Raw genomic sequence first — 69,822 nt, 5'->3', positions numbered from 1 at the left:
GCATTCTTCCAACATTACCATGCTTTGAATTGATCATATGTTTTAAGTTTCTTTATTGTAATTTACAACATTGGTTTGAAGCTTGTTGTAATGTTTATTGATGTACATGATTGGTTTGAAATTATAATTTTAAGGTTGTAATGTTACAATTGTTAAATCTGTCTCCTTTTTCTCAATGATTAATTTGTTACTTATCATTATCAATAGCTTGGGTTGGTGCTGGTGTTGTTTTATTTATAAACCTTTGCAAGTTTGTTATTCTAGATCTGCTGCTAGGCAATGCACAGTTTCCCTTCCTTTATCAATTAGTTTAAAAAGTAGGATATTTATCTGTTGGAAGTCCATTCTGTTATGCTTTGGTTGGAATGTAGAGTTAACATGCTTTATGTGATCAGATCTGAGCAAGACAAGGAGCCAGAGCCAGAAGGGGTATCAGAAGTTGTGGGTTCTGGTCCATCTGAAGAAGTTGCTGCTGAAGGTATGTGATTTAACTTCTCCCATAGTATTTTAACCATTCATTCTCAATTGACTAATATGCCATTACTGGTATGTGTACGACTGTCAGCTCCTCAAGAAATAGATGAGTATGACCTTGTAGACCCGGTTGATATTTTGGGTCCTTTGGAGAAGGCTGGATTTTGGGATGGAGTGGTCAGTGCTCCTGCTTCTTTATTTCATGTTTTTAGTGTTCTGGATTTATCTAACTTCTTATTATCATCTTCTAAATATTCAAGTTTTGTTGGTTGCTATTTTTTAACATCTTGTGTCCACCTCTTAGAAAGCCACCAAATGGTCAGAAAGAAAGGAGGCTGTTGCAGAGCTGACGAAGCTTGCATCCACAAAGAGGATAGCACCTGGTGATTTCTCTGAAGTTTGTCGGACTTTGAAGAAGGTAATTTTTTTTCCTTACAGTTGGAACAACCATTTTAAATTACCTATAATCATCTCCCTTTTAATTGTTACTATATTTTTTGCTAGAATTTCTGTGTTCCTTTCCATTTTTTTTTGTCTTTGCTTTCTTTATCTCCTTTTCTGATAAATGAGGTTATTTTTGTTAAAAAAAAAACAAATTTAATTGGGTGACAAATAGTTGACTTTGATTCTGGTGAAGGGCATTTGTTTGGTCAATTTGTGGAAGAGATGAGAACCTACATAACCCAAATATAATTAGGAAAATTATTTTTGAAATTTGGTGCCAAGTCAAATACTTGTCATTAGCCTTACATGCAAGGTTATTATGAGGTTCCATAATTTGGCTGTTGAAAACCTTATACTCGTGCTTTTCTCTCTTTTTTAAGATTGAGTGTTGTCATACTGATAAAAGTTCATGATTGTTGTCCAACCACGATGATCTGATTCTAAGATATTTTATATAGAGATTGTGGTATGCATTTCCTGCATAGCCATCGAATACTATTGAATTTCGATATGGCAACTTGAACCTGGTATAGAGCTTTGAACCTGTGGGATTTCAAATGCTTTTGTTTATTATTTGTGTTGCTGATTTATTGTGTCCAGGGTGACTTATTATGATGCTTTCTTATCCTTCTTGTTGTATCTGTGATCTATTTTACCACCGGAAGTATAATTCTTTCCCTTTTCCCCCCAATTAAAAGAGCTTCACTATGTATAATGCATTTGTGTATAGCCATCGAATACCATTGAATTTCAATATGGCAACTTGAACCTGGTATAGAGCTTTCAACTTGTAGGAATTCAAATGCTTTTCTGTATTATTTATGCTGCTGGTTTATTGTGTCCATGGTGACTTTTATTATGATGCTTTCTTATCCTTCTTGAAGTTTCTGTGATCTATGCTTCACTATGATTTTGCCTGCAGCTTATTACAGATGTGAACATCGCTGTTGCAGTTGAAGCCATACAAGCTATTGGCAACCTTGCACGTGGTCTAAGAACCCATTTTTCTGGGAGCTCTCGGTTCTTATTACCTGTATTGCTTGTAAGAGCCATATACACTTTGATGATGACACACATGCTCACACAATAATGCTTTTCAAACCTTGGCTACCTGAGTGTGTTGAACTGGTCCACACGTTTGTCTTGTGTGATAAATGAGTTTTTAATTTTTAATACTACCTGTCTAACTCTGACAACAGTGCTGTTTCTATGGTTTCTTTTAATAGGAAAAATTGAAAGAGAAAAAACCTACACTCACCGAGGCACTTGCTCAAACTCTGCAAGCGATGCATACAGCTGGATGCTTAAATCTTGCTGATATCATTGAAGGCAAGTTCGCCATTCATTCCAAATACTTTCATATTCTGATAAACTCTGTTAAGTTGTTTGAGCCTTAGAGATTGTACTTTTAGTTTTTTGTATTTGGTTTAACCAATCCCTGCTCTTTGTCATTTAATCCTTTATATTTCTGTTTGTTTTATATTTCTGCTTGTTTTGGATTGGCACCACAAGTTTGTCATCATTGTTTTTAATACATTTCATAACTGATGTGAGCATAGCTACAACATAATTAGGCTTCTCGAGGAGAAAATCATGCATTTTCGATCTAATTTTCTTTTGCGGATTCTTTTCATAATTAGCGTTTCTTTTCCCATATAGTTTTTTCTTGTCATCTATAATGCCCTGATTTTCATTTTTTAGGCATATAGGGTAAATTGTTTGCCACTATTGGCTCATGGTTTATGGGGTTACGTGGTTTTGGTTCTGAATGATTTCTTTTACTGCAGATGTCAAAACAGCAGTGAAAAATAAAGTTCCTCTAGTGCGCTCATTAACTTTAAACTGGGTGACATTTTGTATTGAAACAAGTAACAAGGCTGTTATTCTGAAGGTGCACAAGGATTATGTCCCTATCTGTATGGAGGTTAGTGCATCCATTGCTCTTACAGTAATGCGTATAATCAAATTCTTTGCATGCTTGTTGCTAGTGTCCATTTCATTTTCAACACATTGCATTTCATATTCAATAGCTGGTGTTTATTTCAGATAACGGAGCTTTTCTCTTTGGTCTCTTATAAGATTTTGAAGGAGAATTAGAAAATCAATCTTTACATTGTGAATTGGAACTGGCCTATGGTTCGGACTATTCATGGATCATCATCTATTAATTTTTTTTTGTTATGATGCATGGAGCTATAAGATATGCAGCTGTTGGAATGCACAGATTTTGCTTATCTGCTTCCACTTTTCCTGTTTTTTTTTTTTTTTTTAGTTTCGAATTAAGTGATTGTATTTTGCAGTGCCTCAATGATGGGACTCCTGATGTGAGGGATTCTGCCTTTTCAGTGTTAGCAGCAGTAGCTAAGGTAGTATTTCCATTCAAGAAAAATATTGAAAATTTATTGCTTCACTTTTAGCTACTGCTATTGTAACTCTCAAATTCTTGCTTAGTCGGTTGGCATGAGGCCTTTGGAGCGATCACTGGAGAAACTTGATGATGTGAGAAGAAAGAAGCTGTCTGAAATGATAGCAGGTTCAGGAGATGGTGTGCCTGCTGTGGCATCCTCAGGTGTGCACACCTTTTTCCATGATGCTATCACAACAATTAATTTAGGGTTATTAAATCTTTAGCTATATTTATTTTTGTATTTAATTTAGTTGATCATGCTTGTTGTGCCATGGCCAGGTCCAGTCCAAGCTGTTCGTGGAAGCATGTCATCGGTAGAGGTGGGCTGTGACTTTTATTTTTTGAAACTTTATGATTCTTGATTTTGTTATTAGATTGTCTTTATCATTTGCAACAGAGTCATTAATTACATTATAACTAGAATTGTCTTGTTTGTACCATTAGAAACTTTGTTGATTAGACTTCTAGAAAAAGCTGTTTTAAGAGGTAGATATGCGTGATGTGCACCATGGAAGAGTGACATTTATTTTGAAATCTCCAGCTGTGGTTAGTCATATAATTTCCTTTAGGGGAAGGGCCTTATGTTTTGACTATGGTCCTTGTTTCTAGGTCACTAAATTCAGTCAGCATGATCCAGCTGCTCTTAATTGAAAGATAAAAGGAAAACATGTATTGAGTTTTTTAATAATATTGTTATTTATGGCTGATTTGTAATGTTCCTTGGTAAATTGTTTTCGTTTCAATGGTTTCTTTATTATAAAAAAAGCTGACTTATCCACCTTTCTTCTATATTTCTAGTAGTTTATTTCTTAATTTCTCTTGTATGTTAGTCTCAATTCCCTGAGTGTGTTTTCTATGCACCTCACTTCGATATTTCTCTAAGGGTTGGCCTTTTCAGTTTCATTCAAATCATGATCTTAAGAAAGTTTTTTGTGTAAATTCTTTTGCAGACATCAGAAGGCTCATTTGTTAAAAAGTCGGCGGCAAGCATGCTTTCTGGGAAGAGGCCTGCACCAGCAGCTGTGAATTTCTTTTACTTTTTTCTTTTCTTTTTCTTATCATTCACATTAAATTTTGCTCAAAGGGACATTATCGCTATGATGGTTCCTGATTGTGCTATTGTTCTTTTTGTCAGGCTGCTAACAAAAAGGCAGCGCCGACTAAATCAGGGGTTAGCAAGAAAGGAGATGGTGCTGGGCGGGCAGAATCTTCAAGAGCAATTGAACCACCTGAGGATGTTGAGGTAGGCGAATGCCTTTGTTTTTAAAAGCTTTCTTTGTTGATTGTCAGTTGATCTCATAGTTTTTGATACATGATTTGCTCTCTGTTTGATATTTGCAGCCAGCAGAGATGAGTCTTGAAGAAATTGAAACCAGATTAGGTTCTCTCATTCAAGCAGATACTGTTTCCCAACTGAAGAGCGCAGTGTGGAAAGAGCGGTTGGAAGGTATGTTATAAGAACCTTTTGCTTGTTTCATGCATAGATTAAAATCTGAAGGCTTACGAAGCTGTTGTTTCTGCTACTCCGATGCCATTGCTTACTCTCAATTTCAAAAACTGAAGGTTGATTGTTTTTGTCTATCATAGGTTTTAAATGCTCATTTTTTTTCTTTTACTATAGAAGTAAAAATTTGAAACAGGAGTACAAAAATCTATTAATTTGATTTAAGAAATCTTTAGTTGCAAGCTGCTTGTGACATTTGATTATGCTTTAGGGTGCTTCACTGTGAACAGGTTTTCTTCTAACATAAAGATGGTGAATATGGTGACAGTTTTTATGCTACTGTATTGTTTCAGTAGAATTTACCTCATGCTATGTTGGTTCTGGGTAAATTGCTTGGATATAGATTTTTTTTTTCCTGACATGTATTCAACATTTTCTTTGGCTGTTTCTTGTAAAATTGTTTTGATTGTAACTTTATGAGTGGATATATATTTGTGTTTGTATAAATTTTCTTTAATTGAGTGGTTGATTAGAATGCTGTTCTTTACAAAGAGATGTGTTCTTGGTCCACTTAACTGTGCTAATTTATATGTTGGTGCACGGGAGTCTATTATTTATTTTTTATACCATGTTACATAAGCTGCATTTAATTGGTTAATTTTTCTTGTTTTTTTCATTTAAATTGCTGCAGCAATATCCTCATTTAAACTACAAGTGGAGGGGTTACAGAATCTTGATCAATCTGTGGAGATTTTGATTCGTTTACTCTGTGCTATTCCTGGATGGAACGAAAAAAATGTTCAGGTATTTAAATGTTTTTGATGTTTTACATTTTTGTATGAACAGATCGATTTCAAGCTCAATTCTGTAATGGTTATAATACTAAGAAATACAATCAAAAGTGCAGGTTCAGCAACAGGTCATTGAAGTCATTACTTACCTAGCTTCAACTGCATCAAAATTTCCGAAGAAATGTGTAGTGCTCTGCCTTTTAGGTGGGTATTAAGTGCTATTTGTCTATTCTTTTGTTTGAAGCTAGAGCTATATTTTGTGAAAGATTGCTTGTATTTTTTCTATAAATGCGAACCCTCCCAATTCTGTGCTAAGTTGATTTTTCCTTTTTAACCTTGTTAGTGAATGGATTAGATAAATTACAAAGTTTTTTTTCATACCTATTCGCAGGTATAAGTGAACGGGTAGCTGATATTAAAACCAGAGCTCATGCCATGAAGTGCCTTACCACTTTCTCTGAAGCAGTGGGTCCAGGATTTGTTTTTGACCGAGTAAGTATACTTACAGTTAGGTGCTTGCTTTAACAATTTGCTTTACTTTTGGTCTAGTATAATGCAAAGACTGAACCAGATTTAGAGAGCACTATCACCATTTTCTTATTTGTTGCTGAATAATCTGTGGAATTTCGTCTTTTTCAGCTTTACAAAATTATGAAAGAACACAAGAATCCAAAGGTTCTTAGTGAGGGAATAATCTGGATGGTTTCGGCAATTGATGACTTTGGTGTGTCACATTTGAAGCTTAAGGTTCTTCTGTCTCCTCCTTCCAATAACTCTTCCTCATACTGAAGATTATCTTTCTATTCCTTTTCTCATCCTTTAGTTGCAGTTTTTAAGGAGAAATGCGACATATCTTGCAGGATTTAATTGATTTCTGTAAAGATACTGGGCTACAGTCGAGTGTAGCCGCAAGCAGAAATGCAACTATCAAACTTTTGGGTGCTTTACATAAGTTTGTTGGTCCAGGTGTGTGATTATCTTATTATTATTAATTTTCCACATGCCATGAATCCTTGATATGTATTTGGTGTGTGATTATCTTATTATTATTAATTTTCCACATGCCATGAATCCTTGATATGTATTTTCTTTTCTCTCTCTCTCTGTTTGCAGATATTAAAGGGTTTCTTGCTGATGTCAAACCTGCACTGCTGAGTGCACTTGATGCTGAGTATGATAAAAATCCATTTGAGGTAATGGGAAGCTGAAGATCAAATTCCTTTCTCAACATTTTTGTTTTATATGGTTTACTTGATCCTTTTACACGTCTCCAGGGTGCTTCCGCCGCTCCAAAGAAAACAGTCAGGACATCAGAATCCACCTCTTCTGTTTCTGGTGGTGGGCTGGATAGCCTGCCACGTGAAGACATTAGTGGAAAGATAACACCTACTCTGATCAAGAGTTTGGAAAGTCCTGATTGGAAGGTATGCTGTCAACATTGATGAAGCAAACTCACTTAATGTTATGATAACCTTTGTGAAACCCTCAGTTATTGTTATCATCTTGACTCTTAAATCCATGTTGCAGGTTCGACTGGAGTCGATTGAAGCTGTCAATAAAATTTTAGAGGAGGCTAATAAACGCATTCAACCAACTGGAACTGGTATGCATTCAAGTTAAAATGGACTTGAATAGTTAGAAAGCTGTATTAAGACATGCATAGTGTCATAATAACCTTTCTGTTACAACTAGCAATGTGTTGATCATTAATATCTTATTTGGCTGCCAGGTGAATTATTTGGTGCCCTTAGAGGGCGTCTCTATGACAGCAATAAAAATTTAATCATGACAGCTTTGACTACCATTGGTGGTGTTGCTTCTGCTATGGGACCGGCTGTTGAAAAGTCAAGCAAGGTTGGTCTGCTCTAGATGAGCGTGTTTCTTTACATATACATTTGCTGTCCTGAAAAAAGCTCAAGTTTACTGTTGGCTGGGTTTTGCAGGGTGTTCTGTCGGATATTTTGAAATGTCTTGGGGATAATAAGAAACATATGAGGGAATGCACTCTGAATACTTTAGATTCTTGGGTTGCTGCTGTTCATCTTGATAAAATGGTAATTTTTCATGCATTTACTGATAACATGTCTTATTTTAATTTTGGGGTATTTTGGTTTCTTGTTGTTTGGTATATGACGTTTCTTTGTTTCTAGGTTCCTTACATCACAGCAGCTCTGATAGAAACTAAGCTTGGTGCTGAAGGCCGCAAGGATCTTTTTGATTGGCTGTCAAAGCAACTTTCTGGATCAAGTGAGTTTTCTGATGCCATACATTTGCTGAAACCAGCCAGCTCTGCTATGACGGTAGGTTCTAGTTTAGTTTTCTTGAAAAAAGACATTTCATGACTCACCTTCTGCATTCTTGACATTTCCTCTGGGATTTTTGTTAGGATAAATCATCAGATGTTCGAAAAGCAGCTGAAGCATGCATCTCCGAGATTTTGAGAGTGTGTGGACAAGAAATGGTGAGCGCTTTATTATTATTCTGGTGTTTTTTTCCTCATTCACCTGTATTGATCGATCACCAAACTTCCTAATATGTGTACCCTCTTTCTTAGATTGAGAAGAATCTGAAAGATATTCAAGGGCCAGCGTTGGCTCTTGTTCTTGAACGAGTGAGACCTGCAGGTGGTTTTCAAGGTCTGTCCTTTGGTAACTTACATGACTTCTTTTGTGTCTCTGCATGCACGCACGCACATGCCTCATGTTTTGAGATTGCATATTGAAATTTGTCATGGCTTATCAGAATCGTTTGAATCTACAAAAACAATTTCAATGGGGCCATCATCCAAAACAAGTGTAAAGGTTGGAAAAGCTGCTTCCAATGGCATCTCAAAACATGCAAATAGATCTATATCTGCGGTATGTTTCTCCTATTTCATTTATATTTTTTGAAATTCAATGTGGAGATTGATTATTTATGGTCTTGGCTTTATAAGAGAGTCATACCAATGAAAGGGTCAAAGCCAGAGCCAACTATGTCTTTTCAGGACAGAGCTGTTCAGTCACAAGCATTATTGAATGTCAAGGACTCAAACAAGGTAGTTGATATGACACATTGATTTTTTCATTAGATGTAAATAGCATTGATTAAACATTTTCCATATGCACTTGCCTATTCACAGGAGGATAGGGAGAGAATGGTAGTACGGAGGTTTAAGTTTGAAGAGCCACGGATGGAACAGGTTCAAGATCTTGAGGTCTGGTTTTATACAGTGCTGCTTGTAAACTATATTGGATTTCTTTTCCAGCGTTTTGAGATTTCTCTTGCCATATTCCCAAATTGTAGAGTGACATGATGAAATACTTCAGAGAGGATTTGAACAGGCGACTTCTAAGTCCGGATTTTAAGAAACAAGTCGACGGGCTAGAGATGTTACATAAGGTTTTTGGCTATTTTCTTGACTATTGGAGATTACTCTTGAGCATGGCACAGTGTTATCAAATTGAAACTTATATGTTTTTTTTTTCCAGGCCCTTCCATCCATTGGAAAGGAAATAATTGAAGTTTTGGACATTCTTTTGAGGTGGTTTGTTTTGCAGTTTTGTAAATCTAACACAACTTGCCTATTGAAGGTAGAGTTTTTTTTTTTTTTTTTTTTTTTTTTTTTCCCTTTTCCCTTTTGTCATTGTAGTGTCACACTTCATGTTTTGAGTATGATGCGTCATGAGATGCGATCACATGAAGTTTGACCTGAAATGGACAGGTGCTGGAATTTCTCCCTGATCTTTTTGACCGGCTCCGGGATGAGGCCTACACATTGAGTGAATCTGAAGCAGCTATATTTCTTCCATGCTTGATTGAAAAGGTTCTACTAAGACCTCAGTAGCATGAATTTTCGTGCATCTGGGAAAATATTCATTATTTTTTTCTTGGATGCCATGATTCTGTTCTCTGATGGGAAAATACTTTTAATAGTTTTAACATAATATATTTGAAATGCAGTTGGGGCATAACATTGAGAAAGTGCGAGAAAAAATGCGTGAGCTTACCAAACAAATTGTGCAAGCATATTCAGCAGCAAAATCTTTCCCTTACATTCTGGAGGGTTTGCGCTCTAAAAACAACCGTACTCGAATTGAGTGTGCAGATCTAGTTGGGTTCTTGATTGATCATCATGGGGCTGAGGTATAATTAGATATTTTATGCTGTCATTGGTATTCACTTTTTTTTTGCTCACACTTATCCCTGTATTTTGTTGCTCTATAGATAAGTGGACAGTTAAAATCCTTGCAAATTGTTGCAAGCTTGACAGCAGAGCGTGATGGCGAAACTAGAAAAGCTGCGTTAAATACACTGGCTACAGGTTACAAGATTCTTGGTACGTGCTGATACCATGAAATAACCAGTCACATTATTGTTACAGTAGGATTGCTAATATTGAAAGATTAGTGTTAGGAATCTCCATTGGCTTGGCACAGATGCATATTATGTTCTCAAGTAACGGTAATATCATTCTTACTTTCTCACTTCATGTATTAATTGTTGCTCTCTTACTTCAACAGGTGAGGACATTTGGAGATTTCTTGGGAAGCTGACAGATGCTCAGAAAAGCATGATAGATGATAGATTTAAGTGGAAGGTGAGTGTATATTGGTGCTTTGATCCTTTTTCCACTTTCAGTGCACTCATCATGATTTTTTTGGTAGGTACGAGAGATGGAAAAAAGGAAGGAAGGTCGCCCTGGTGATGCTAGAGCTGCTTTAAGGCGCTCTGTTAGGGAAAATGGGTGTGTATCTTATGATACTTGCATTGCATTTCTATTGGAGTTCTATTTTGTTAGTATTATGATTTATGAATGTGACCTATTTAAGATTATTACTGTGAAAAAATTGTTTATTTGACCTTTCTTTTATTGAACTTCTTTCTTCTACTGGTATTGATATAACATCTATCCAGTTTTCCATGCCAAGTGAATGTAAATCGGAAGTTGAAAATTATGACTCTTGGCTCAGAAGCTGCTGACTTGCTTATATTTTGACTTTGGTTATATCTTCTGACCTTAAATTCCTTATTTGTACTCAGGTCTGATATAGCAGAACAGAGCGGGGAACTTTCACAATCAGTCTCTGGTCCTATTATAGCTAGGTATCATCATTTTTTTTTTCATTAATGGCATTTTGAATTTATAAGTTCTCTCCTTAAGTATCAATTGTCATTTTTCAGGAAAAACTATGGGACGCAGGAGCTTCATATGGAGGGACATATGATGCCCCGTGCACTCGTGAGTGTCAATGGCCCTGCAGACTGGAATGAAGCTCTGGACATCATTTCTTTTGGTTCCCCGGAGCAGGTTTTCTGCTGATTTCATTTCGATCCTTTCTAGTCACTAGAGTGCATTGTTTCAAGTTTCAAGCATTGTCCTGGAGTATATGTGATTTTTGTGGGGAATGTGCGGCCAAGGTTGTCTTGCTAGAAAACCAAATTTGGCAGGAAAGAACAATTAGCCTAGATATATGAATCTCAGGATTCAGTACTTAAAACAACAAGATCCACACAGATTATGTTCAATTGTGAATTTATAATTCACTGTTTTATCCTTTGTTTCTTGAGTTCTTTTGTTTGCATGAGTTGCATGATTTTATCTTATAGCCAGCTCTTTGTTTTTTTTTTTGTTTTTTTAATGGCTTGAATATGCGTAGTTGCATATGCTTCTTAGATAACTGGTTCTGCCTGAACACTTACTCTTTCAGGTCTGACAAAGTCTTACTCCCTCACTTCCATATATTGGTCATATTTGGTTTTGCAAAGTTGTTGCTATTTAAATTACTTTTTTCTAGGTTAAGAGTACTGTCATGTTGAATGATGTGTCCAACTGTCTTATGCATGTCCATCTCCAACTCATGCGTGTTCTCTTCACTTGCCATGGGAATTAAAATGTTATGTTTTAATTGTATTCATAACATAGTTTCTTTATTATTTTTTCCAATGTGCAATTGTTTTGCATGATTGTTCTATTGTTAGATGAGGTCCTGAACTATATAATAAGGATTTTCTACTTGCAGTCAGTTGAAGGTATGAAAGTTGTTTGCCATGAGTTGGCACAGGCCACAAACGATGCAGAAGGCAGTGCTATGGATGAACTTGTGAAAGATGCAGATAAACTTGTTTCATGCTTGGCAAACAAGGTGACTATTGTTTCATGAAAGTTGTCTGATATCTTTTTCATCACAATTAGATGTGAACTAGCTTGTTTTAATACCAGCTTGGTCCGCCAAAGCTCACTTGTTTCCTTGTTTTTTATATTGATCAGGTATCGAGGACTTTTGACTTCAGTTTGACTGGAGCCTCATCACGGGCTTGTAAATATGTACTTAATACACTCATGCAGGTAATTTTTGTCAGGAACATCCCTCTACATAACCTGTACTCTTTATATCTGAGCGTATGGTGGTCTGGATGGTGGAAGAAAGGGAGAGCCATGCTGCCTCAGAATGATCCCTTTCCTCCCTCTCCACAACCCCATCCATCATCAAGATCTATTTCTTGATAAAATTTTAACTACGTGTACTTTTCTGCAGACTTTTCAAAATAAAATTCTTGCTTATGCTGTCAAAGAGAGTACTCTTGACAGTTTGATAACGGAGCTTCTACTTTGGCTTTTGGATGAAAGGGTCCCACATATGGATGATGGCAGCCAGCTCCTAAAGGCATTGAATGTGCTGATGCTTAAGATTCTGGTGAACATTTACCCGATGATGTGCCTACTTTTTGGCTTGAAGAAGTCAATTTTTGTTAACTTACCATCATATGTACAGGATAATGCAGATCGAACTTCATCCTTTGTTGTGCTGATTAATCTGTTGCGACCACTGGATCCCACAAGGTGGCCTTCACCTGCATCAGCTGAGACCTTTGCTATCAGGAATCAGAAGTTTTCTGACCTTGTTGTAAAATGCCTTATCAAACTCACAAAGGTAATATATTTGATATTTCAGTGCTTGATGCCATCTTCCTGCTGACTTCATTTAGAACCCGAATACTATTTATTAAATAGATTTTTCAAAATTATGAGTGCATTTGAAAAGGTCTAGTAATGCACTGTCTGTTTGGTCAAAATGATATATAGGCAGTCTTGAACATTAAGTTATTAGATTGGATGAGTGCGACTTTGCCACCGTAACTATAATAGTGCTGACCTAGCTTGTCATCATTTGGAAACTGCTCACATTTCAAAGACATTCTGGGGTTCTTGTAGCTTTTCATTGCTTCTGTTAGATCCAGCCACAATCGTTTCTGACATGGAATTTATTTCGAAAACATTTGCTCACATGGCAATAGAAGTTAGACATGGGGTGAATCCAACTCTCGCACATCCTGCATGTGATTTCTGAAAAACTTATCTGAAAAGTTGTTTCTGGTTTGGCCTTGTGGAAGCTCGATTATAAATTACATGGGAGCTAAAATCAGCTGATTTAAGTTTGGTTTTTCTGATGGATGCTGAGAAAATGAAATATGTTTTGGGCAATAACATAAACTAGTATCATCTACTGTAGTAGTTGTAGACAGTTTACCTTTCAATTGGTATTAATTCTGGCAGCGAATGGTTGAATAGTAATACCATATTCTTGCTTCTTTTGTTTTTCTATTGGGGGATGTTACTACAATTTTTGAGGTGCTTAATTGGTGAAATTTGAGCCAGAAGTGTAATTGCCATAATGGAACAAACTTTGTAAGAGATAGAAAGGGAAAGAATGAATGGAATATTTTCCAGCTACAAATATTAGTTCAGTCGTTTTTAAATCAGCAATTTCCTTTCCCACGCTTGTTTTTTCTTTCCTTTTCCCAAATCCAGTCATGCTCATGGTATGTGCGAGTAGTTTGGGAGGTAGTGGGTGAGACCCAGTTGGCCAAGTGTGAACACCATTAACATGTTAAAAAGAGATTTGTGAAATAAATTTGATACCAAAATGGCAACCACTGAGTCTAACATGTTATCACTTCAGTCATGCTGTCCAAAACTGGAGAAATTTGCAAGAAAAGAGTTCAATTAAGTAATTGGAACGAAGGGGTGAATTGATTTGTTTGGTGCCATTAAGAACCGTCATATGTCCCCTTATGGAGTTGATCGATGTTTTTAGCCCATTATTTTTATTTATGGTAGACTGAAACAGTGTAGCACCCTATTTTGGAATGTTATTTACCATCTATCGAGTTGGCAAGGGTGATATCTACCCTATCCTCTTCCAGTTGCAATTTCCTGAACACTATTTTTAGCATCTGTGACTTCACTTGTACCAGCATGATTGTGTTTTCGACTGTTTAGCTTGTTAACCATTGTTTATTATTGTTGGATATGTCATAGATTGATTTTTGTTACTCAGGTTCTTCAAACTACTATATATGATGTTGATCTTGACCGCATCCTTCAGAGCATCCATATTTACCTACAAGAATTGGGGATGGAAGAAATCAGGAGAAGGTATGTTTTATTGAAACCCCCCCCCCCCCCCTCCCTTTCCCTGATAATGCTTGGTTCTTGTTAGATTGTGTCATTTGATTTCTCCAGAGCATCTATATTTACCTTTCCTTTTGGTCTCTTAATTGATCTGACTTCCCTCTTTCTATGTGTTTTCTGAACTTATAAACAGAGCTGGAGCAGATGACAAGCCTTTGCGTATGGTGAAAACTGTTCTCCATGAACTTGTTAAGCTTCGTGGAGCTGCAATAAAGGGTCACCTATCGATGGTTCCTATCGACATGAAACCCCAGCCAATTATTCTTGCCTACATTGATCTTAATCTTGAGGTACAAAGTTAAGAAATGTGCAATCCTGCATTTATTCGACTTTGTTGTATATTTACTTATCCTGCTTCTTCTTCTTTTTTTGTAGACTTTAGCTGCAGCAAGAATGTTGACCTCAACAGCTCCTGTGGGCCAAAATCATTGGGGTGATTCTGCAGCCAACAATTCATCACCTGCCGCGCATTCTGCTGAGGCTCAGTTGAAGGTATCAACTTCCCAGTTTCATCTCAAACAATTTGGCTGTCTGCACTTAATAAATCAAACTAGTTTTGTTTGCTTTCATCCATTCTCTTTACCTCTCTATGTTTCTCAATAATACCTATTTGATTTTACCATGACTGCAGCAAGAACTTGCTGCCATTTTCAAGAAAATTGGTGACAAACAAACCTGCACCATTGGTCTATATGAGCTCTATCGCATCACCCAGTTATATCCTAAGGTCAGTAATTAATGTTTTTGTGTCTATTGGTAGAGTGATTGTACTGTTTTTTTCTGTTTCCTAGAGATAATTAGGGGCTTGCTATGGTTAGTACTCTGGCATTGGGTCCGTGAGCTGCTTATTCATTTCAGTTTTTCCTCTTCTTTTTTCCAAATCATAGGTTGATATATTTGCTCAACTCCAAAATGCTAGTGAGGCATTTCGCACTTACATCAGAGATGGTCTAGCTCAGGTATGCAATTCCTCAATCATGTCATTGTGTGTGGAAGTGTCATAGATCAAGTTGCCAACAAACATTGCTTTTATTGCAGATGGAGAAGAATACTGCTGCTGGAAGGACACCTTCTAGTTTGCCAATTTCAACTCCCCCGCCATCCGCCTTAAATGTTTCTTCCCCTGATTTGCAACCCCTTTCCCCTGTGCATACAAACTCCTTAAATGATGCTAAACCATTGCATGTTAAACCCGAAACAACAAACTTTCATCTTCCTCCCTCGTATGCTGAAGACAACAGAGCAGTTAGTGCCTTTTTATCTAGAGGTCTCGTCTCAGAGAATTCTTTGGGTGACCAAAGAAATGAGAAGCTTATTGGTGGAGGTAAATTCACTAACTCTCTCTCTCTCTCTCTCTCACACACACACACACACACACACACACAAGCTTTATATTTTTGGTTGTTTTTATTGATGGAACCCATTGTGTTGACGTTGCAGTAACCAGTGGAACATTAGATGCAATTAGAGAGAGAATGAAGAGTATGCAGTTAGCTGCTGCTACTGGGAATCCCGATTCAGGAAGCAGGCCATTGATGTCTATGAATGAGAACCTAAATAATGGACTGTCAAGTCAGATTCTTCGTGCGCCAGACTCGACGGGTATGGAGAATCCTTTACATAGCGGAGTTCTTCCCATGGATGAGAAGGCATTGTCTGGTCTTCAAGCCAGGATGGAGAGACTTAAAAGTGGATCTCTTGAACCCCTGTAGATAAGTTAAACAAGTTTACGTGTGATTCTCTTCGGCATCATCTGGTTTATAAGATTTGAAGGAGAGTCCTATCACAATTAAATGGGAGCTATTTCTGGTAGAGTATTATCATATAGAGCTCAGAGTACATTGGCAACCGGCAGGGAGTTTGATTTCCTTGTAGTGGAATTTTGAAGAACTAATCTCGAGTCCGATGCGGAGTGGCTTGTTGCTTTCTAGGTTGCTTTATGCTACAGTCATGTATATTGTAGGCTACCTTTTCTTTTTCGGCATCTTGTTTGATTTCTTTAATTTAATACAATCATATACCCTTTTGGGAGATGTGCTGTATGCAATTTATGGAGTGCACCACGAAAATGTTGAAGCTGCATGTCAATATTCAATTCCAATTTTTGCATCACTTGCTAGTGATTTCGGTTTCTGTGAAATTCTGACACTGATGTGCTCGCTTAACACTGCATGTCAATAGTCTGTTGGTACGAATGAGCTCACGGACAAAAATAATTTGTTAAACTCTTTTTGGTAATTTGTGGTCTATCGTTGAGTTCAGTTCGTAAGTAATAAATTTACAGATAGATTTACAAATAGATAAAGTATGCAAAAAAAAATTGCCCACTTCATTTAGTTAGTATATTGATCGATAAATTTAACATATCACCGACAGAAAAACTGTATGTAATTTTATTGATGTTTTTCTGTTTTTATTAGTATTTTCTAATGTAAATATAACATATCATTGGCAGAATATCATCGGTAAGTACGTTGGTGAGATAACATTAGTAGTGATATTTATAGTAATTTTTTTTCAACTTTCTAGAATATATTGAATGGTGTGTTTCGTCATAACTCTGTTAATAATATTTTAAAATATATATTTTTAAAAAATATATTGAACAGAAATAGAAAAATAATTAAAATATATAAAATAAAATAAATTAATATAAAAATTAAATATTTATTATAAATTTAAATATTTATACGTTCAAATATAATAAATTTAAAATAGAAATAACACTAGAGAAAAAGGCTAGTCATTATCGAAATCATGAATCCAATAAAAAAGAGCATATAAAACACTCATACGTAATCTCATTTTCATAAGCATTCGACGTATTTCAACCATCTTTGAAATGTGATTGAAATCTACTATGATCAAGGTCTGAGGTAAAAACTTGGATGCTTAACGTAAAATATTGAAGGGGTGAAATCATATTCGAATTGACGTTCCCTTGAATTCTCGTAGAGGTGGTGTTGATTGTCTTTAATTGATGACTAGTAGTAACTATACTTTCTTTCCAACAAGAATAGTTGGTAGGCAGTGGCATAGATATATGGCGACATGGAAAAGAGTTGGAGCATCTTTGAAGAAATTTTGACAGCTCGAAGTTTCGTGGATTTACTAATACGTTGTTCTCTTATCAACACGCATACACCCCATATTTGGAGAAAGAATGATCTCTCAATGTTCCCTTCATCATAATTGTAGTTTTTTATTTCTTTTTTTTGAGAAAAAAAGAAGGATGGATCTTCATCAACCCAAGAATATAGCATGACCTAACACATCAGTTCTAAGCAGCTGCTAAAATACTCTCTCTCTCTCTCTCTCTCTCTCTCTACTATTATTTATTTATTTGCAAATAAGTGGGAATTCAGAAGTTAAAAAAGTAAAAAAAAAAAAAAAAAACATCAGTATTATATTTTCAGATGGCAATACAAATAAACAAATGAAAGAGAGGATAAAGCAAGGCAAAAACAAAAGCTTAAATAATAAAAAAAAAAAAAAGGGACAAAACCAAAGCCACAAGTTCCCATTTACATCAAAGAATGGACTCTAACTATAGGAGGGAGTCTTTTGGCACAATGTCCTTCTCTCATCAATTCAAAAGAAAGAATTTTTTTATTTCTTTTTTGTAGTAGTTTGTGGTATATAGTTAAATCACTTGAATAATTGTTTATATCCTATTTCTCATATTTTGAATTGAACCTTATTTGACATGTGTATTTTTCAATCAATAATTGCTTAAAAGTTGATATATTTATTAGTGCTATTCAACCTAGTAGGTCAACCTGCTAATATAAACCGAGAATAATTTTATATTAAATTAGATAATTATTGACCTGATCAAAATCCAATTGATCTTATGAATTAAGTTGTGACTCGATTGAAACCTAATTTAACTTCTTTTTTTTAATTTTTTTCAATATAATGTTTTTACTTTAACTTTTTTTTAACTTTTTTTTTTAAGTGATACCATTTGGATCAATTCATCTAACCCATAATCCAATAATAAATTTAAAAACTTTAACATGCATTGTAACTTGAAAAGACATCAAGTGGATTGTTCACCTTCTTATCATTTTAGAAATTTCTTATAAATACATTAATTTAAAAGGCAGGGCATCTGTCTAAAATATAAAATATTATGTTAGTAATCATCTTATACTTTTATATATATATATATATATATATATATATATATATATATATATATATATATATATCATCTTATACTTATATCATAGGAGAGATAGACACAAAAATAAAAGAAAAAAAAATTAAATCTCATTCCTAAAAAAGATGATAAAAACTCTTTTATTATAAGACTTTTTTTTAATATTTTTTCTCTCCTGTTTTTTTTTTTTTTGGGCGTTTATCTCTTTCCATACAGCAAGTAACTTGTACTTATAATTTAAGCATCATAAGATTTCTCCTGCAAAACGTGATATATGAAATTTAATCTTGATACCTGAAAATGTTTTTTACATAATAGTAACTGTTTATTTTTTTATTTTCAAAATGCTTTTAAAAAAATTTAAATTATTTTTAAATTTTTTATTTGCTTTAAATTAATATATTTTTTTATTATTCTCTCTCTCTGGCATTTATCTCTTTCCATACAACAAGTAAATTGTACTTATAATTTAAGCTTCATAAGATTTCTCCTACAAAACGTGATATATGAAATTTAATCTGAAAATGTTTTTTTATATAATAGTAACTATTTATTTTTATGTTTTAAAAGTATTTTTAAAAAAAATTAAACTTTTTTTAAATTTTTATTTACTTTAAATTAATATTTTTTTAGTATTTTCATATTATTTTAATGTATTAATATCAAATTTATTTTTAAAAAAATATTATTTTAATATATTTTCAAATAAAAAAATACTCTAAAAAAAACAACAATCTCAATCCTCGATAACCAATAAATAAACCGTTAAAACCAAAGCATAAGAAAGTACAAAGATTAGGTTAAGAGAATTCTTTCTCTCTCTCTCTCGCGTGGATATTGTTGGTAGAACAGCGGTACCCTACAGTGTTTCATCAACGTGCGCAAGTCACGGGGCGAAAATATTGACCGGAATTTATGTGCTCTTCTTCCTTTTTCAAACAATCTGAATCCGGGCCAGCACGGAAAAGGACACAATTGAATTGTCAAATTTCAAGGGTGAAAAAAAAATACATGAGCCCCACGTTTCATATTCAACTATTTACCAAGTCTTCGAAATGTGAAATCAACTGTGTTCACATATAGTAGCATCTATTTCTATATTAAGAAATTAAATTAATTGTACCACAAATGATTATGTGCAATATTAGTGGATATTATAGAAAAAACTAAAAGAGATAGTGGTTTTGTAAATATATATATATATATATATATATATATATATATATATATATATATTTTGTTCACATACTCATGATTTCAATAATAGTTTGTCGGTATTTATATTTATAGTCTGTCGATATGTATTTTACTGATGAGCTCACGGACATAAATAATTCGTTAAACTCTCGTTGGTAATTTGTGGTCTATCATTGAGTCCGTCAGTAATAAATTTATGATTACATGCAATATTAGTAGATATTATAGAAAAAAACTAAAAGAAATAGTGGTTTTCGTAAAAACAATATTGTTCACATACTCACAAATCATTGTGGATTTCAATGGTATTTTTTTTTCATTTTGGTTACCAAACATTTTTTCTCATCGATTGAGTTCTTTTGTTGCAAAATTGATGGACAATTACTTCTGATTGATTTATAAACCAAGAGCAGAATTAAAAGAATGAGGATCATAGTGGAAAAGATGGAGAAAATAGGCGGAGGTTTCAAAATAAGTGCTAGAAAGTTCAGCTTAGTCCTTCTACTTTCTAAATGATTGTTTTTCAGTCCCTTTAGTTTTCTAAAATTCAAATTTGATACAAAACTTTATTCTTCTTATTTTTAGTTCCTCGTTTGAGAGAGAAGAGAGAGTGTCGCTGGATTCTGGTGGTAAAGAGAGAGCTCTCAATTGACAATACTGATTATGATTATCAAAATAGTTAATTTTCGTGTCAACAAATTCTATTTGATGAAGTGAGTTTTACTGGGTGTTCTTTACAATTTCTTTTGCCTGAGCAAGAAGATTTTTTAATTTAGGTTAATTTTAGATTTTTGAATTGATTTTAGAGCTATTTAAGAACATAAATAAAAGTATCAGGTCTCTAAAATATTTTAAATAAATAAAAAATTAAAAATAAATTTTTAAGCATAGAAAGCCCTTGTCTTGATTTTCGAGATCCTCTGGTTTTTTTTTTTTTGTATAAAAAGTTTAAATAGCAGATGAAATGTCATCCATCTTTTAATATAAAACAAATTATGATGCATGGAGAGCTGGCAAGAACTCTTTTTTATGGGTAAGTGTGATCCATTTTTTTAATGCAGGGAAAAAATGTTGGAGATATTATTATGATTTAATATATTATATTATATTTGAGATATTATTTAATTATATAATTACTTTAATCTGCTCAACCTTCAATTAGAACATTTTTAGCAGTTCTTAACACTAATTCTCAAATTATTTTAATAAATACACACATCACCTTTTTCACTTAATATTTATAATTATTCTGATGATGTAAAAGATACTGCTATAATGAAATTTTTTTTTATTTTAAATGACAAATATTTTTTTTATCCAAGCTGCCCTGGGGCTAGTATTAATTTTCCATTTTGTAAGTGGGTATGAGCTCAATATTTGGTTAAACAAACAATGAAAGTGTTTTTTCAACATTTCTTTCCGGGTTTCTTATTCTCGAATAAAAAAAATATCAAATAAATTTATTTATTTTTATTTTTGAATTGTTCTAGTTTAATTTTGTTTTTGAAACACATTAAATTTAATAAATATTTGAATGAATATTATTTAACATTATTTTTATATTTTTAATGTTTAATACAATTTTATTTGGTTATTTATTTGGTTAATTAGTTTTTTTACTATTAATAAATAATGTTTTTTAAATATTTTTAAATAAATACCGACGGTCTTACAGACAGAACCAGGCCATCGGTATTTTACCGAGAGTTGCAAAAAAATTATCACGCATGCCACAATCACCGACAAATATATTTCATTGGTGTTTACCGTTACTATTACCGACGAAATATATCCGTAGGTATTTTACAGAGAGTTCTGAAATATTTACCGCCCATGCCACAATCACTGATAACCATTCCGTCGGTGATTACCATTGAAAATACAGACAGAATTATTCTGTCAATAAAGTTCTCGCGGGAAATTTTTTTTTTAGGGCGCTTCGCCGTCTTTAAGATTGTTGGTGTTTGATTTTTTTTTATTTCCGACAGAATTAGCGACGGAACGGGGAATTACCAACGATTAATATTCCGACGGATGGATTCTGCCGGTGAGGCCATCAGTAAAATTTTTACTGATGATTTGTGTGCCTTATATAATAGAATAAATCCGTCAATAAAACTGTTTAATGGTGCAGCGATGTATACATGAGCATGTGTGTGGATTTCATGCATGAGCTTCCATAATGTTTCCGTAACATCACCTAACCCATGAACAAATATGATGTAGACATGAGATATTCTCATAACAATGACAGGAAATTAGTCGTGATGATAAAAAAGTAGGAGTTTAATATTTTCCAGTGCGTTTTAAGTTTAATGAAAATTAGTCGTGTTCATAAAAAAGTAGGAGTTAAATATTTTCCAGTGCGTTTTAAGTATAATGAAATTAGTGCTCTTTGACACTATTTTATATTTTTTAAATATTTTTAATAGATTGATATACAAAATAAAATATCATTTTAATATTTTTTTAATTAAAAAACATTGATTAATTAATCATCACAATGTAAAAAAAATATTTTTTTAATTTTTACCTCTTACAATCTATTTACAACTCATTCCCTACATCAATACCATGTTAATCGATCCCTCCATCCGTGGAATATATATATATGTGTGTGTGTGTGTGTGTGTGTATATATATATATATATATATATATATAGAGAGAGAGAGAGAGAGAGAGAGAGAGAGCTCTAATGTAACAAATGAGCAACTAGCTAGTTTAACTACAAATATAAGTATGTATGCCAACCAATTAGTACACAGACGGCCAGGAAAAAAATATTAATGTTCTTCCGTAGTTGAGGAAAAAAGGTAACACTGTAAAGCACAATGGAGGAATTAAAACATTAGCAAATTACAATGATGCTCTCTCCGAGCCTTGAGAAAGTAGTTCTTGATCAGAGGATGGCCCTTAAGCTTTTCTGCTGCATAGAATGGTAGCTAAGTGGGAATCGAATCATCAAATTAAAGTTCATGGGAGAAATATATTCCTTGCAAGAAGAGAGAGGCCACACCATCAATATTCCTCTCTTAATTGCGATGATCATGCTGAAACCTGATAAAGAAAAACACTGCTAGTACATGCATGCTCTTCCAATTAGATCCAAATCAAGAAAAAAACAAAAACCCTTATATATCGAAGAGCTTGTTCAATGTGGGTTATATATATATATATATATTTAGTAAAATAATTTAGTGTTGTCTAAGCAATTAAAACCATATTTAAAAGGCAAAACAACTACAAGAAATAAACTTATCAAGCACGAAATTATTCATTATGATTTTATCCCAATTATCTCCATATCTACTGGCTCAAAAGAGTAACCAAACATTATTTAATTTTTTTTTAAGAAATAAACTTACCATTTAATTTGCAAGCAGTATACATGTGAGTTCTCTTAGACCTGATGCACATGCAAAGAATAAGCAGTGATCTAGGGCATATAATATTTGTTTTGACAAACAAAATTCTGGTGATCAATGGATACAAAAGTGCTTCTTGCTTTCATTTTTTCGAACAAAATAAAAGGCTTTCTGTATAATTGATCATGCCTGGTTTTCAAGATGAGAAAATACTCTATGAACAAGGGAAAATAAATATCAGAAGGACATGTAGAAGCATCGAAGTAATACATAAAAGTTTAGCAGAAGAATGATCAACGCACGCACGCACGCATACACACAGATAGAGAAAGAGAGAGTATGCTTGGCTCCTCGCACGCCACCGGCAACAGCCAATCTAAAACAAAAGATTGGTCTTTGCTTGTGGCATACAGGGAGCCAGGCATAACCCATGTCACCTTCTTCTTTGATGTATCTCCCATCCCTTTCGAATCCGTTTCTTGCTTCCATTGATGAGTGACACAAATCCTCTATTGATCTTCTTGCAAAGAGAACGAATTAATCTGGGGAAACACAAGGCACACAATCACACACACACACACACACACACACACACACACACACATATGTAGAGAGAGAGAGATGGACAAATTCAAACTAAAGAGGTGAACGTAGAAGGCTTCTATATATAGAATATAGAAAGATATATAGTAAGGAAAAAGGGGGTGGGATTTTGTTACCATATGAGAAAACTGCCTCCCATGTATAATGCCATAAATCCACTATCAACAAATGCATTTTTAAAAAAAATTAATATCTCAAAAGTGAATCCTAATTAAAGCAGATTTTTTTAACGTACACTATGGCCTCCACCGCCACACCAACCACCATTGGAAACTTTTTTTTTTTTGGTCTTTCTTTTTGCAGTTCTCCCTCTATCACTTTTTGCTTAACAAACAAATTCCACCCATATGGGTTTGGGTAAAGCATGCATCATTATAGGGTTTTATATTTGACCCATGATGCCCAATGCTCTAAGAGTTTACTATTCTTGTATTAATTTTGAGGTGACGTTAAACATATATATATGATCAATGTATTTATATCATATGTTATTATTTCAAATTCAAACTTAAATAAGGTTAGTATAAGATTTGTTTTTGAGCAATCTGCATGAATTCAAAGTGGATTTAGGGTATTTACTCCATGATCATCGTAAAATTTCTTGATATCAAAATAAAGAAAAAATGTGTAGTCTAGGCTCTACCACATATATGAGCAGGAGATTCCAGATAGGGATTAGTCACCCTCAAAAAAGAGAACCTCTGCTAGGGCCCCCTACTCTCTACGATAGATGTGTTCATGTTTAGTTTCTTTTACAAGCTATACATGGTCAGCCTTGATCAAAAGCTTTGATTCTACAGGTCTTGCCTTTCCCTTTCACTCTCAAATAAAGGTGATTAATGCTTTTCCCTTCTGGAGCCAGGCTTGTCGGGATCCCTTTAGGAGACTTTGGGATTCTTTTTGCCAAGCAAAGTCACCAAATGAGACATTGAATCTGAAAACCCTTCGATGCACTATTTTGATCTCTATACAGTTCCGTCCCCTGTTTTGCCTTTGTTCTATCAGTGGCCCAGTGCCCACCACTTCTTTCCTCACGTTCAAATTATTAAAATCATTCTTTTAGGGGAAAAAAGATTGATGGCCATGCATTGTTAATGATGTATGCTCTTGGTAATTGATATGGTATATATACATCAACCATGTACCACTTTTTTACCTGGAAATAATAATAATTAAATAAAAATCATATTCAAATTTGTAAAAGACAAGAAAAAAATGAGGATGGCGGCATAATGTTTAGCATGAAATAAACTAATTTCATGTGAGCTTGGACTGTGTTTGAAGTACGTACCTTGCATTGGGATATATATAATCTTTTTGAGAAACAAATGATTTTTGTGCATTTTCCCCTATAAAAATTAAGTATGTCACTGATTATACATATGATTATCTTTTGTTTTTTACTTTCGAATGGATTATCTAAAATACTTCAATATTTATATCAAAATCAAAACTTCAAGTATTTTCACGAATCATGTTAACGAGGAAATAGGAAATTAGCTAAGGGTATAATAAATGGCTTGTTATTGTATTAATTGCATGTGTAAATCAGATATTAAACCTCAATCAATTCATGATCCGGTCTAAGATTCTAGTTATGAATTAAGCTGATTAACTCGAGTTGATCTAATTTAAATATTTTTTAAAAATCAAAACATTATTATTTTAAAAAATTACTTTTAAAATGTAAAACTAGGTTTAACAAAGTTTTGATCGGATCGTAGGACGTTAATTCATATGATCAACCGTGCAAAATCCAAGTTGATTTTTTTCTAATTCAAGTCTGGGATAGGGGTTGGGTCACCCAGTTTAAATGCCAGTTTGGTATTGAAACTGAGCTTGTTTTTATTTTTTAATATCAAAATTTAATTTTTTTTGTTTCAAATTAATTTTTTTTAGTGTTTTTAAATTATTTTAATGTGCTGCTGATAATAAATTTTTAAATATTATTTTAATATATTTTTAAATGAAAAAAATTAAAAAATAACTTTTACTCGGCTATCCATCACTCTAGTAATTATAGTGTAAATAGTATCAGCTTTTTCTAACAAGATCAGACTATCGGTTATTAGGCATCTATAACCTTTTCTCAGATTCCTACAATATCACTGCTCAAGGGGAAATGTCAATTTAAGAACAAGACAATCACGTGGTAGACATATCACTGTTTCCACATTACATGTCCCCACTCCTTAATTAATCCCGAATTAGTCCTTCATTATTATTATTATTATTATTATTATACTAAAAAAATGGTCTTTCACGTAGGCATGACATCATTAAATTTTTTCCAATTTTTTACTGTAGCAGGACCATAGCAGTGACAAATTTGTTTTTCTTATATGTTTTTATCTTTATAATAATTGATATTTTTATTATTTTATACTTCATCTATTTATTATAATTTTTCTTTTATTGTTTTGCAATATTTTTTTCCTTTTTTTATTCACATTGTTCTTGAAAAAAATATTATTTTTTTATTTTTTATAATTTAAATATTTATCACTCTATATTTGACCTATTTATACAATTCTTTTTGTTTTTATCTTTATTCTTTTATAATTTTATAATTTTTTTTCTTTACATTTTTTTTTGAAAAATTATTATAAAAAGACTATGAAAATAGTGTTCAATATAGTGGTTGTAATATTGTTCTATTTTTCTACTATGTTAAAATTGAGCTTGAGATCTTACTTATTTTTATTAATACATATAATTTTTTTATTATATATAAGCATTGAATTTTTTATTTGTAGTTATATTTTCTTACTTGTTGTCAAAAAAAAGTGTTAATAACTTTTGCACATCATTTGCGTTAGAAAAACATTTATTCCATGTGCAATTGGGCAAGTCAAATAAACATGTGCATTTATTGTTATAAATGATTCTTAATTTATTTAATTAAATATATGTATATACTTTTTATTTATTTATAATTAGCATTTTTGTTATAAAAACAGATTTGAAAAGCTTACATTTTTTTTACTAAAAAAATTATTCGACTTGCGAAGAAGCACAATCAAATTAAATAACTAGTATATTTACTAAAAGAAAATGTTCTTTTATTCTATAAATGGCACAATTGAAGTTTTCTATGGTTTTTTTTACTGTAGTGGTGACAAATCTATCATTTAAACATAGAATAAATATATTAATTAGTTTTTAATTTTATATTAAAAAAATAAAATATTTTTTTGATATTTATATAATAAACTTTAATATTGTCTAACTAACAAGGAAATGATGGAAGCTCACACATATAAAGTTGAAAAAAAGGAAAAACCACACATGTTACCTCCCAATATACGAGACAACATCTATACTTTCTAGATCTTCTGTCTTCACTCCTACCTTTCTTAAATTGTTGTCACAGCTACATCTTACAAGTTCGTGGTACAAGACAACTCTTTAATCCTGCCATTTTTTTTTACTAGCTGTTGTAGACTATATATATTGCCATTTATTTAACCTCTTATACCTAGCTAGGTTTTTTTTTTTTATTCATTGTTTCTGTATATCATAATTTTCTAACAAATTTATGGCTGGTTTTTTTTTTTGTAACTAGACTTGAACCTTGAACCGGAGACAAATCCGAGTGACTCACTCGTCAAATACTATGCCCTTTGATGGTCCCTAGTTGATCATCTTTCTTTCTATCACTTTTGGTGATGCTCTAACACACCTGATCATCAACTTTGGATAGACAAGAAATCTTTTAAGTAGGACCCATTCTAGATGGTCGGTCTATCTGCTAATAAGCTTCATTTACGCTGGTTTTGTGCCTGTGCTTTCTACATTCAAGTGATCTTCTTTCTCCTGTGTTGTTTGACGATGATGATGTGCTGTCGCTCTTTGTCTAAAAGTTTCTTTACTTGTTGTGGCATACAGTCACCCACGTCCATATGATGTTGGCAAAGCTTCTCTGGGTATTTGTAGTGTTATGGATATGGTAAAAAGAGTTGGGAAAATTGTAAGAGTGCATGTGCTTGGTGTTGCAGTCGAAATGCTTTTGAAAAACTTTTCCGGACTGAAAAACGAGATGATTTGATGTTTTAAGATGATGATTTCAATATATGAAAAAACATCATAAAATGCATTATTTTAGTTCGTTTAAGCACATCAAGCACTTGTAAGTTGCAATATTATACATACTTGAGGTGCTGGATAGTGTATCAATATACAAGTGAGTTCATTTTATACGTAAGAATTTCAGAATTTCGTGTAAAATATTATATAGAAAAATATTTTTTTATGTTTGTTTAGTGTGAAATATTAAAAAAAAAACTCAACGTATTGGAGGATACACTAATTGTTAATTAACATCCAGTCATAAGAATCACATGAACAAATTGGAGGATTTATGAGCAACCAAATTTGAAATTTACTTTGATCTCGACACATCAAGAATGTGTATCATACCATATCTTGGCTTCCCTCTCAAATATTGCATGGAAATTCTACCTTGAATGCTAAGAAATGACATAACAAAAACATGGGAGATACTAACACCCAAGAAAACAATTGTGGGCATTGGAAATTTAGACAATTATGCATTAAAATCATGTTTTAACGGTCGCATCTGAATTTAATGACTACAATTAAGTATACAAGAAAAAAAAACTTCTATAGAAATGGTTAACCAAGAAAAATAATAATCTTCTTGTCCTCAAATTAATCAAGCATTAGTCAAAAGAAAAGAGAAGAAAAGAACAAAATACAATTAAGACGTTCTGAGAGAAAACAACTTAATTAACATTGTTTTAAACATTGTTTTTAAGTTGGTCAATATCATATGCATTAATGCAGCAAGAATTTTGATTTAGCCCAATGCTCCTCAGCTCAAATCTGATCTCTTGTTAACAATGGATCTGTAACATTCTGTGAATTGTTTCATCAATGTTTCGTAGTCCATGGATATATGATCATGTCGAACTTGCTAAAAAAACTCTGCATACTTGCTTCCTGAAGCTGGGCAGACCAGTAGATCGCATGTTTAGCCGAGTGTAATATGAACAAGATGGTGTGAAGACAGAATGGGATAGTTGTGCTTGAAGTGACATAAAATGAATTTAGGGGTTCACATTGGTGGAAATATGTAATTTTCAAGGTGATTTTAACAGTGAAAATGGAATAATTGCGCTTGAAGTGACATAAAATGAGTTTAGGATTGCACAAGGTGAAAATATATTGTTTTGTTGGTGATTTTAGCAGTGGTTTTATTAAAATTTAATTAAATCTCATGATTTTGTTTACTTTTTTCACACCAATATAAAATAAAATATAAAATCAATGACCCACAAAAAAAAAATTTCTCTATTCTAATTGTATATTTCTATTTCTTTAAAATGTGCCTAAAAAATAAATAATAGTACTCTCTAAACACTATAAAACTACTCCCCAAATATATATAGAATTAATTGGGTTTATATATATATATAAAGCTAATGATATAACTGGAACTTAAGACTTCCAAGTTGAATAAATATTTTCCTTATTATTTAATTTAAACCCTCAGTAGCCCTTGCCACTAAGTTAGTTATATCTTTATATGAACAAAAGCTATGGTTAGAGTCCTGAGGGTAATCAAGCTTAATCATTAATCATTTGAAATTAAGATATCAGTATATAATTGCAAAAAATTAAAAATTCGAGGACTTATGCTAGCAGTATAATTAAAAGAAATTTGATAAAAGCAAAATCAGCAGCTGAAGTGCTGAGTTTTGAGATTCGGTCACTGAGATGCAAAGAGGCACAATCATCTTTTAAGAAGCAAGGCCTTTCATCCCATCGACAATGCAATGATCATTGATATTTTGCCGGCGACTTAAGCTTCGGAAAAAATGGAACCCTTACATTATCTGATCAGAAACTTAAATGGCTAGCTAGACAGAGATGGGTTTTCAGTTTGGATATGTCTATATGATGAACTGAGAAAGTGCACAGGGGAATTCCCTGTTTAATGCACGCTTTAGGAGGTAGGGCCGGCTGTGGGTTTTGCCATGAATTGCAAACAGAGAATTAATCCAAAAAGCCAACTAACTAGAGCTTAATTTCCTGGTCAAAAGATGAAATTCAAAAGACGTTAACTTTCTTGGACATTGATTAAGTTGCAAGTCATGAACACCATGATTGCCTTATAGCATAATCTTATCTTACACAACAAAACTAATTATGAGATGTTTAGTCATTAGTAGTAATGCGCAGAGGTAAAGATTGCGTTTGTGTTTGATTAGCATTTTAAGATAGAAGAAATAAAAAAATATAATATAAAAATATTTAGTTGGTGTAACATAGACGAGACAAAATAAATGTATTTTAAGATAATTTTAAATAAAAAAATATATTCTCCATATCTTAATCTCTTCTATTTTAAATTAAATAATAACAAAATGCTACTACTAATTAATGAGCTTAGAAAATATCATGTATTCTCGATGGAAAAAGTTGTTGAAGCCCAAGTTGGTGAAATGTGAGATGATATCTTAGACTCTACTGCACGCGTAATAATTTATATAAAACTATTATATAGTTTAATTTATTTTATATTTATTAAAAATATAAACTATAATTTTCAAAAACATAGAGAATAATTATAGAAATAACTAAACTATAGTATGGACCGAATAATCTTTCCAATAAAAAAAGCATATTATAATTTATTATTTAATTAGCATTTTAATGTTTTATTAAATAATTAGTTTTCCAATAGTGTCATCGAAAACTTTTGCTAACAGCTTATGATTTATTACAATTAAAAACTATTAAAAACTTGAACAAAAATAACTTGTAATAAAAAAAATCATAAGGATTTTGTGTTGCTTCGATAAGGATTTTGTTTTTATTTTCTCAAAAATTCTATTAAAAAATGAAAATATCTGGGCAATGCAGAATTGGTTTAATATAGTATTAGTTTATGTAATTTATTAATATAAAAATTCTTTTTTTTTCGCCAATTAATTAAGTTCCTTGTTTTTAGACATACATCTCGTTCAAATCATCTTTAGTTTTACAGATCTAGCTTACCTCATTATTTTATTTTATTTTAAATTTAATGGAGTCAATTTAGTACAAATAATAAAATTTATATTTGTATAACCTTTTAATAATATTTTCTTCGAAGTTGAGTGAGGTTAATGGACCCCTACTCTTAGCAACATAGATCTTCCATTGTTTATCTTAAGTATTTGATTTTGAGGTTAATTTGCTCTCTATCTTAATTATCTCATTTTGTGTTTAAATTTTAAGGAATTTTGTAGTTTTTATTGTTTATTCTTTTTGAATATAAATGAATTTTATATCATCAAAAGAAGTGCTTAGTTTTGATGTTCCAAATTAATATAAAGTTTAATTTGAAAAACCAAAATTATGTGAATTTAAGGAGAAAAGTATCTAAGTACACTATTTCGACTCATATTATTAGATTATTATTTTACCCCTTTTTTTTTTTTTTTTTTTTAAAAGAAAACAGTGTGTAAATTCAACATGGGATTCTAGCTCAAACTCAAGTTCACAAACCCATCAATTCAATTGTTGTTAAACTCGATCTCGAACTAACATATGAATTAATCTAAGTAACTCATTGATTTGGAATCCAGTTTTAATTAAGTTTTATATTAAATAATATAGAAGTTGTTTCAATCAAATCTAATAAATAAATCTAATAGGCTAATATAATTAAAATTTGGATAAAACCTGATTTGATTTTTTATTTTTATTTTTTTTAAATAATTCTATTTTATTTTTTAAAAGAATCTTGTAAAGATATCATTTTGAATTAACACGGCTTGACCATCCAACTTATAATTTAAATCTTAAACCAAGTTGAGAACTACACTGAGTTTTATAACTATGTTATAAATTATTGAAGTAATCCGTAGAAACTATATTGGAAATCAATTCATATCAATGAAATCAGTTCTTAAATATTTGGAATAACAAACGGCCAAATGGAGAATTGTTTTAATGAAAATAGAGAAAAAAAAAAGAGAGAGAAAAATGTGCTAGCCAAATGGCTAGTAAGAAAAATTCCTACGTTCCATAGGCTAGGCACGTTTTAAGAAACAAGAGGACTTTGGTTTTGCAGTTTTGGACATAGCAAGAACTGCTGTAATGGCGATGTTTGTCTGTTTCAAACATTTGGTCTCCATTACTCCTCTTTGGTCTCCATTTCCACCATCATGAGGCCTCCCAAAGCAATGGCCCAGGTTAGTTGCTGAAAAACTTTCTACTCATTTCTTGGTCTACCTTTATTTTCCATTTTTTGAACGTTAAGACTGTTATTATTCAATATCATGTCACATTCTTGATGAAGATATGTCTCTTCTGATCGAATAACTTTTTTACTATGCCTTCTTCATAGATACATTACATCGCAAAACGAGGTAGGTAGCCAGTAGGAACTAGGAAGTAGTAGTCTACAATGTCAGAGACTGAAAGTTCAAAACAAGCATATGATCCTCCCTTTCAGTGTTTGGCAATACGCTGATCAGGGTATTTATCAGCTTCATAAATCATTCACCAAAGTGTATGTACGTAGGAGTATTCTCCATTTGAGCATTTGTTAGCAATTCAGATTAGTTTTCACAGAGGTTTTAATACTTTAGCATCTTGTTCAAGATACTTCTTTTAGGCTGATTTAATTTTCAATTAAACACTTTGTAAATGAACCTAGACTTGAAGGTTAGTGAGTTATTCTTTCAAGAATATCACTCATTTTTCTCAGAAGCTTTGGAGGTTCGCCAAGATTTCGTAGCCAATAGGCCTGTCCATGCATACCAGGCTAGTGAATGAACTAGCTTCTAGAGGATCAAGATCAAGTTGCCGAGGCAACATCTGAAACATGATTTCTCTCCCCCTCAGTAATGTCCTTGTCATACAGAGTTCTTTTTTGTTCGAATGTTGATGCACATCCTCTCTCAATTCAGCAGCTTTTGTTGAAAGAAAAAATAAGTGTGGTATAAGTTCAAAAAACAATAATATAAAGTTAAAAACTCAAGAACAAGAAGAAAATTGAGAGGAATGCATATTTTTATTAAGTGTTTCTTTTAAAACTTTCTTAGTTATTTTTTTTTATGTTGTTTAATAATGTTGAATAAAAGGTTTTTTTATAGGTATAAAATCCTAGACAATTAAGAAATTAAACTAATACAAAAAATCTTAATCTGAACATGAATTATATTATGTCAATTGAATCGATCAATTGTTTCTGAATCTATCGACCGATTCAATTTATTCTAGTAAGTTGCTCTGTTTTTACTAGTCAATCTATTTTCAATAAACCGGTTGAACTAATTTTTAGAAATTTTATTTTTAATAGCCTGCCTATGTTCTTTGAATAAACCTCCTTGCATAGAGAAAATTTCCTATGGGTGTTACTGTTATTGGAGTGTAACAGGCATTAAGACAGTGATGGTGATGGCCAAAATGATGAGAGTAATTGGATACAAATATATTTTTATATGATACAGTATTGTCCCTTTTCTTTTGGCTGGCAGGATTCGTACAATCGTGGCCAAGAGCATCCATTCTTTGCTGGTCTGTTAAGAGGTAATGAAAGTGGCGGCCGGAGTATTTCTCGTTCAACATCAGATATTGGAGATTTCAGAAGTAAAAAATTTTCAGATATCTCTGGAAAGTCCAAGGACTTGCCAATAAAGGATTCTGTCTCAGACATTCTTGAACCCTTCGAGCAGACTGCATTTGGGACATTGTGGAAGATTCCTACATCAACCTCTTTCGAATTCCAACGTTCTCAATTTGATTCCAGCGTTGATTCAGGCGGTACAAATGATTTAGTGAAAGCATCCAGTCCCGATACCTTTGAAACAACTGAAGCACACCAAAGTGTGCCTGTCCTAGCAAGACCTATAGTTGAAAAATGATTTGTTCTGAACTAAAGGAAATCGAACCTGTCAAAGATTCCGCCTCCTCAGTCAGCCGCATCATTTTATAATGGATATTCCCCACAATTTGAAATTTTGGAATCATGTGACAGAACTATGAGGCTAAATTTATACTTGAAAGCTAGAAAGAATGATGTGAGTGGCGGTGTTCCGGGAAAATTCTTGCATGCTGTAATTGGCCAGGATGTTTCAGGTAATTTCCTTTGTTCTACTCTGAAGACACTCTTTACTAACCTCTTCAATTCTTGACCTTTTCTCTCCCAGAGCCCTGTCTTTTACTTGTCATTGGCCTTTAAGATTATGCACTATTCTTCTGCATACACGGAGATCTTTGAGTTAACTTAATCTCTTCCTTCTACTTGCTTGAAGCTCGGGTTTAGACAATTCTAAGCTATTGTAAAGAGCATGTCATTAAGATTACAATCCAACTTTCGTTTTCTTTTCTTTATAGATGTTGGATCCTTAGCTTCAATCATCATGTATGCTTTCTACTTGAACGAAACACTCGAAAGTGACGAGTTCTGCACTGTACCTATCATTAATATGAAGAGGGAAGACCTAAGTTCTCATGCAGAACTAAAATGGTTGCTGGATTCATGTCATTTTGATTATTCATCCTTAATCTTTGTAGATGAGGTATTCTTTGTGTTGATTACATTGCTTAATTAAATATATGTTTCCTCATTTTCCCATTCTTCAATATTATCCTCTAGTACTGCAGAATCAAGCTTTTAGTTGAATGGCTGGTTACATTGAGCAGATTGATCTTTCATATTATGATCTGTTTGGGTGTCTCAAGTTAGATCTACGGAATGGACACAAGCTCCAAACAAGACAAGTGGTAGTGATTCTTTGGAAAAGCTTTTATTATTATTATTATTATTATAACAGCCATTGGTAAATAAGAAAGATATTTATTTCTCTTCCTTCTTTTGAACAGACACTGAAGGAAGCGGTCGTTGAAGTATTCAACTGCAGAAAGGCGCATTTTGTGAGCTCAGGGGGTTATTTCTTGACATTTCTCTTCTTTCCAAAGGTTTTCATAGAGTGAAATGACTAACATGCCTGTCTTTCTGTTTTACAGGGTGAATCTGTGTATCCTTGGGTTGAGAATGTTACTCTTGGTCAGGTATGATGCGGGAAACTATGCGTTTGCATTGCTTTTTGTTGCGGAGATGACTGATGAGTACCGAGTCTGACTGCGTCAGTTTCATGCAATATGAGAACTTGTTTTCTTTTCTAGTAAACTTTCAAGTCTTTGTTTCTCCTATATTTCTTCTTGTCTTCCACTCCAATTCACATTTGAAGATTGAAAGCCTTCCAAATCCTGATTATTAGTCTACTTTATCAACCACGAATTCATATGTGAGATTAATCCTATGCACTGAAGTATAGAATTGGAAGGCATTCTGGATAAAAATAATGCCATCCAAACTACTCTTTCTTTCATAAGTTCCAATCTGGACAAGCAAGATCATAATGTTTTCGTTTGTGCGATTGTTTTTTGCCATTTTCATACTTTAATTTTACTTATTGTCAAAGAATCATCTCAACTCAATAGCTTAAATTATTAGGTGAAGTCCTAAAATATGATTTATATTATTTTCTAACACACTTCTTCAAGTGAAAATCCTAAGAACTTAAAATTTATATAGGCTCACACTACCTCGTGCTTTTTTTTTTTTTTTATCAAATAAAGAGGAATATTGAGATTTGAACTCGTGACCACTTGGTCATCAAGGTTCTGATATCATGTCAAACAATCATTTCAACCCAATAATTTAAACATACTATTGCTCGTTCCAGTGCTGAGTTTGAGTATCACTTCCTTTCCCATACTAGTTTTATGAACTTGGTGCTCGAATTCAGTTTCCAATTCTCTTGCATTGTGATAACCCCAGTGCAACTTACATGGCTTCTAATCCGATGTTCCATGCCCGTACTGAACATATTAAACTTGATTATTACTTTGTTTGTGAGAAAGTCACACTTAGAAGCTATCGTGTTTGCTTTATCCCTTCAATAGATCAACATGCAGATTTTCTTACTAAGCCTTTTCATAAGCATCGTTATGTTCTTTTTACTCGTAAACTTGTTTGTGCAGGCCCGCCAAGTTTGAGAGAGGGTGTTAAAGAGATTTTTTCTTCTCAATCAAAATTGTTTGTGTAACTAAAAATTAGTTTTGATTCTTTGTAATTATAGTCTTTAATGCTGGTTATAGCTTCATGTAACAGTCAAACAAATCTTCTATATATAAATGTTCATTGTAAACAGATAATATGTAAAGAAAATTATTTGAGACCTCACCCAACAGTTATTACTCTCAACAAGTGTGTGATTAAGCTATTGCGTCTATGCAGGACTGCTCGTGCTGTACCCTTATTGCTGAAAAGTTGTTCTTGACTTCACCTGAGCTATCGGCTGGGCATGGATTCAGCAGACTATTGGACCTATTGCTCCTAAACCCAGATAATTCCATTTCCTTTTAGTTTCTTTTGTTTTTCTGTTCAATCATGATCTACTAATTAGACCATTTTCTTTATATATTTCTCAAATTTCTCTTTTAGTTTCTTCACATATATCAGTTGAATCTAATCAACTTCTTGGACAATAGTTTCCTGTTCTTTTCAATTTCATTTATTTTTTTTACTTTCTGGTGGACAAAAGGTATGACTTGGACAAACATACGAGCGTTTCTATTCAATCTTGACTTGGAACCAAATTTCTCTTCTTATATCTGGTTGTTTTTCGATCAGTTAGCTGGCATCCTAATGGACACTGGAAATCTTACTAGCCCTCATTGCACAACGAAAGACAAGTACATGACTACTTTGTTACTCAATGGTGCTGGTCGCTTTGGATCCAATGGTTTTTACCAGATAAGTGAGTCTCCTTTGGTCTGAAACTTCCATTTTTTATACAAAGTTTGCTGCAATTCAAAGCTTGTGTACATGCAGATTTTTCTCTAATCTTTGAGCTAAACTCTTGCTTTTGCAGTGAGATACAAAATGTATGATATCTCTGATCTTAAAGTAGTCGACATATTGCGCAAGGATTTTAAGAAGTGGACAAGAGGAGGTCTGGACTTTCACTATTCTCCATATCTATCATTTAATATGCTACTGATTCATTGCAGTGCCAGAACAAGTATTCATTATTGGTCTGAGACATATTAGAGAAAGTAGCAGTTAGTGAAACTGTTCACCTTGGTAGTAATAAATTTTCTCAGTTTGTTCCTTATGCTTTGTCATTCAATTTACCAGGTAAGCCAGATGCAACTAGTTCAAGATTAATGGTGTCAAACGTTGGGATGAGTCCATAGGCATATCAATAGAGCAGTTTCTTGCTCACGAGCATTCTTCAACAGAAGAAATCAAATATTTCCAGCGGAGTAACTAAGCACACATTAATGCAAATGCAGACATGCTGTCTGTTCTTGTGCTTTGTCCTTTTTATTATTAGCTCTTACAATGTCTTCTGGTTATAAACATTACCTCCATCAGTTTATGTGATGGTGTTTGGCTACAACTTGCTAATTTTAATTTGTTGCTAAATCTCAAGAGTTGGAGAAGCTTCGGTTGCTCATGATTGTATCGGTGTATTATGATGCTGAAAAGAACTTCAAGCTCTAAAGAAATTATTGGTTTTATTATTTTTGTTTATTTATTTACTGAATTTCTGCTTATGCATATTTTTGTTGTAACTTAGAGGGAGATACTGGTCTCTGCTGAAACTACGGAACTTATGAGGAATCTGCTCTCCGTCTTAAGTTCAAATGCCTCCCATCTGCCACTCAAAGCTATGCATCAACCAGGCTAGTTTTTCTGCATTCTATGGAGACCATTCAGTTATAAATAGCAATTATTTCTTTTTCATCATTGAATGCAGGTCCACTCTTATACACTAAATCTTATACACAAAAACCCTCTGTCGCTTGTTGATCATGCAGGTCTCAGAGTTGAAATGAAGGCATTTGAGATTGACAAAGTTACATCAAGAAAGACTATCGAGCGCCTCTTAGAAGAATTTGGCGGGGCATCAAAAGGCTAATGTTGTTCATGGACAAGAAGACAGCAAGAATGCTGATACATATTTGTTACTCCAATGTGGAAATACCTAAACCAATATGGTGAAAATTCTAGTAAATTCAAAGAAATGCATCGGGCCATGGCTGCAGAATTCAGTATGATGTATATTTTCTAATGCATAGATAAAGAAAGTCTTCATATTTTTGTTCAGTTACGTTCTTTGAATTTGACAGACATTGTTTTCTCTTGCCAAGCTTACCTTCAATCCTGTCACTACAGGCTCATCCTAATATAGACATACAAGGTGATTTATCTTCATTAAGGAATTTGATTTCCATGGACAAACTAATGAAGTCTTGTTGCTTGGAGGAAGGGGATTCTTTTCTGTTCTGCAGTTGCAGTTGAAGATCCTGAATATTTTTTTTCCAAAGCATAGATTTCAGAAGTGGTTGTAGAAATCTCAACTTCTAATAATCCACATTCATCAAGGACCACCCTTTGCAAATCTGCTTTCACCTTTCTTTTTCCTCAACCTGCTTTGCGAGTTCAGTTTTCTTCTCGCGAATGTCCAGCATGTGCCTGCCATAGAATTTAACCCAATTGGCAATATCCGCAGCATCAGCTCGAGACCTGATAGTGAGACCCGTCCCAACAGAAATGACTTTCATCAACAAGCCCTGAAGTTTCTCAAATTCTTAAGCATCCACAAGATCCTCAGCTTTCATATTAAGCAACTCACTTAACTTTAGAGATTTGGGCCTTAGGAGTCGTCTGTGAGGAGGAACTCACTCATTGCTCTACCTGAGCTTCTGTAGGCTTTTTCTGCTTCATATAGTCGCATGGATTAAGCGAAGGTTTGTTTCAGTCATAACTACAGGCCAAGGGACAGTTTCCTTCGACATTTCTTCTTGGTTGCCTGGGTGCATTAAATGGGCAGTGAAAGCCAGAGTAGAAGTTCCTTGCACAAATTCTTCAGGAGTCTCTTGAAGGGTTCCCTCAGGTTCATGATGATGATTTTCTTGAATAATCTCTCCTGAGCTCTCCTGATTGTCAGTTTCCTTATCTCGGTGCTCTGTCCCCTCCTGAGCACTGTCTTGAGGAATAAGACTGATTCGACCACCCAGTCTAAGGCCTGAATTGTGGATCAACCGGAGACAACACAAGTGTTTCTATTTACTTAACTCGAGCTAAGCCTCAAGTCAATAATTCACCAAATTAACCCGTCAGATCGCATCTTGTAACTATGCTAAGTGTACAATATACAAATGATTGTCAGTAGATGAGCTAACTAGCAGTGAGAGGATGGGAGTAACGAAGAACAACTATCGTTGTTAATGAGAGAGATCAGTGTTGGATGAAGCTGACAATATCAAAGAATTAGCACAGCTGGAATTCATAGGCAATGAAGCTGGTTGAATATGTTCTTCCACATATTAGTTTCTTTTAAAAAACATCTTGCTATATCTTTCAAGGAAGGAAGGAAGGGTTTAAGGAACGAGTATGATAATCTACTACACTGAAGATTCAGTAGCAGACGTCCCAGTTCAACCATCTGTAGGTTCCATATGAAAGCAAGAGATGTATGCTGCAAGGTGTGCATTGTAGAAGTTGCATAGCAGAAGCACCATGGATTCATGCCCGAAACTCACTATCATATGGATTCATACCAGACCTTCTTTTAAGGTAAGTATTGCTCTGGATATAAAATTCTACTATATATTTTGTTCTAAAAGTACAATTCTTAATTTAAAAAAAACTCATGATATATGAAACTTACAATTTCTTAAACTTTCAACTCTTAATTAACCGCCGCGATGTTATATATTGATATCATCACAGCTTAGTTAATTAAGAGAATAATTTGAATTCTCATGGATAACATGAGGATCTTTTAATCCAGAATATTATTTGAAACTGATAAACCCAGATTTACCAGTATTTTTAAATAAATCTTTATTGATCCGAAACCCTTTTTAATGATGGTCTTGGAAGGTCGATGAATTCAGGCCAGGTTATGAGCCCAAAAACCATGATGCCAGTTGGCTCAATCACCATGCCTGGATCCAAGCACAAGTATGTGAACTTGGTGCCCATGGCTCAAGCGTCTTAGTGTTTTCTAGGCTATGTCTTGTAGTTTGGATCCAGTATCATATGTATTTTTTATTTTTTATTTTTTAAAATTTAAACAATTTAAAAATAAAAAGATTTTAAAAATATGGTTGTATCGCTGGCCAAGCAGACCGTAACATTGACTGACCCAATCAATCACTCTCACTCACATTCTCCCTCCAGTCCACTCTATAAATTCCTTCTATTTTTGGGATCCCAACCAAATCCCATTCCATGCAGTCCAATTCCCAACACTGAGATCCAACACTGGAATTCAATCCCAATTCCCATGTAAAATAAAACACTCAGATCCTCCTAATCCTAAACACAGAGCAGATCAGAGCAGAGCAGAGCAATGTATTCTCTTCCTTCTTCCCTGTCAGGAAGGCAACCCAACAATTCCAATACCATCCAAAACCTCTCTTCCGTCCTCAACAACCCTCACTCCTTCAAATCCTCCTCCGATCCCTCCGCCTGGATCGGCTGGTGGTCCGTTGCTCCTCCAGATTTCACTCCCGTAATCACCAAACACCCACAACCCGATATCTCCCGATCCGATTTCCTCCCCTACTTGTCCTCCATCTCCGACACCCACTCTCGTTTCGAAGACATCAAAAACCATACCAAAAACAACGAGCAGGAATCCAATTTGGACTTGGATTTGGATGCTGTAGGGCAAGGCGAGGCGCTTGTTGCGTGTTTGAGGGAAGTTCCGTCGCTGTATTTTAAAGAGGATTTTGCATTGGAAGATGGGCCCACGTTTCATGCGGCGTGTCCGTTTACGAATGGGGTGGCGAATTTGTCGTTGCAGGAGAAGTTGACTCAGTATTTGGACGTGGTGGAGGTGCATTTGGTGAAGGAGATTTCGTTGCGGTCGAATTCGTTTTTCGAGGCGCAAGGGCAGTTGGAGGATTTGAATGGGAAGATTGTGGAGGGGTGTGAGAGGATTAGGGAGTTGAAGGAGACTATTAGGGTTTTGGATAAGAATTTGGTTGAGTCAGCGATGGAGATTCATGAGTTGAATGTTAGTAGAGGGAATTTGGTTGCTTTGCAAAATAAGTTGAGCCTTATTTTGTATGTTAATCAGGCTCTTTCCACTATTAAATTGGTAATTTTTTTGCATGCCCTTTTATTGGAATTTGTTAGCACATATGCTTAGTTGTTGTTTTCAGCTAAATTATGTTAGTTGCACAGGCTCCGTTGCGCTTAAATTTGTAATTAGCATTGCCATTTTGTTTGTTTTGGCTTGTTTCTTGGGCATGCGTTTAATTGTGTTATATTGGATATTTGAGAGGGAGTGATGGTTTTATTCATAAATAAGCGTTTTAGGAAAATTATGCTATATGTGTGTTGCGCTTGGGGTTTAGGTTATGGTTTTCTTGATGATTTGTAATGCAAGTTGATTTTTTTACTCTTTTTTTGGTGGTATACAGCTTGTTGCATCTGCAGATTGTGCCGGAGCATTGGATGTTACTGATGATTTGCAGCAGTTGTTGGTATATTTTGAATTCTGGTGTAATTAGAAGTTTTGATTGTGGTAAATGCTTATTCTTTTGACCTAAATCTTGTGCATTCTTTATCTTTGATAGAATGGAGATGAGCTGACTGGTCTACATTGTTTTCGTCACCTACGGGATAATGTAGCTGCTGCAATAGATTCCATAAACAGGTATCTTTTTTTTTCTTCTAAAAATATGTCCGCATTAGTTATTTGCCAATTTGAACTTGAACTTCCATTTGCATTGGTTGTGTTATTTAGCTCTTTATACTTTTCATTTTGTTTTAGTTGCAATATTGATCATGGGAAATATTTTACCATATGAGGTGATGTGCTGTTGTGTGCTTGATGCGAAAAAATATTGGGGGAGTTTTCTTCTGATGAAGGTGTATGCAGGAAGTTCCCTTGATCCGTATTTTACTTGTAGATATGGTTTTGGGGACATATTTGGTAGTGGGGAATGTTACGGCTAGAGGCAGAAGGGGTGATTCTTAAGTTGCACTCAGAGAAAGCTTATGACTGAGTTAGTTTGAGTTTCCTGATGAGGTTTCCTGAAAGGATGGGCAGTGTTAAGAGGGAGGAGGTGAATTAACAGCAATTGCTGTTGGGTAAGCTTGGTTTTCTAGTTTGCTTGGACTTCTATTTATGGGTTGACTTAACTTACATTTAATGAGATTGGTTGGTCCTAGTGTTTTGTGGATGATGCCTTATTCTTTTATTTGTAGTTGCAATTTCTTCAGTTATCATTTCAAGTAGGTCTTAGTGATAAATTTATTGGTTGTTGTGTAAAATGCAATACAAAATGTCATATAATTTAATTCAAAGAGGAAATGTATACCATTTTGTTTTTCTTTTGCAACTTATTACATTTGTTTTTGTAGCATTCTTTCAGCGGAATTTATGCAAGCTTCAATACATGTTGCTAGGGATAAAGATTTGCTTCTTTTATCCAAAGCAAAAACCAGGGATTCCATGTATATGAATGGAAAAGATGAAGAAGTAAGCTTAATTTCACTTATCCATTTTCTTGTTTTGACAAAGAACATGTTGCTTTTTTTGGTACTCTAGTATGGCTATATTTATACACAAGAATGCATCTTTGAATTTCATGTCATCCAAGACATTTAATACAGCATGTACTATCAAGCGTATAAAGTTGGAATGAGCGGCTGTTGTTGGTTTTGCCCTTAACTTATATTAATTGTACCTCATCTTCCTGATGCTTGTGTTTTTGCATAATATGATTTTTCTAACTGTTCTTTCAAGGACTTTTTAATGACTTGTATTTCTATTTTTGTTTGTCTTCTTTATTGAACTTCTATGAGTAATATCTGCTGTTCTTTGGAATGGATCATGTTTAGCAGGTTAAGTTGGATGATGAAGAGACCTCCAATTTTCGAGATCGTCTTCTCCCTCTCATTGTTGGGTTGCTTAGAACTGTGAGTGTTGCGTCTAGTACTTTTTCATGAAAATAACTGCCTTCATTACAACTTCTGCTGTTGTTTGTTCTTAAATATTTGTATAATTTTACTCTTGCTGCTGATGTATACTCTTTGATGCCATATCTTAGTTCTTTTTATAGGAATTTATGTGAATTATCCAACATGAGTAAAATTTAAGTCATTCATGCTGATAGAAAAGTTTGACTTAACTGAAATAAGAGTCTGGATGATGTGAGCTCATAAGTTTAAATATCAGAATTCAAATATTTTTTCCAGTGTTGGTAGGATAAATTTCTGATTGAACTTGTTTCCAATAAGATCCTTTCCCAGTTATGGTCACTGTGAAGTAGGATCCTGGTAAGGGACTGTAGGTGAAGGTCCCATCCTGCAGCATCACTGTAAGATGTTGCTGCTCTTAGTTGCTAATTTGTTATTAGGACTGCAATTTGTGCTTATCAGTGCTGATTATGGTAAACCAATTGATTCTGTTTACTCTAGCACTGAACTCAATGTTTCATTGATTGGTATCAGGCCAAGCTCCCCTCAGTGTTGAGAATATACCGAGATACTCTTACGGCCAGTATGAAAACAACTATTAAGAATGCAGTTGCCGAGCTGCTTCCTGCCTTTTCGGCCCAATCTCTGGAGTCAGAGCGAACATCTGCAGAGCGAACAGCTGATACAGATGGTGAGTACAAACTACAAGATTTTTTTAAAATTTTTCGAGCTCATTAATTTGCAAGTACTTGTCTATTTTCTTTAAGATGATTTTTTGATTGGAGATAAGCAACTTGTTATGAGTTTCTGCTCCTTTTTCTCTCCTTTTCTTACACTTATGGGTGACTCAGGTGGAGGTTTATCACTAGCGAGCAAGTTAAGGAGCTTGTCATCTGAAAACTTTGTGCTGCTTTTAAGTGCTATTTTCAACATCGTACAGGTAATGTATAATTCACAAGTATTTTTCCTGGACACAGTTTTGTAAGCTTCTTGATGATGTACTGGAAATGCTTTGATTTTTCCTTTAACTCAGATATACTGGGCAGCTGAAGCCTGAATGTAATGAAGGTGGATTGTTGCCACCAAAATCCATTTTTTTATTTTTTATGGGGGCATAGTTGCTAAATTAAGCCTTGCTCAAGAGAATTTGTGGTTTACAAGACTCCTAAACTTAGGTTGCTGATTTGTTAGTATGCTTCAGTGGACATGACCTTGATTTTTGACTGCTTGATTATCATAGAAATGATTTGATTGCTTGAGTCAAGCCTTTAGTTTTCTTCATTATATGCCATTTAAGTAACAAATAATATGATCTATTTTCATTTTAGTAAATGCAGGCACACTTAGTGCAGGCTGCTGAAGTGAAAAAAGCAATTGAGTGGATTATGTGCAATGTTGATGGACACTATGCCGCTGATTCAGTTGCTGCTGCAATTTCAGTTGGTGCAGCTACTGCTGAAACAGCTTATGAGAGTGGTAGCCAAGGCAGTTCACTTCTCCCCTTTTCTCCACAGAGAAGTACTTCCAAGCTTACATCATCTCAGCTGAAATCAAATGATGCAGCAAGCCCCTCAAATATTTCGAGAAATTTTAGGTGAACTCTGATCCCTTTGTTGTGATAGTTTTAAAATGTTACTTGCATGATGTTTACCTTTTATGTAAGAGTAAACGCTATATAAAAAAAAATTGACATAGCAGAAATCACTACACAACAGAAATAATGGCTGGGATTATAAGTTTGTACAACTCTATGGTTATTTATTTTATTAGTGCTTTCATGATATTTTTCTTGTGACCAAATTTGTTATAGTTATTATTTATCTTTGTGGAATTTTGTGGGTTGTTTTTATTCAAGGACCCGTGTTCCATTGCAGTTTTTTTTTTTTTGTGCTATTTGTTTATTGCTACTACTTATAATAAAAGGTGCAATCCACTTCTTTGTTTTAGTTAAAGAATAATTGCTTGGCAAAGAAAAGATTTAAAATCTGTTATGAAATTCTATATAATAAAAACCAAAGAGATTTTAACAGGACTAGTTATGTTTTTTCTTCACCCTGGTCAATTTTGGAACAATATAATTGAGCCTGCATTTACTTGGTATCCCTCTTTCACAACTTGAACTGAACTGAGCATCAAGTAACTTCCTGTTTAGTGTGCTTATAAAAAAAATAAGATTATCTGATATTAGTGTACTTTAAGAAGGTAAGAACGCTATCATGTTTGGAGGTAATCTCCAAATTGCTGATCATGATCAGAAGCTCTGTTGTGATGAGGGTTTTTTAAGTTGCCCCTGTTGTTAATTAGTCACTGCCAGTCTGTCTCATCTCTCTTATAGGCTGGTTTTTATACCAGCTTCAGATCCCATCTAGCCAAATTATGTCAGAACAATTCCTGCAAAAATAAGACCTGCAAAGAAGGTGATTTTGAACCTTCAGTTGGGTTTTCCAGTTTGCATCTGCAAATTAATGGTGTTGATTCATTTCTGATTTACATTAAAATTTGGTTCAACTGGTGTAGTTTTCTGAACAAATTGTGATCTTTGACAGGGCTGATGTATTGAGAGAGAACACAGAAGCTGTCTTTGCTGCTTGTGATGCTGCTCATGGAAGATGGGCGAAGCTCCTTGGGGTCCGTGCTGTTCTTCATCCTAAGCTGAGATTGGTGGAATTTTTAAGCATATACAACATCACCCAAGAGTTTATAACTGCCACTGAAAAGGTTCTATATAGTTTTCTGTATCATGAAAAAAACTTTCTGTTCATGTCTGTGATGCTATTTGTACGCTAACTTAAACAGATTGGTGGAAGATTGGGGTATAGTATTCGTGGAACAATGCAATCACAGGCCAAGGGTTTTGTTGATTTCCAACATGAAATGCGAGTTAGTTTCCTTTTCCACTTTCCCCTTTATTTAGTTTGTTTTTTAAGACATTTTCAGTTTCTCATCTGGCTAACCTTTACATTGATGGATGTAGATGACAAAAATTAAGGCAGTGCTTGATCAGGAGACATGGGTGGAAGTAGATGTCCCTGATGAATTTCAGGCTATTGTAGCTTCATTGTTTTATTCTGAACCATTGATCTCTGAGGCTCTAAATGATACTCAAGTTGAGATGACAACAAGCTATGGTGAAGTGGGCACAAGCAATGATGGTTCATTTGTGATTGACAATGAAGCACAAAATGCTGCACAAAAACTAGTGAGAATGAACTCTACAGAGGTGTCTTTGCAAAATTCTGTGCAAAAAAAATCGACTCCCTCAACTGAGCCAACTGAAAGTAATAAAGTCATGACTGCAACATCTTCAGCTCAGCATAACAACCATAAGGTAAAGGAGCGCGGGAAATCCACTTCTCAAACACTTTCTTGTGGAGGTGTTGGTTATCACATGGTAAACTGGTTAGTTTTCTTTTTTTACCTTTTTATATCAGTTTTTTTGCATGTAGTTTTCTGTGAGTTCATTAACAACATTTTCTTTATTTCATTTAAATCTTGACTTTCTATCTGTAGTTAATGTCATTAGTTATTGCCAGTGTGGCTTAGCACTCCCCTGCTTGATGACACTTTACTTTCTCTTGTATGTTTGACAGATTATAATCTAAGAATTCCTTGTTGTGTTTTGTTATTTTCATTTTGCAAACTATTTTTAATTTTCAGCAATCAAAATACTTTCTGAAGTGAACAATCGCTGATGCCGTGTGTGTTTATTCTTTCCCAGTGGCTTAATATTGCTGAAGATGTTGTCAGAATACATGGATATGAATAATTATTTGCCAACGCTATCTTCAGAAGTTGTTCATCGTGTTGTGGAGATCTTAAAATTCTTCAATACAAGGACTTGTCAACTTATTCTCGGAGCTGGTGCCATGCAGGTACAAGTTTCTAATCGTTAACATTTGTTTTCTCCAAAGTGTTGTATTTTAACATTCTAAAGTCCAAAAAAGGTTTAGATTTTCTGGTTAACATATCATAAAAGGGAACCATTCTTGTCTTGCATGCATTTATGATATTTGGTCTGTGGGTTATCCCAATTTTAGCCTCCAAATCCTTGATATCTGTGAAGTGCTCCACCGAGTCTCCAAACACTAACATCACACCCTGAATGTTTTCTTTATCTATCTTTCTTCCTGCCAACAAACTGATAAACCATGCACATTTTATTCTCTCTTTTTGCTTGCCTTGTTTTCAAATTATTTTATTTGCTCTTTTATTTATAATCAATTTGAAGCAAGCTCAGTTGTTCATTTAATTACTAACTTTGGTCTATGGAATGCTGAAGGTGTCAGGTTTGAAATCTATTACATCGAAGCACTTGGCCCTTGCTAGTCAAGTCATCAGTTTTGTATATGCTATTATTCCTGGTAGGTTGATATACATTTAATGAGTGTTCTTGTTTCCAATTGTTAAGTGCGCTGCTTAAGACAATGTTCTTGCCGCTCTTATTTGCTAGCTCTTCATTTTCTGACATTTCTGAGTTTCTTTGTGCTTGTTGTCTTGGCTAAGAAATCAGGCGAGTTCTTTTCCTTAAAGTACCTGAAGCACGGAAAGCATTACTATTGTCAGAGATTGATCGAGTAGCACAGGTATGTAGCTGTTTAAGCTGCTTCTCATGCTAATATTGTGATGTGTGCAACTTCTATTTAATTTGCTGAGCTCTCTTGCTACTGATTGATGGCATGCATGACAATGCGTACAATGCGTGGAACTTCTCTTTCAATGCCTGTTTGTTTTTTGGATTTCTTGTAGTTTGGAGCTGGTTTTGTCTGTGGATGAACAGGCTTTTATGCTGTTTAGTTTCAAATTTCACATGGTTTTATTTTTTAACTCAGGATTATAAGGTTCATCAAGAGGAGATACTTACAAAGCTGGTTCAGATAATGAGGGAAAGGGTGTTGTATCATCTACGTAAATTGCCTCCAGTTGTCGAGAGCTGGAATAGACCCGTAGATACTGATTCACAGCCTAGTTTGATTGCTAAAGAAATTGTAAAGGTAACTAATTGTAAATTGGAATGTTCCAAATTCCAAATACACTAGAGGCTTTTGTGGTGTCCTCTTACTGTGGATCTTGGCAATTTGGAAATGCCAAACATGCCTGCTCTGAACACTTTAGTCAAGTAGATAAACTTCAGAGTGGGCTGACATGGCCATATATTATTGTGGTTGATGTGCGGATGTCTTTTCATTGCATACAGTTGTTTGGTGAAAATCTACAGCATGTTAACAGTCCTCAACCTGATTCCACTCATGACATAAACTTTGTCTTTGCTTTCTTAGATTAAGAACTTAATCTAGAAAATTCCTGCTAAATGTATGAACTCAAGTAGCTGTTATAATCATTATAATGTTAGGATTTGGGAGGTGGTTTCTTTCCTTATGGTTGTTCAACCAAAATTATCCTTGGAGAATTGGACCTGATTAGCCGTTCAACTTTTGCAGGAGGTTAACTACCTACAACGTATCTTGTCTAGAACTTTACATGAGGCGGATATTCAAGCGATTTTCAGGTGAGTTCTAAACTTAGCTTGGTGAATAATACGCAGTTGCTTGCTGCAATATCAGCATATACTTTGCTGTTCCATGCTACAAAATGTAGAGTATGACTTTGATCTCATAGTTGTGTAATGCATAGTCCAATGATGACAAAAATCCTGAAGTAAAATGGCTTGAAGTGGATATTGAGGCATATTTGGTTGTCTATCCCTGTGTTTTTTATTTTATGTTTTTGAAGTTTTTTGTTAGCATTTCCAGCGATAACTAGTGAGTACAGTTAGATTACTCAATTCAGTGCAGTGGCTGGCAGCTTAGCTATAAAATTGTAATTTGCTAAGCAGTTTAGCTGTTGTTGAATTAACATATGCTGTATTTTAAATGGACAAAAATGTTTCTTCGGCATGTTTCATATGAAATAGTTGTTGCAATCTTGTAATGGAAAAACTGCTCAGTCGAAATAATTTGTGCAAGAGTTACCCAAAATTTTCAGGATTCTTTCTATCTAATAATCTTCTTGAACCAATATTGGCATCACTCTGTGGCCAGGTCTAAACAAAGAAATTGTCCTTGAATGAAATGCATCCGGTGTGTTTAGTCTAACTTATTTTCTAAGAAACTTAATGACGTTAAATACTTTCATGGTATCCAGAACCATATTTCTTGATGAAAAATGTATTCTCATGAAAACAGAGCAAAATCTCAAAAACCCAGCAGTTTTTTTCCCTTGGGTTTTGATGGAAACGCTTATCCCTGCACTGCAATGATTTTTGCAGGCAAGTGGTTATAGACTTGCATAAAGAAACTTCAGAAGCATTTTCACGGTTTGAGATCAGCAGTCCGCAAGCAAAGGGCAGGTACTGCCTTTTATTATCTTACAAGAGCATCCACAACTGTTTTTCTGTTTTGCCTGCTTCTGCATGGAAATTCATTTTCTGGAGCTTAAGTTGTTTTTGTTTGTGTCCCATTTATCAGGCTTCACCGGGATATTACACTTATCCTTGGATGCATTAGATCATTACCTTCTGGTAGCTCTAGCGAATCTGGCACCCTTAACTGGGGACAACTTGATGAATTCTTCCTACAAAGATTTGGGTCTGAAGCTGGCTGAAAAATGTCGTCTTCAAGGATCAAATTGGTTGCTCATAGTAACGAGATTTTTATAGAAGATATGGGATGATAGGACCAGTTCTCAACCTATACACCTACCTTGTAGCATATATTTGAGGTACTTCTCTATTCTGTGTTGTCAAATTCTTTCATCCACCACTTGTTTTGTTTTTCAGCCTTCAGAAAAAAAGAAAATCAAGTTACTATAAACATAGAAAAACCACCAGATTACATGGATTTTCCATCTCCTACTTGCAATGAATGATTTTCTGGATCAGATTCTTGTGCATGAAAAAGTTTTTCTGGTTACTAATCACTGGAATTTATTCCAGGTGTCTTGGTTGTCTTTTGGTAAATATTGGACAGCTTATTTATCAACATTGAAGTATTGCTGAAGGAAGTGTCTTTAAAGCAGAATTTTTGTAGGAGTTTACAGATATTACAATTTTTTAATTGTTCGAAATATTAAACAGCTGGTTCTAGTTATCAAGTTCTTCCATGTACCATTATTTTCAGATGCACTCAATCGCTTAATCTTCAGATAATTGTATTCTAGCATCATTAATTCGATTTCATTTCTCTGACTTCCATGTTCTTTCTTATCATAAGCTGTCTTGTACTGCTTCATACATTAGCCTGAAAATATCAACTACGTTTAATTTGCAAATTCTTACAGGGTAGGCACAATGTCAATATGGTTTATGGATGCCTTTTTTTCTTCTTTTGGTAGCAACGAAATGGCATCGTGCAAAAACATCTAATTTTATTTCATTGGGTCAACTTTCAAGATGACTAAGTGACTGGGCCGTTTGAAATTATGTTTGAGTGTAGTTTGATTTATTTTTATATATTTGAAAATATTTGATTTTGATTTGTTGATGTTAAAATTTTTTAAAAAAATTAAAATTATTTTAATATATTTTTAAGTAAAAGCACAGTTAACATTTCTCCAAACTGGCAATTACAGTCTCTTATTGTTTTTTCACTTTCTAGTAGACAGCAGTGATCATTTCCTGCATTCTAAAATGTCTTCTCCAAGTTGAACTCTTGTCCGAGAGGCTGAGAAAGCCCAGATATCTCAAGTACATCAAACTGCCCTTTAGTTTTCTCTAATCCTAAGAATGTCACTTTTTCTATAATCCATTTTTGACTCACAGCAAATTCTCCATTAATGACATTTGATCCAACTACTACTCTATTCCCTACTATTCCACCAGAAAATTTCACCAAACTCCAATTCTTCCCCACCCCTCCCATGTCCACGCTCTCCCCATCATCCAAGAATGATTCCCCTGTGCTGTTTCCAGTGCTGCTCAGAACCACTAAAAGATGGAAAGCTGTTTTTCGAGCTTCTTTTGTCGTCATGGCTTCTTGTTGCAAGGCCAAGATGTTTCCTTCGTGAACATGAACATTAATATGATCTGCCGGTGCAGCAAGATTGATGTACTTTCCGGAACTTACAGAAACTGAATTAGAGTAGTTAAAAAGATCAAACCAGTTTCCTGCTGGAAAATATGCATCGACTGAAGTAGCTCCTGACTTCAATACTGGTGATACCATTACACCTTTACCGATAAGAAACTGTGAGTTGACTTCATAAGTTTTGGTGTCTCGAGGAAATGAAAAGAAAAGAGGCCGTGCTATTGGGGTCCCTTTTGTGTGAGCCTCATACATTAATGTGTAGAAATATGGAAGCAGCTGATATCGCAGGCCAAGCACCTTCCTGGCTGTTGCTGCAACAGAATCCCAGAGATAAAGCTCTTGACGCGTTGTGTCTATGGACGAATGATCTCTTGCGAAGGGGTAGAAGGCACCTAGCTGCATCGGAATAAAAATTCAACATCAAGTGAATACAGAAAAAGAGTAAAACACCCATGCAACATCCAATTACAAGAAACCATTTACCTGAATCCAACGCCGGCAAAGCTCCTCAGTTGTGTTTCCTGAAAAGCCACATATGTCAGCACCAACCATTGGAATTCCAAACAGTCCAAAATTCAGAATTGATGGTATAGTGTATGCCAAGTCATCCCATGTAGCAGCATCGTCTCCAGTCCAATGTGCCGTATACCTTCCGGAGCCAACAAAAGTTGATCTAGAAAGTACGAATGGCCTTTTACCAGTTGAATTGATCAGACCAGCATTGGTGGCTTTTGATTCCAAGAGGCCATAGAGGTTATGAACATTGTACTCTGTCATGATATCAAAGTGTAGAGATGTTGCTGGAATAGTTTTATTATTAATCGGCCGACGAACACCAGCATTGTTAATCATGTAGGGTGGGTTGTCCAGGGTAGAAGATGGGGTGGGTGTGGGATCGATGAAATTTGATATCTCATTCATGTCAATCCAGAGACCATCAACAGGGAGAAGCTCTCGAAACATTTTTATCTCATTACCCCAAAACTCTAGGCCAGCAGGATTTACAAAATCAGGAAAATAGACTTTTCCAGGCCAAACTTCACCCAGGTACGGAATGCCATTGCGTTTAATGAAAATATCAGCCTGCATTCCTCTGATGTAAGTTTCATATGATGAGTTCACACTGATGCCTGCAGAAAATTGGAGGCTCAAAAGAATTTACCAGAACCATTATATCTTTCTTCCTTTCTTTTCTTTTCTTGTTTTTTCTTCTCAAAGCCAATTAGAAAGAATTACAAAAGTTATAGGATTTCATGTTAAGAGAACTTTTGTTTCTTCAAGTTGGAACATACCAGGATCCAAGATGAGCACATATTGCTGACCATTTTGGTGAAGGGTATTGACAAATTTCTTCATTTTTTCCAAGGGAAAATTTGTAGGATGAAATGTGAAGTCCTTGTATGCATCCATGTAATCAATATCTGTCCACATGACTTCAAGAGGTATACCAGCTTTTGCATATCCAGCAACCACACCCTCAACATCAGAAATGTTCTTGTAACCGTATCGGCATTGATGAAACCCTTCACATTGTATCAAAACACAGGAAAGAACAAAAGGAGTTGTCAAGAATAAAAGCTACCCAAATCTAAGAGTATGGCTAAATGAAACCGGCAAGTAAGAACAGCTCATCATAGCTGCTTAAGAACAGAGATCATCATAGCTGCTCAAGGAAATGTTTATACAAGAAAATCTTCAAAAGAACATAGAATTGTAACAACTGATGCGTGTTATAATGGAACAGACATTGTTTAACAAAAACTGAGATATATAAAATAATATGGTCCATACATATCGGCAATTATTGAATTGATATATTCAATTATCATGCAATTTTGCAGACCACAACATGTTAAGTTCCCAGTAAGATTTGCAAAGAAAAATAGTATAAATCAAGGAAGGTAGAGACAGTGCTGCTTACCGAATGACCAATATGGCATTGGGGCAGGCCGGCCGATTAGCTCAGTATACTGCTCTATCACCATATCCGGCAATGGCCCAGCAAAAAAGTACAAATCAATAATGCCACCAATAACCTTATAAGTTATCCTATCACCTCCATAAACTATGTCCATGCCATTACTATTAAACAGTAAAACACCATGAGTAGTCCCTGCCTTTACTTTGTCATCAGCCGATGCTGATCTTACATCGATGTAGAAGGGGTGAGAACCGTAGAGATTAACATCAATATTAGCACTGCCCAGGTCAGCATTCCACAAGGTGAATGCGTCTTTAGGCTTCAACTTGAAAGTGCTCTTGGTGTGCTCTCCTAGACCGTATAAAGATGACCTCTTTATAGGAAGCCTGGAAGACAGCTGGATATACTGGTCCTTAAAGACCAAGAAAGTGTCGGGATTGGACGTGTCCGGCGATGTGTCAAAAAGAACATCACCGGAGGACTTTCGGGTGATGGTGAAGCCGAAAGGGGTGGTGTTGTGCAGGGTAAAAAGCAGGTCCGAGTTGGGGTCAGAGAGGAGGTTGTTTTCTAGCAAGACTCTATGCTTTAATGGAGAGTAATGCAGGTAGTTTTCCGGAGAGTGGCCTTCCCGGGGAACGATGTCTTCTGGGATCTCCCATCTTTGGTTTTTGGAATCTGTTATTCTGACTCTCAAACGATTCTTAGTTTCAAAGCTGCGTTTAGGAGGCAAAGCATGTCAAAGCATAGAGCAGGAAATATGCATGTTCGAAGACAAGCCATGTCGTCTCCTTGTTTAAGTGTGTGGTAGGAACATAATTCTTTGAAGAGGGTAAGTTGCTCGCATAGTCCTCTAAGTTTTTAAAGTTATGCATATTAGTCCCTCTATCATAATTTATTAAAATAGATGATTAGAAATTTATTTCCCCCTCATTCTAAGCAAAGATAAGATTAGAACTAATCATGCCACAAGAAATTATTAAAAAGAAACAACAAAATTGTTCATCCTAAAAAAGCCATTGACTTTTTGGTTTCTGTTTTTCAAGAACATTTGATAGTTAGATAAGATTAATGTTAGAAAAATCATCCTCAACATCAAAATAATCAAGAAAGAAACTAAACTTCTTACCTAGCAACAAGACTGAGATGTTGGATATCATCTCCATAAACTGAGGATTCCTTGATAAGACTAAGATCAGCAGTCAACGACTTGCCTGTGAAACCAGAGTTAACAGATCCAACTTTGTAGCCATAGCCAACGACTTCTTCTTTCACTTCCTTTCCACTAATCAATGGCACCCAATGAACCAACAAGAAGAATATAAGTAGAAGATTGCTGTTAGATTGAGATATTGCTTTTGGGTTCCTGCTACCGGTCTTGTTTCTCTCTTTCTCCATTCTTTGTGTCATATGATCAGTGGAAACTCAGAGGTATTTAGATGTCGGTGGAATATACTTTAAATGTACTCTAAAAAAATAGTAATTATTTGAAATCCCATTGTTCTTCATCTCTGTTTGGTTCGAGGCCTGCGATCTTATTTTTATTTATTTATTTCATTCCTTGGTTTTCACGTTTGAATTCTAAATTTTCAAAACAATCCTTTAATTTTTTTTAAAATTTTAGTTTATATTATTTTTATTACTATTTATTTTATTTAAAATTATTTAAAAAACTAAATATTTCTTTCAAATTCATCCTTTTTTAATTTTTCTATATATTAAAATTGATTATTATTTGTTTTGTATTGAATCCTTTTTTTAATTAAATTTATTTTTAATTTCATCATTTAATATTTTATTTTATTTTATTCTTATGTTAAAGTTGGTACTTATTTTTTTATTATTATTTGTTTTACTTTGATAAATTTTTTAAATTTAAATATTTAATTTTTTATTTCATTCATTAACATTAAAGTGGTTAGTAAATGAGTTTCTTGGTTGAACTTGAGTTTAGAATTTTACAGATTGCAAGTTTAGAAGATTAATATTGGTTTAAGAGATTCGTCTGAAGTTGTTTGGTTTTTGTTTTTTGTTTTTTAAACTCATATTTTCTCAACTGCATCCTTCAATATTTTTTTAATTAAAGATTAGACTCTGTTAATTTTTTTATTTTTTTCTATAGGATTTTTCACTAATTTTAAAAATAACCCTAATTATCTTGAGTCCTTTTTATTTTCATTCTTTGTCAACTTTAGTTTTTTTAAAAGAATTTTTTAAATTAAATTAAATTAATTAATTAAATATAAGTAAGAGATGTTTACTTCATGATATTTTGCTTGGTTTGCTTTCCAGATCATTGCTCTAACAACGCATACAACCTTTTTTAGTGTCATAATGCAGTTTTTTTTGCAGTTGTGTTAGAATCGTTTCGGCGAGTTTTTTCTAGGGTGGGGTGGTGTCCATAATAGATTAACAATGAGTCTTTAACAAGTTTTTTTTATTTTTCTCTCAAGTATGATATTACTGATTCAATTTTTATAATTAATTATTGGCATTTTTTGCTTTATTTATTGTCGATGTCTTTTTTAATTATATTACTAATCCAACTGACCTTATTGAATCCAATTAAATGAATAGCTCATATTACAGATCTTTCTTGTTTCTTTAAAAACATCAATATTGTCTAAAAAAAATTTTATGATAAAAAAATTTGATCTACCTCGCGAAGTATAGCAGGCACCAATCTAGTAAGATATAAAAAGAGATTTTTTATTTTTTATTTTATTTTATTTTTGTGAAAGAAAAACAAAAAAAACAATTGTATGTATGATTGGAGGTAATTTTATCTTGAAACTTTCGTTTCTTTTTTTTCTTTTTTTCTTTTTTCTTTTTGCTTTGTCATGATCAAATGGTAAACCTTGTTGCGAGAAACTTGTACTATCATTTTACCAACTGGAATTTCAACATTTGCAATCTCTTTTTTATTATTATTATTATTATTATTCTTGCCAATTTTCTGGTAAATTTTGGCTGTCAATTCTTATCTGCTTAATTTCACCTCTAATTAACTTGAACTCCTCTCCAAGTGACAAAGAGAAGCCTGACTTTTCTAGCTTATCAAATAGTCCATGGCTATTGAAGCTTGCCCTTATGCCTGAATTTCCACTCTTTGTTTCTTTACAAGTCTGCAACTCTTACCACTTGAACCCCTTAGTCTTTTATAACCCTATGAATGATACTTTACTTCCAATCCATTTTTTTTACTTCAAGCAAATTCTCCATTTATGATGTTTGATCTTACCATTGCCGTGTCTCTCCTATTATCTCACTATAAAATTTCACTAAGCACCAATTCTTTCCCTCCGCTCCCATCTCCACACTCTCCCCATAATCCAAGAAAACTTCTGTGCTGTTTCCAGGGCTATTAAGAACCCAAGAGATGGAATGCTGTTTCTTGAGCTTCTTTTGTCGTCATGTCTTCTCCTTGCAAGGCCAACATGTTACCTTCGGAATCATGAATGTTTATATGATCTGCAGGTGAACTAAGTTCTATGTATTTTCCTGAATCTACACCAACTGTAGAGTAATTGAAGAGGTCAAACCAGTTTCCTACTGGAGTAGCTCCTGGCTTCAGTACAGGTGATATCATCACACCTTCACATGAAGGCTGAGAACCTTCTTAGCTGTTGCGGCAACAGAATCCCAGAGATAATGCTCTTGCCATGTTTTGTACATATCCGAGTAGTCTCTTGCGAATGGGTAAATAGCACCTAGCTGCATTGTAACATAACTTCAGAAACAATTATCTAGTGCAGAAAACTTAAGACAATTCGTCATGCTTTCGAAATCCAATCCAGAGAAGCAAAACAAAAATGTAACAACAAATACATGAAACTCAATGTGTTCCAATGCGCATCGATCGGTCTGAATTATGACTAGGACTTCATAACATCTGTAGATGTGCAAAACCAATGATTTACCTGGATCCAACGACGACAAGTTAAGCTCTTCATTTGTGTCTCTAGCAAAACCGTAAATGTCAACACTAACCATTGGAATTCCAAACAGTCCAAAATTCAAAATTGTTGGAATGCTGAATGATAGATCATCCCATGTTGCAGTATTATCTCCAGTCCAATGTGCAATGTACTTGCCAAGACCAACAAAAGTTGATCTAGAAAGTACAAAAGGCCTTCTACCAGTTGCATTTTTCAGACCAGCATTGGTGGCTTTAGATTCCAAGTAGCCATGAAGGTTATGAACATTGTACTCAGTAACGCTACCAAAATGGTTTTTAGAGATGTTGCAGGGACAGTTTTATTATTAAAAGGTCGTTGAATACAGGCATTGTCAATCCTACAAGGAGGATCATCAAGGTTAGATAATGGGGTGGGAGGGGAAGTTATGAAATTTGATATCTCATTCATATCAATCCAGACGCCATCAAAGGGAAGAGGGTCTTGGAATATCTTCATCTCGTTACTCCAAAATTCTCTTGTCAGCTAGATTTACAAATCAGGAAAATAGACTGAATCCAGGCTAAACTTCTGACGTGAAGCATGTTACAACTATATACTTATGAATGAACTAAATAGATAAGATAAAGCCTAAAAAGAAGTTCGCGAAGTAACTCATAAACATCTAATATCAAACTTGAAGTTGTTATTTTAATTATTTTTCTAGTTAATTTTAAATTTTAATTATTTGTTTTTAATTAGCATTTAAGAATCCTAATGTTAAATGAATTCTAAGAATTTTAGTTTTAATTAGAAAATTTTTTTCCATAAAGGATTTTAAGACTAATATAAATAGAGGTGTTTAGTTTATTTTGAGAGGGAGATTATTATTGAGACTTTTAATAAAACACTGAGAGTTTTTTATTAAATTTCTCTACAACTTAGGTCTGAAACTTTAAGGCTTGAGAACCTTAGCTTCTATATACGCTACACGCTGCGTCAATTGGTATCTTGGCCTCTTTGATGGATAGAGATGGTAGCAACCCATTCTGTGATGCAGGAGTTGAGGCTCTATAGGGCGTTCTGCAGACTCAGAAGCATAAATTAGATTGTTTAGAGCAAACCATAGCAGATCTAACTCGAATAATGGGTAACTACTTGCTCTCTTTGTTGGAGATAACCCTCCAACAAAGAGAGCGAGCAGTGTGAACTTGATGGGGGTTATCGAGAAAATTTGTATAAGTATGACAATGATAATGATGATGATGATGATGATAGACAAAACTATGTGGTTAAGAAAATGATGCTAACAGCAAAAGTTATTGAAGATTTGTGACAAAACAGGTTATTTTTACTTGTTGCACCATAAATAAGAACTTGTTTGATTTAATTTTTTTATAGATGGAGTTGTAAAAATATTATTGGTAAACATATTGTTGATAAATTGAAACTACCACTAGAACCTCATCCTGAACCTTACAAGATTAAAGGATTAAGTCAATATAATAGATAAGGGTAAACCAATTATAAAGCACCATTTTTCATTGGAAAGTATAGGGATGAGATTAATTGTGATGTGATAGATATGGATGCATGTAGTTTAATCTTTGTTAGGCCTTGGTAATATGATGTGAATGCGAAACACCTCGGTAGAAATGATATATACAGGATTAGAAAAAATGGTTTGAATTATACTCTTATACCTTTAAATGGAGAATTCAATCCTAAAGCTTCTAAAGTATAGGGAAAGGCTTTCCTTACAATAACTAGTTAAGAACTTGAGGTGCAAGTAGAGGTACAAGAAACTAGGTAAAATCATGTATTGGTTGTGAAAGCATTAATGAATGAACAAGCAAATGAGAAAAAAGTAGGCATTCCCGAACCAATTAAGCTTTTACTTGCAGAGTTTTAGGAGATTATACTTGATGAATTGTTAGATGGATTGCCACCAATGAGAAACATTTATCACATTGATTTTATGTCAAGAGCTAGCCTTCCAAAACTATCACATTATCAAATGAGTCTCAATAAGGGTGAGATATTTAAGGAGAATGTGGAAAAGTTGTTGAGAAAAGGGCAAATCCAAAAAAGTCTAATTCCTTATAGAGATATAGCATTATTAACTCCAAATAAGGATAGCAGTTAGCGCATGTTTATCGATAGTAGCGCCATCAACAAAATAACAATGAGATATAAATTTTTGATTCCTCAGTTAGATGACATACTTGATCAATTACACGGGGCATCAATCTTTACCAAGATTGACTTGAGAAGTGTTACCATCAAATTCAGATTCGACCGAGTGATGAGTGGAAAACAACTTTCAAGACAAAGAAGGGATTGTATAAGTGGTTGGTTATGTCTTTTGGGTTATCTAACCCGCTGAGCATTTTTATGAGGGTGATGAATCAGGTCTTACGTCCTTTTATAAATAAATTTATGGTTGTTTATTTTGATGATATATTGATTTATTGTGGATCTGAGATTGATCATGTTGAACACTTGAGAAAGGTGTTTGAGGTGCTGGTGGAAGATAAATTATATGTGAATCTAAACAAGTATAGTTTTATGAGTGATAAGCTATTATTGTCAAGCTTTAATGTTAGTGTAGAGGGCATATATGTTAATGAGGAGAAGGTTCAAGCCATTAGAGATTGGCTAACTCCTAAAACAGTTAGTGAGGTTTGTAGTTTTCATGGATTAGTGACACGATCAAAGAGTTGATGTCTTCTCCCAAGTGCAGAAGTGTTGAAGTAATAAATAACCCGGCAAGACCGGGATCGAACCACAGGGAGGTGAACTATATAAATTATAAATAATAATAATAATGATGATGATGATGATGATGATGATGATGATGATAAGGAGGAGGAGGAGGAGGAGGACTTTGAGATGTAAGATTAATGTGAATATTAAACAATGATAAAAACAGTTGTCAAGGTAAGAGGATCCACTAATGGTATTTCAAATAAGTATAATATAAACTCTTTTTATTACTCAACTGGAAACCACACACAAAGGAGGTTCCAATCGAATGATTTGTCATTAATAGCTCATTATAAATTATTAACATGATCATATTAATTATCTTATTTAAGTAACACCAAACTTTTAAATATTGTCAGGAATTCATGATGCTAACTTATGTTAACAACAAATCAAGTTCCTCTCATAATAACGATGTCGGCCGAAGACTATGAAGGATCAAGCATTTGATGTACCAAGTGTTATACAACATAAATCTAGATTAACAAGCAAGGTATTAAGAATTAGTAAGATAAAAAGATAAGACATGTTAATAACAAACTTTCTTGGATATAAACATTGAAGTCCATGTTGAGTTTATAATATATCTATTCTAACACCATTAGAGAAACTTTTTCACGTTAATATAATAAACTTAGTGTCGCACCCTCGCGGCGGAGCGCGGCAATCCTCGATTGATTTCGGGGTCTTTTGTTTTATTGTAAAGGAGTCGCCACCTAGTATTATGGTCACTAGGAAACCTAACTGGTCTTTCAGAGATTCTAAGGCAAGGAACTGGTTGCGTAAAGGGAAGGTATTAGCACCCCTAGTACGCCCTACCTAAGTTAAGCTGCTTGGTGTTTGGTTTGTCTTATAATTGCTATGGTGTTGGTGTTTTCTAATCCCATCAGTTTTCCTAGGTTTGATTCAAACTAAATTTATTAAGATAGAAATCCAAGGAGATTCCATGTGCTTTAAAAACTCATTTTTCCCTTAGTATTTCAAGAGTTTGCGACTCGTAAATTGCAAGGAGGAGGGACAAAAATTTAGAAATCTAGGGCGCTTTAAAAGCCCTTTTTTGCCTTAGTGTTTTATACTCTCACGGCTCGTAAACCGTGGAGTAAAAAAATTGAAATGTCCTCGATTATAATCAAGGCTTCTTTCAAGGATGTGTGCGGATTTATTATTCCTAGAAAATTATTTTGGATATTTACCACTCCGGGTTTCTTTATCCAAATATTAACAGTGAATAATAACAAATTATTCCCAATAATATTTTGGATATTCGTCCTTTAAGGATTTCTTTATCCAAACATTAGCGGTGAATAATAGATGAATTCCCCCAAAAATAAGATTTTTATATTTTTTGGAATATTGGCCAATACCCTTTGGAGCTTTACAAACATGTTGTAAAATCCAGAAATGCAAGAAAACAAATTTTTTTATGTTTAAGAAATCCATGTGAAAACACATTTTCAAAACTTTCAATATTTTTTGTATATAAAAAAAAAAAACATTCAAAACATGTTAGGGTATTGGCCGTATGCAACACACAAGAAAACAAATTTTGATATATATGTGTATTTGCCGTAATTGCGTCGAAAACCGGGTGTTCTAAATACGAGATTGGTATATATTTTTTTACAACATAAAAAAAATTTAGACTTTAAAATAAATATTCTAGAAAATAAATCTCTTTCTCTTTCTTTTATTTTTTTTAAAGAAAAAAAAACAGCATGTCCGGCCGGGTCACTTGCCCAAGCAAGTGACCCGGCTGGACCCAAAAACAAAAGGGCGCAGTCTTCTCAATGAAACAAGGCAAAATGCATGCGAAGAGACCACGTTACTGTTCAAGTGAATTAAAATTCACTTGAACAATGCAAACACAAAGCAAAAGGAATGCATGGTGCGGGAGGTGAAGAGAACAGACCTGGGAACGAAAGGACAACGGCGATGTTTGAAGGCTTGCTGGCTAGTCGATCAGTGTTGCCGCCTGCTTCAGTTCTTTCCCCCTATTCTCTATTGGCGTTCTTCTTCTGCGTTTCACCTCTGCAATCTTCGTGCCTCTTTCTCTCTACTGGTTTTCTGCACTTTCTTCTTCCCTGTTCTGCAGATTTTATATGCAAAAAATGAAAGCAAAGACCGAAAGGCAGTCCCTGCTGGTTTATGGTTTTTCGTTTTTCCTGCGCTTTCTCCCTTTTTTTTCTCCTCCTCTGTCCCGTTTTCTGTGTTTTCTTTCTCTCCCTCTTTGGTAACTGAGATGGATGAAGACAACGGTACTGCAGCTTCTGCGCACAGCCGGTGGTCACTGCTTCTGGGGACACTGAAAATGATGGCCACGCCGGTTCTCTGTTCCTTTTCTTTCCTTCTGCTGATGCTCTCTGTGGAGATGATGAGGGAGACGGCGATGAAAACGTGTTATGCTGGTTGAGTTCACGCCCCTGCCTCTGTGTTTTTCTGCTTTTGACAGTGGCGTTCTGCTCTCTTTTTTTCTCTTTTTATGCTCTTTCTTTTTGCGTTTTTCCACCTCCTCTACTAGGTCATTAGAGGGGCTTATATATAGTCTAACATATCTCTATTTAGGAAAGATTTAATGCATTAATTCTAGGATGCAAATCCCTACTGATTTGCAGTAAAAAAAAACGCAAAAAGGAAACTGCCATATTCTGATTTTGATGTCTGATTTCTTTCCAGTTTTTTAGAGGATGGTGTGGCTTCTTTCTATCCTTCCACAGGTGCAGCTCCAAAAATCAGGCGTGATGATAAAGGAAAAACAGCAGGAATTTGCAGAGAAAAAAGGAAAGAAATCAAATGGAGGGTGCAGCTGCAAAGTCTTATTTTCCTTATTCGGTGTGGTAAAAATCCTGTCATTTATGATGATCCAGCCCCCCTCTCCAGCTTTCAATGTCCTTCTTCAATTCAATCCCTCAATTTAGCACTTTTCCATTCAGTCCTTGGTCCAAAAAAAATCCTTCGAATCAGTCCCGCGAACTTGGGCAAAAATCCTTCTCGCGGCCAGGAATCCCTGCTTTCAACACTAGATATTCAAACGGGAATATCTTGAGCTTTTGATATTGAAATCAAGCGATTCAAAAGCCTGAATTCATCTACGTGTCCTGGAATACAACCTTGATGAAGGATTCAAAGTGAAATAAATTCGTTTTGAATAACAGAATCGCAACCAAACTCGGCTGGAAACCTTCTCGCGGCAGGATTCTATGTTTTCACGCTAGATTTCAAACAGGAATATCTTGAGCTTTTGATATTGAAATCAAGCAATTCAAAAGCTCAAATTCATCTACGTGTCTCGGACTACAAATTTGATGAAGGAGTTGAAGTGAGATAAAATCATTTTAGATAACAGAATCTGGCAGTAATCTGGTTGGTCAAAAAGGATCACCGGGTCTAATTTAGAAACTGACAATGCCGAGAATCCTGATATGACTAAGAGTATGACCTAAGAACAAATCATCAAAATTTATGACGGAAATAGAGTTCTTTAGTGCAAAACTTGGGTCAGGATCCTTCTCGCGGCAGGAATCCCTGCTTTCACACTAGATATTCAAACGGGAATATCTTGAGCTTCTGATATAGAAATCAAGCGATTCAAAAGCCCAAATTTATCTACGCGTCTAGGACTACAACTTTGATGAAGGAGTCAAATTGAGATAAAATCGTTTTAAAGAACAGAATCTAGCACAAATCTAGTTGGTCAAAAAAGTTCTTGATCTGACAATGCTGAGCATCCAAATCTGACTGAGAGTCTGCCCTAAAATCAGTGATCCCTAGGACCCAATAAAGATATAGGTCAATTTTTCAACATGTCATGAGTGACAGAATATAGCTAGGATGGTCAGATATCGTACGAAACCAAGTCAGAATCAGAGCCTAATTTGGAACAAAAAATTACGATAGCAGCAGAACCATTTTTTAATGCAAATTCTGAGGGATTTGTCCAACCTTAAAGACTAGATAAAGAAGGAATGAATTTAGCATTATGAAGACTTCTGATCAATCTAAGAAAACCTGACGATTTTGGCAGCAAAAGGGAAGGATAAAGAGAGCAGAAAACAGCTCAAACGGTGTTTCGAAAAAAAAATATTTCTTTCATCTGCTTTTGTCAACCTTCAGCAAACATGAGTTAAACTCCTACACTAAGTTCAAAAGAGGTATACACCGTCTCCAGCACGTGGGGTCCAAAAATGAGTAACAACACTTAGCTAAACATAATGAAGAAGAAGAACATAAATAAATTAGATAAGAACATAGTTATGATGAAAAGCATAAACAAGAGATTAATGAAAGCAAAACTTAAACATTACAAAAATACAAAGAAAGAAAGCAAGAATATAATTTTGATCTGAAAACCAAGATGCCTAAATACATGGAAAATGCCTCATTTTATAGGCTAAAATTCAGAACTATTGAGTGGTTGACTAACTATTTAGTTGGTGGCCAACCATCGACATGGTGGCTGGTTTTTGACATTGTTGGCTAGTTATTGACTTTGTTGGCTGGTTATTGATATTGTTGGCTGGCCAAAACGTCATTGCAAACATCATAATTCGAGCACATAGTCTTCATTAAAGTTGTGGGCAATTGTCTCATCTTTTCAACAAAAAAAACCAGAACTCATTTGGACTTCTAGAACTCGAGATATGAGCTGGACACCAAATAGTGTCTGGGCTGCAGGACAAATTCTAACGTCTCTTTTGATGCTAAGATTTGAACTTGAAAACTGAAGATTTCAATCTTGGACTATTCATGAAAGTTTTAGGCCTATGTCTTAGCTTTCCATCAAGATAAACCAAACATAAATCCAAGGTCTACAGCTCCAGTTATAACTCAATAACCAAATGGTGTTCTAGTTTGAATTGAACCAGCATCTCTTCTTTAAGTTTAGTCCTCTTTTGTCTCTTCACTTTCAATAGTTAATCACATCAATCAATCTTTTGAATTGAGGGATAAACCTGCATTTAAAATGAGCATTTACCATAAATTAAAGGTATCTTATATTATCAGACTTGTTATTATAAAACATGCTTAAGTTAGGGAATTTAATGATATTTTAAGTGCAATATGATGATATAAAGCCTTAATGAGAATGCACTTTTAAGTACTAATCAATTAGCTACTTTCTATCGGTGATTCATTTGAAATTTCATTAATATTGTGACATCCATTATCGAATGCATGAAGGGAAAATTTGATTAGGGAGAAGAGATAGAAAAGAGTTTTGCATTAATCAAAGAAAAAAGTAAGCAATGCTCTAATTCTGGCACTTCTAGATTTTGACAAACTATTTAAGGTAAAATATGACGCTTGTGGTATTGGGATTGGTGTAGTTCTATCCTAAAAGAAAAGACCTATGGCATTTTTTTAGTTAGAAGTTTATTGATACCGGGTTAAAATGGTTTACAAACAACAAAGAGTTCTATGTTGTTTTTCAAACTCTTAAGAACTGGGAGCATTATTTGGTTGGTAAGGACTTTGTGTTGTATTAAGACCATAAGGTGTTGTAATTTTTACATAATCAGAGTAGAATAAGTAATGGCATGCATGCAAGATAGGTCACTTACCTACAATGGTTTCCAATTAGAATTGTGTAGAAAGATGGAGTTCATAACAGAGTTGTTGATACTTTAAGTAGAAGATTAGCCTTGTTGGTTACTCTAATGGAAGAGATCATTATATTTGATTATTTGAAAGATTTGTATGAGCATGATGAGGATTTTAATGAGATATGGAAAAAGTGTCAAAATTGTCGTTGATGACTTTTAAATTTATGATGGATTTCTGATAAAAAGTAATCAACTTTACATTCCTCGGTCTTCATTGTGAGAGAGTGATTCAGGATTTGTATTGAGAAGGTTTGGCTAGTCACTTAGGGTGACAAAAAACTACTGATGTTGTCATTAACAGATATTATTGGCCTCACTTAAAACATGATATGGTGAATTTGTGCAAACAATGTTATATTTGTCAAACTGTCAAGGGACAAGCATGGAATATAGGTCTATATATGCCTTTGCCTATTCCTGAAAACATACAGGAGGACTTATCTATGGATTTTGTACTTTGATTACCTCATACACAATGAGGGATGGATTATGTATTTGTCGTAATTGATAGGTTTTTAAAGATGGCACATTTTATTCCTTGCAAAAAGACAAATGATGCATCTGTTATTGCACAACTTTTATTTTGAGAGGTGGTTCATTTATATTGGTGCCAAAGACCATCACTTTTGACCGGGACAATAAATTTCTTAATCATTTTTGGTGTACATTGTGGAAATTATATGACTATTTATTACATTTTAGTAACACAGCACATGCACAAACAAATAGGCAAAAAGAGTCATTGAATCAGACACTTGGAAACTTGATAAGAAGATTTTTTTGTGACAAGTCAAAATAGTAGGATTATGCTCTTGTACAAGCAGAATTTACATACAGCAATGTTAGACACAGTGCCACAAGTAAAATCATCATTTTAGATTGTATATCTACAGTATCCTAAACATATGTTTAGACCTTGTGCTAGTTCAGAAGGGTGTTGGGTTTAGTTTGGTTGTTGAGAAGATGGTTATGGATGTGCAAGCTACTGTGGAGGAAGTGAAGCATAAGTTGATGAAGACGAACACCAAATACAAGAAAGTTGTTGATAGGCATTGCCATACTAAAGAGTTCAACGTAGAAGATAAGGTGACCTTGTTCCTTTATAAAGAGAGATTTCTGGTATGATCATATAACAAGCTATAATAAAAGAAATATGATCATTACACCATCTTGAAAAAGATTAGTGACATGCTTATCAACTTACCTGATAATATGAATATTTTCATAACTTTTAATTTGTCAAACATTTATCATTTCTATGATGATTAGCCTTTGTATCCAGAGTTTGGAGATGACTTGAGGTTGAGTCTTTCACGAGTAGAGGGGGTTGATGCGGAGCTTGTTACAACTATATTTATGAACAAGATATACAAGATCAAGCCTAAAAAGAAATCCATGAAGAAACTCAGAAACATCTAATATAAAGCTTAAAGATATAGTATTAATTATTTTTCTAGTTAATTTTAGATTTTAATTATTTATTTTTAATTAGTATTTATAAATATTAATGTTAGAAGAATTTTATTGATTAGATAAATTTTAATTAAAAATTCTTTCTATAAAAGATTTTAGTTTTAATTAAAAATATTTTTTCATAAAGAATTTTAAAACTAATATAAATAAAGATATCTAGTTTATTTATAAAAAAAATATTATTAAAATTTTTAATAAAATATCTGAGAACTCTCACTTCTATCCGCATTATATACCACATGGAATTCATCTGTGTCGCACGTGTGCGGCGTCGCGGCGAAAACATTCACTCTCAAAATGTATTATCTTCTATCTATCTAGCAAATATGGGGAGACAAGGAATTCTTGTTTTTTATTAGTGGGAAAATGAAATGGGAGTCGCCACCTAGTATTTTGGTCACTAGGAACTCTAACTGGTCTCAGAGATCGGGTACGGGGACTGATTGTGTAAAGAAAATGTATTAGCACCCCAAATACGTCCTACCTAAGGTAAGCTACATTGTTTTATTGTCTGATAAAACCTAATATCTTGTCGTGTTTTCTAATTGTTGGTCCGTCTATGGTTTAAGAAAAGTCCTCATCGGTAAGGATATCTTTATCTTATCAGGTAAAATCTAACCATTCTAACGTCAACAAAAGAATTTAATATTCGGGATACATCTTACGTGTAAGGTTGTAACCCCTAGATATTAAAAGAAAACAAAATAATTTTTTTGGAATTTTTGAAATATTGGCCTAGTTCTCATGATTTTAATAAACTGTTTATTAAAGCCAAAATGCATGCTAATATATATTTTTGAAATTTTCTTTGTTGTATGAAAATATAATCTGATTTTTTTTCTTTTATTTTTGAGAGACTTGGTCGTATGCATGAAAACAAAACGTTTTTTTTAATGTTTTGACGAAAACCGGGTATTTTAATACTAGATTTGTATCTTTACAGTATAAAAATACAAAACCAATATTGATCAAAATACAGTAAAATATTTGCTGAAAATCACATATTTTTGAAAAGATTTTTGAAGAATTTTTTTTTCGGGTTGGGCCCAACCCGGCCCGTGTGGCTGGGCTGGACCTAGCCAACCCAGCCTGGTCACTGGCCCAAGCCAGTGACCCAACCTCAGCCATCCATGCACATGTAATATTTTTGCACATGTAATATTTTACGCGTGCATGAACAATGCGAAGGTAATTAAATTACCTTCGTACTATTCACCCTCCTTCTTGCAGATGGCAAGAACAGAACCCTGGTTCTGTAGAGGTGAAGATGATGGTGGTGCTGATTTCCCTTTAAAGAGGTGTAGATGGCCGGCGTGCATTAGCTGTGAAACGTTTCCCATAACTGAAACAATTTGCGGCTTTTGTTGCTGAAACAATTCCTCTATCTGTTGAAACGGCTCCTGAAGAAGAGAATGAATAGTGCCTCTGAAACGACACTGTTTTCCTATTCAAAATGTATATTTTTGTTTTGGTCATTGGAGTTTTGTATTTTTGTAATTAAGCTCCCCAGGTAAATTGTAATTGGATTCCTTGATTTTAGTGTTTTTTCCGGTTTGGTCCTTGGTTTCTGATTATTTCAACCAAGTCTCTAATTGGCTATCAAACTTCAATAATTATGCAATAAAGCCCCTGATTTAACTAAATCAATTCTTAAAAATTGTAATTTGACCCTAGAACTTTGATTTCTTCCAATAAAAGCCTAAATTGATTTAAAATTCAATTTTTCTTACAATCAAACCCTCCATAAATTCAATTAAACCTTAGATAAAATTTAATTGAGACCATAAATATCTGATTTTAGACTTTTCTTCCTCAAATTCAATTTTTCTTGTCAACAGAGCTCTCACCAGTTAAAAATATACTGTCAAATTTTAACCTTTTGTATTTTTGAACCTCCTCAACCAATTTTGGCCTTTTTTTCGGTATTTCAGCATCCTTTTCTTGCTCCTATTATTTTTAGAATTTCTTTTGAATATTTTTTTATATATATTTTTTGTATTTTCTTTTTTTTATAAGAACCCAAAAATAAATAACAACAATCTGGATAAAAGTTGCATTAGGATAAAAGTTGCATCACGTTTAACAAAAATATTAGCCTGCGTTATCACTTATCGAACACATCAACATTTAACTAGCAAGCATTCACTTAAATTAAAGATTAGAACACTTATTTAAACAAAATTAAAGATCAAACACTCAATTGTGAAAAACAATACATGTACGGCCATTCAAAATGTTACAGCAGCAGCAGCAAGTGTAGCTAAAAAAATTGAAATGCCACGTGGACATCCAACCGAAGATATATACGTACCATGTCGACGATCTGATATGTTAACGTCTCTCACGTCAACTTCAGGCGATCATACAGTATATGAGGAAACTTCCTTCAATAGTGAGACATTTGGAATTTGAAGATAAATATAATGCTTGGACGAAATATTTCTAGCTAAGGGAAAACGACAATTTGTGTATTAGGATATCATCAAGATATTTAGAATATATATTTTTCAATTTTATATATCCAAATCGTGCACAGCTTTGCTCCTCCATTATCCCCTTCCCTAATTTCTCCTGTACAAAATTAATTATATATATTGTAGCATAGTTATCTGTTTAATTAGATTAAAATCTCCTATGATAGATTTTTGATGAAGATATTGTTTTTTCAAATTAGATAATTGGATGTTTGTGATTTTATCAACGAAGTCCCTTCATCCATCCATGATCCAGTCGATTTTCTATTAATTTTGATTTTAAATAGAATGAAAAAGAATGCGTATTGAGTTTTTATTTATCGTTTCAGTTTAAAAATAAAAAAGAAAATTTTTTATAAATTCAAAAAAAAATTATATTATAAAAAATTTTCTAATCTTTTATTATTAATATATAAGCTACAATTTATAATTTTTTAATTTTTTTTTAAACCGCAATTATAAAAATTAATATAATATTAAACACACACTTAATAGTTATTAGGGAAAAAAAATAATTAATATGATCGCCGCAACAAAATTGAAATGATATTTTTTTATTTTTTAAAAATTATTTTTTACATCAGCACATTAAAATAATTTGAAAATACTCAAAACATATTAATTTAAAGTAAATAAAAAAATAAAAAAATTTCAAACTTTTTTTAAAAATACTTTTAAAATATAGAAATAAATAGAATTACGGGGTGTAAATAAGTTTAATATGATTGAATCGTGACATCTTAATTTAGAAATTAATTTTTTGTTTTCAAATTCATTTTTTAAACAAAAGTTATCACCTGAATTGCTAGCCGTTTGTCTTGCTTTGAATTATATGAACGATTTGGATTTAAAAACATCGAACCAAGGACAATCGTCCATGTCCACAACTTGAAATGTTAACATCTTTCACATCAACTTCAGACAACCATGCAGTATCCGGGGAGATCTTCCTTAAATAGTGATTTGTCACTAGTGTTTTGCTACGGGTCGAGTAAAAAAAAATGATATAAAAAATTATTAGGGTAAAAAATATTTAAGTAGTTTAAGCGGTAATTTAAACAATATAAAAAAAAATACAAAGATAAAAAGAACAAACCTTAGGCTATTTGGGTAATCAAACAACTTAATATTAATCTAATAGAAGGCAAATCTTGAAAAATAATAAAGAGAAATTAAAAAAAAACATATGCTTTCAAAAAAAAAAAAAAGCAAATTTAGGTGAACCTCCTAAACATGGTATAATCTATAAAACTTGCAACTCATTAAATCATAGATCCGGCTTCAATCATAAAGCTTAACACTCAACCAATTTAATTTTAAATAATAAAATCGTTGAAAAATATAAATGAAAC

At 33.9% G+C, this 69,822-nt stretch overlaps 4 protein-coding genes and 1 long non-coding RNA gene across 13 annotated transcripts in view; 3 read left to right on the top strand and 2 right to left on the bottom strand.

The window, feature by feature from the left end:
- The window catches only part of LOC7490695 (protein MOR1), a 19,474-nt gene extending 3,347 nt beyond the window's left edge, over positions 1-16,127 (top strand). The window contains exons 7-54 of the mRNA XM_024600349.2: positions 396-478; positions 566-651; positions 779-892; positions 1,841-1,960; positions 2,145-2,247; positions 2,706-2,842; positions 3,219-3,284; positions 3,370-3,487; positions 3,605-3,645; positions 4,276-4,347; positions 4,461-4,568; positions 4,667-4,772; positions 5,461-5,573; positions 5,677-5,764; positions 5,952-6,052; positions 6,200-6,307; positions 6,421-6,526; positions 6,674-6,753; positions 6,835-6,984; positions 7,088-7,163; positions 7,290-7,414; positions 7,504-7,614; positions 7,711-7,860; positions 7,947-8,021; positions 8,115-8,196; positions 8,303-8,418; positions 8,496-8,597; positions 8,682-8,756; positions 8,846-8,941; positions 9,031-9,132; positions 9,264-9,365; positions 9,503-9,685; positions 9,767-9,878; positions 10,063-10,139; positions 10,207-10,286; positions 10,583-10,645; positions 10,724-10,850; positions 11,563-11,685; positions 11,811-11,888; positions 12,079-12,237; positions 12,316-12,474; positions 13,882-13,979; positions 14,149-14,305; positions 14,391-14,507; positions 14,647-14,742; positions 14,903-14,974; positions 15,054-15,339; positions 15,456-16,127. Of these exons, the coding sequence (XP_024456117.1) occupies positions 396-478; positions 566-651; positions 779-892; positions 1,841-1,960; positions 2,145-2,247; positions 2,706-2,842; positions 3,219-3,284; positions 3,370-3,487; positions 3,605-3,645; positions 4,276-4,347; positions 4,461-4,568; positions 4,667-4,772; positions 5,461-5,573; positions 5,677-5,764; positions 5,952-6,052; positions 6,200-6,307; positions 6,421-6,526; positions 6,674-6,753; positions 6,835-6,984; positions 7,088-7,163; positions 7,290-7,414; positions 7,504-7,614; positions 7,711-7,860; positions 7,947-8,021; positions 8,115-8,196; positions 8,303-8,418; positions 8,496-8,597; positions 8,682-8,756; positions 8,846-8,941; positions 9,031-9,132; positions 9,264-9,365; positions 9,503-9,685; positions 9,767-9,878; positions 10,063-10,139; positions 10,207-10,286; positions 10,583-10,645; positions 10,724-10,850; positions 11,563-11,685; positions 11,811-11,888; positions 12,079-12,237; positions 12,316-12,474; positions 13,882-13,979; positions 14,149-14,305; positions 14,391-14,507; positions 14,647-14,742; positions 14,903-14,974; positions 15,054-15,339; positions 15,456-15,727 (5,371 nt within the window). The 3' untranslated portion in view covers positions 15,728-16,127. The remainder of the gene's footprint in view (positions 1-395; positions 479-565; positions 652-778; positions 893-1,840; positions 1,961-2,144; positions 2,248-2,705; positions 2,843-3,218; positions 3,285-3,369; positions 3,488-3,604; positions 3,646-4,275; positions 4,348-4,460; positions 4,569-4,666; positions 4,773-5,460; positions 5,574-5,676; positions 5,765-5,951; positions 6,053-6,199; positions 6,308-6,420; positions 6,527-6,673; positions 6,754-6,834; positions 6,985-7,087; positions 7,164-7,289; positions 7,415-7,503; positions 7,615-7,710; positions 7,861-7,946; positions 8,022-8,114; positions 8,197-8,302; positions 8,419-8,495; positions 8,598-8,681; positions 8,757-8,845; positions 8,942-9,030; positions 9,133-9,263; positions 9,366-9,502; positions 9,686-9,766; positions 9,879-10,062; positions 10,140-10,206; positions 10,287-10,582; positions 10,646-10,723; positions 10,851-11,562; positions 11,686-11,810; positions 11,889-12,078; positions 12,238-12,315; positions 12,475-13,881; positions 13,980-14,148; positions 14,306-14,390; positions 14,508-14,646; positions 14,743-14,902; positions 14,975-15,053; positions 15,340-15,455) is intronic.
- Positions 16,128-22,071: 5,944 nt separating this feature from the next.
- Positions 22,072-23,674, bottom strand: LOC112329001 (uncharacterized). The gene is made up of 2 exons (XR_002984437.2): positions 23,181-23,674; positions 22,072-22,784 (listed from the first exon to the last, which is right to left on the bottom strand). It is a non-coding gene; the product is annotated as an uncharacterized LOC112329001 (long non-coding RNA).
- A 7,635-nt stretch (positions 23,675-31,309) lies between these two features.
- On the top strand, positions 31,310-37,061 carry LOC18095791 (uncharacterized). Of its 7 annotated transcripts, none has more exons than XM_052456536.1 (9): positions 31,310-31,550; positions 32,841-33,441; positions 33,700-33,884; positions 34,009-34,089; positions 34,189-34,239; positions 34,333-34,377; positions 35,609-36,131; positions 36,246-36,326; positions 36,512-37,061. In XM_052456536.1, exons 2-7 carry the CDS (start codon positions 33,345-33,347, stop codon positions 35,735-35,737), a joined length of 588 nt encoding a protein of 195 aa, XP_052312496.1. In that variant the 5' UTR covers positions 31,310-31,550; positions 32,841-33,344; the 3' UTR covers positions 35,738-36,131; positions 36,246-36,326; positions 36,512-37,061. The 7 variants fall into 7 exon arrangements, with proteins under 7 accessions (XP_052312496.1, XP_024466389.1, XP_024466366.1 ...); XM_024610621.2 differs by having other exon boundaries at positions 35,609-36,116; positions 36,957-37,059; XM_024610598.2 differs by having other exon boundaries at positions 35,609-36,116; positions 36,512-37,059.
- Positions 37,062-39,510: 2,449 nt separating this feature from the next.
- On the top strand, positions 39,511-49,509 carry LOC7491388 (vacuolar protein sorting-associated protein 54, chloroplastic-like). 3 transcript variants are annotated; one of them, XM_024590251.2, is made up of 19 exons: positions 39,515-40,493; positions 40,819-40,881; positions 40,975-41,054; positions 41,765-41,882; positions 42,245-42,322; positions 42,857-43,013; positions 43,174-43,262; positions 43,660-43,916; positions 44,869-45,040; positions 45,119-45,202; positions 45,297-45,721; positions 46,041-46,194; positions 46,602-46,683; positions 46,826-46,905; positions 47,152-47,313; positions 47,761-47,828; positions 48,588-48,668; positions 48,787-49,039; positions 49,254-49,509. In XM_024590251.2, the coding sequence occupies exons 1-18, from the start codon at positions 39,741-39,743 to the stop codon at positions 48,920-48,922; spliced, it is 3,039 nt and encodes a 1,012-aa protein (XP_024446019.2). In that variant the 5' UTR covers positions 39,515-39,740; the 3' UTR covers positions 48,923-49,039; positions 49,254-49,509. The 3 variants fall into 3 exon arrangements, with proteins under 3 accessions (XP_052311977.1, XP_024446019.2, XP_052311873.1); XM_052455913.1 differs by having other exon boundaries at positions 39,516-40,493; positions 42,248-42,322; XM_052456017.1 differs by lacking the exons at positions 47,761-47,828; positions 48,588-48,668; positions 48,787-49,039; positions 49,254-49,509 and having other exon boundaries at positions 39,511-40,493; positions 46,833-46,905; positions 47,152-47,301.
- A 299-nt stretch (positions 49,510-49,808) lies between these two features.
- On the bottom strand, positions 49,809-53,778 carry LOC7491387 (alpha-glucosidase). The gene is made up of 5 exons (XM_002298913.4): positions 53,391-53,778; positions 52,265-52,977; positions 51,636-51,866; positions 50,827-51,473; positions 49,809-50,739 (listed from the first exon to the last, which is right to left on the bottom strand). The coding sequence occupies exons 1-5, from the start codon at positions 53,669-53,671 to the stop codon at positions 49,942-49,944; spliced, it is 2,670 nt and encodes an 889-aa protein (XP_002298949.2). The 5' UTR covers positions 53,672-53,778; the 3' UTR covers positions 49,809-49,941.
- Positions 53,779-69,822: the final 16,044 nt, after the last annotated feature.

The sequence above is a fragment of the Populus trichocarpa genome, chromosome 1 (assembly GCF_000002775.5).
Source record: "Populus trichocarpa isolate Nisqually-1 chromosome 1, P.trichocarpa_v4.1, whole genome shotgun sequence".
Lineage (NCBI taxonomy): Eukaryota > Viridiplantae > Streptophyta > Magnoliopsida > Malpighiales > Salicaceae > Populus > Populus trichocarpa.
This window is presented reverse-complemented; position numbering and strand designations above follow the sequence as displayed.

What these genes read in the sequence shown, in the direction of transcription:
- LOC7491388 (XM_024590251.2), top strand. Translation starts at nt 39,741, where the DNA reads ATGTATTCTCTTCCTTCTTCCCTGTCAGGAAGGCAACCCAACAATTCC. An exon ending in TTGTTGGGTTGCTTAGAACT is followed by an intron (nt 42,323 to 42,856) that starts GTGAGTGTTGCG and finishes GATTGGTATCAG; the next exon opens with GCCAAGCTCCCCTCAGTGTT. An exon ending in AGTCCGCAAGCAAAGGGCAG is followed by an intron (nt 48,669 to 48,786) that starts GTACTGCCTTTT and finishes CCCATTTATCAG; the next exon opens with GCTTCACCGGGATATTACAC.
- LOC18095791 (XM_052456536.1), top strand. Translation starts at nt 33,345, where the DNA reads ATGAGGCTAAATTTATACTTGAAAGCTAGAAAGAATGATGTGAGTGGC. An exon ending in CCTTAATCTTTGTAGATGAG is followed by an intron (nt 33,885 to 34,008) that starts GTATTCTTTGTG and finishes TACATTGAGCAG; the next exon opens with ATTGATCTTTCATATTATGA. An exon ending in AGAATGTTACTCTTGGTCAG is followed by an intron (nt 34,378 to 35,608) that starts GTATGATGCGGG and finishes GCGTCTATGCAG; the next exon opens with GACTGCTCGTGCTGTACCCT.
- LOC7491387 (XM_002298913.4), bottom strand. Translation starts at nt 53,671, where the DNA reads ATGACACAAAGAATGGAGAAAGAGAGAAACAAGACCGGTAGCAGGAAC. An exon ending in AATGCCATATTGGTCATTCG is followed by an intron (nt 51,867 to 52,264) that starts GTAAGCAGCACT and finishes TACAATGTGAAG; the next exon opens with GGTTTCATCAATGCCGATAC. An exon ending in TGTGCTCATCTTGGATCCTG is followed by an intron (nt 51,474 to 51,635) that starts GTATGTTCCAAC and finishes AATTTTCTGCAG; the next exon opens with GCATCAGTGTGAACTCATCA.